The 70,360-nt window shown below is 33.1% G+C and overlaps 5 protein-coding genes across 9 annotated transcripts in view; all 5 read left to right on the forward strand.

The window, feature by feature from the left end:
• The window catches only part of LOC134265794 (uncharacterized), a 2,244-nt gene extending 694 nt beyond the window's left edge, over positions 1 to 1,550 (forward strand). Inside the window, exon 2 of the mRNA XM_062748003.1 lies at positions 1,174 to 1,550. Coding sequence (XP_062603987.1) covers positions 1,174 to 1,550 — 377 coding nt within the window. The remainder of the gene's footprint in view (positions 1 to 1,173) is intronic.
• A 6,529-nt stretch (positions 1,551 to 8,079) lies between these two features.
• Positions 8,080 to 10,856, forward strand: LOC134265797 (uncharacterized). Its single transcript, XM_062748008.1, has 2 exons — positions 8,080 to 8,215; positions 8,480 to 10,856. Exon 2 carries the CDS (start codon positions 8,481 to 8,483, stop codon positions 10,497 to 10,499), a length of 2,019 nt encoding a protein of 672 aa, XP_062603992.1. The 5' UTR covers positions 8,080 to 8,215; position 8,480; the 3' UTR covers positions 10,500 to 10,856.
• A 13,376-nt stretch (positions 10,857 to 24,232) lies between these two features.
• Positions 24,233 to 26,848, forward strand: LOC134265798 (uncharacterized). Its single transcript, XM_062748009.1, has 2 exons — positions 24,233 to 24,308; positions 24,546 to 26,848. Exon 2 carries the CDS (start codon positions 25,364 to 25,366, stop codon positions 26,555 to 26,557), a length of 1,194 nt encoding a protein of 397 aa, XP_062603993.1. The 5' UTR covers positions 24,233 to 24,308; positions 24,546 to 25,363; the 3' UTR covers positions 26,558 to 26,848.
• A 7,487-nt stretch (positions 26,849 to 34,335) lies between these two features.
• Positions 34,336 to 60,316, forward strand: LOC134265799 (transcriptional coactivator YAP1-A-like). 5 transcript variants are annotated; one of them, XM_062748010.1, is made up of 10 exons: positions 34,336 to 34,351; positions 44,461 to 44,530; positions 44,687 to 45,342; positions 46,246 to 46,269; positions 53,485 to 53,705; positions 54,152 to 54,354; positions 54,885 to 55,059; positions 55,609 to 55,695; positions 56,771 to 56,874; positions 57,378 to 60,316. In XM_062748010.1, exons 3-10 carry the CDS (start codon positions 44,909 to 44,911, stop codon positions 57,477 to 57,479), a joined length of 1,350 nt encoding a protein of 449 aa, XP_062603994.1. In that variant the 5' UTR covers positions 34,336 to 34,351; positions 44,461 to 44,530; positions 44,687 to 44,908; the 3' UTR covers positions 57,480 to 60,316. The 5 variants fall into 5 exon arrangements, with proteins under 5 accessions (XP_062603994.1, XP_062603995.1, XP_062603997.1 ...); XM_062748011.1 differs by lacking the exon at positions 34,336 to 34,351 and having other exon boundaries at positions 44,373 to 44,530; positions 55,612 to 55,695; XM_062748013.1 differs by lacking the exons at positions 34,336 to 34,351; positions 55,609 to 55,695 and having other exon boundaries at positions 44,373 to 44,530.
• A 6,047-nt stretch (positions 60,317 to 66,363) lies between these two features.
• Positions 66,364 to 69,170, forward strand: LOC134265788 (uncharacterized). The gene is made up of 7 exons (XM_062747998.1): positions 66,364 to 66,470; positions 66,651 to 66,905; positions 66,987 to 67,160; positions 67,325 to 67,516; positions 67,705 to 67,885; positions 68,388 to 68,608; positions 68,999 to 69,170. Exons 1-7 carry the CDS (start codon positions 66,425 to 66,427, stop codon positions 69,109 to 69,111), a joined length of 1,182 nt encoding a protein of 393 aa, XP_062603982.1. The 5' UTR covers positions 66,364 to 66,424; the 3' UTR covers positions 69,112 to 69,170.
• The last annotated feature ends 1,190 nt before the right edge of the window (positions 69,171 to 70,360 follow it).

Below are 70,360 nucleotides of genomic sequence, written 5' to 3' on the forward strand. Positions count from 1 at the left end.
ATATCGACGATATCGACAGAAAAGTAAACTTATTAAACACAGAAGTTGGAATATTGTCCGTATCTTACTAATAAATCATCAGAAGATCGTACATTTGTGCCAGATTGGTTCCTCAATTGTTTATGGAGACTTAAGTATGTGTTTCAATGAAATTTCAAAATTTAAGTGGGACTTATTCAACTTTAGTTTTAGTGCAAAAATGAAACTTGAGGTACCTGAAGCTGTTTTAGGCACTTTGACGTTATCATCCGTGCGCCGTAAGGCGATACAATACATAATATTAAATCTCATTTAATTCCTTTATTTATGTATATATATATATTTAAAATTTGCTATATTAATTCAGAAAATATGTGCTAAGAAGTAGTGAAAATTTCAGAACGCAGTGATGATTATTATTCATGCGAGACAACTTGTCCATGATTTTACATGACAACCCTCGTATATAATTGCGTAGAAAACTCACATATCTAAATCGGACTAGTACATAAATCGGACGATGAGAGCACTTGTTAAAACCGTAACCATAAAGTGATAAATATGTATTTTAAATTTATTCTCAAAATTTCAAGGTCAGCAAGTTTTCATTGATTTGGTGGAATGATAAGAGAAATTTGTTCAAAAAATAATAAATGAAGGTTTCAATAAAAGACAAAAATAATACTTTCTTATAATTTTAATGAGATGAGTAAATTGATCTATATGTATGCAAGTCAGCTAGGAAAGAAATAAGCAAATAGGCACGAATTCACAAGATGCTAGGCTACGCTAGAGTTAGCAGTTTTGTTGTATGCTTTAAAAAATCAGATTATACCTTACATTTTGGTGTGTGTTGTATCTGTCTATTCTGATACATTTTCTATACTATTTAATTGTTTGACAATTCGAAAGTACCAGTGTACCGCAACTGTCAAAAAAACCCACTTAAGTTGGTACTTCTGATATTCTATATCACGAATCTTCAAATACCAACCTAGCTGAAAGATTGTGAAGTTTTAGTGGACAGAAAATTTGAAAAGTTTTTTATCATTCTAGCCAAGAAATTTACTCAGTTCAGCCGATATTGCCTATCTTGAAGAAATAGCATTTTAGATATAAAAAAAAATAACAACAAATATTTGATTTGATACTTTGAAATCAAATGATTAATACAGTAACCTTGTTTTTGGTTAGATGTCAGTGTTCCTAGTATTATTGCAGTCCCTGGAGAAATAACTACAGTACAGGCATGTCGCATCACCCCGCAAGGAGACTGGCTATATGTTAGCGTGTCCGTCTATTACAACCAGACATCGCATGTCATCGAGAAATTCCACTACAATCAAACTGTAGAAAAACCGGATTTAGTAGACAGGTTCAGTGTTGTCACAGGCATGAGCTATGATGATATCATTGTGAACATGACTCTAAATTTAACAGCGCCTACAACAGATATTTGTTCCTTGGATCACCTATATAAAGTTTCATGCTCCGTGACAATGAATGATATTGTTAAGTCTGAATGGGCTAACATGCAGCAGCTAGATTATCATCACAGGTACGGTATCTAAATCTGTTTTTTTTTAAAATTCAATGAGTATAATACACAAAACGTTTATTCATATCCCGATTTTGAGAACGTTTTATATAAATTATCCATATTTTATTGTAGATTTTCTCACTATTCATTGCAGACAGACAGAATTTTAAGCAAAAATCCTTCCTTGGAAATAGCTGTCTGTTTAAAAATGAATTTACTCATATCATTTCAGCTCCTCCTGCCAATATATCGATCGAGATCGAACCTAGGTATATCAATGGTTCTCTGGGAGGAGACACAATTAACTGCACCGCAATAATGAATGCTTTTACAACAACATTGTCACTTGTTATGTTTTCTAATGAAATGTATGAAGTAGCACCAAGAAACATTTCACAAACATTTTTCGGACCAATGGTGTCTAATGATTGTCGTTATCAGACCCGAGTGATGTATTCTGCAGTTTTTGAAAATTTTAATGGATCTTTCGTGGCTTGCATGGCAAAAGACATTGCATTAGGACATGAATATTTTTCTAAAAGAGAAACTATTATAATAGTTAATCAACGTATTTGAAGACAATGAAACGTACGAACAATTACCTTTTAAATTAATCAATCCATTTTTATTGTAGGTAGCAATTGTATATAAACTCTCAATGCGTAAATCCAGATATTTATTCTCCCCCGGCCATTTACTGCCTTGGAAATCAAAATCAGAACGGGATCGTAAATGAAGATTGAAGCAAGAAATGGGTTAATTACTTTATTTTAAATTCATCTTTATATTGATTTTTTTCACCGTCTTTTATTTTTATCTTTCATTTCTAAATTTCATGTGTTTTTTTTTTACCTGGCATCTATTAATTTACTTTTTCCATATAATATAAAATTAGCATCACTTCATATGTTACTTTTTTTAAAAACATGTTTGAATGTCCTGTCATGTTTCCTTTGTATTCATTTATTGTTTAGAAAAATGTTTTGAATCTGTAAACAAAGATATAGATATATTTTTTAACATGGAATAAAAAATTAATTATTTTTAACTGGTTTCTTTATTTACAGCATCCGCATAATCGTAGTTGAAACCAAGATAAACTAAGGATGTTGAAAAAAAATAAAAAATCTCCTCTCGAAGACTTTTAAAGTCACCTGAGAAACTCAGGTGTATTGCTATCTGTTGCTATCTGTTTTTGTCGTCAGTCGTGCGTTAACTTTTGAACATTTTCAACTTCTCTGGAAACGATGAACCATTTTAACTAATTTTGGCATACACCTATATATCATCTCTGAGTGAAGGGAAAGAACAAGTGAATGTCATTAGTCCACCCTCATCCCTCTCTGAGGGGTGCGGCCAAAACACTTAAATTAATGCAATCTTTTAAAATCTTAACTCCTAGACATAATGAACTGAAATTGTTGTTATGACTGTAATAAGCAAAGACTTTTCTCCCAAATTTGTGAATGTCATGGGTCAGGGGTTCTGATGCTAAGGCGGGGCTCTGTTGAAAACGTAGTAAAAATGTATTACAGTGTTTTTCTTTAAAATCTTCTCCTCTGTTCCTGAGTGTTAAATCATTTAACTATGTGCATGGTTATGATGAGGAGGGGTGCCTATTCCAAAACTTTGAATTTCATGGCCCTTCGGTCAGGGATTCTGATGTTAGGTCGGGGTTTTAATGATTATATAGTCAAAATGAATTAATTCTTTGAAAATCTTCTCGTCTGCTCCTGGGTATTATGCATACATGTATAATCTAAGTGCACAATTATGATGAAAAAGGAAGCCTCTAGATCAGGGGTACCCTGGAGGTTTCAATGACTATATTCTGAAAATGAATTGCTTTTAAATCTGCTCTTTGGTAGTAATCAAACAATTATGATGAGCAAAGATGCCCTTTCCAAAATTTTGAAATATGTGGCCGCAGGATCAGTGGTTCGTATGGGTAGGAAAACTATTGATTATGTAGTGGAAATGTATTTTTTCTTCGTTCGTCTGATATGCCTCTGGGTATTAAATAATCAAAGTGAGCATGCTAAGTGCATAGTTATGGTATGCAATGGTGCCTCTTTCAAAATAGTGATTTTCATGGCCTCTTGTTTAAAACACGATCCAAATTCAATCGTTTGAAAGCTGTTGCACAATACTCAGGTGACCTATAAGGCCCGCGTGCTTCTTGTGCACTTGTGTAAGATATTGACTGATTGAAGGGATATTGACTGTTTTTGGTCTGGTAACATAGAATCAGTTTTATGCACATGTAACCATAGGAATCTAAAAACAACTAACGTAAAAAAGCATTGAAAATTATATAATTTTAAACATTGCCAACTGGACAAAAATTATCCTCAAATACAAAAGACAATGCATGTACACTACAGAAATAAAAGTTTCTGTCACATCTGGTGTTAGCTTAATAAAAACAATTTAATTTTTTTTTGTTCAGTAACAGTTTCAAATTGTAGCAGTAATGAAAAAATCATATACTAACACTTAATATCAGTCTTCTCACTAATATTGGACTGCTATAGGCAAATGTTCAAACCGCAGGAACAAAGAAACGACATCATATTACAGCAATGTTTAAACGGGAAGTATAATGTGAAATTCCGGATTAAAATTAAATGTATTGTAGCTTGTTATATAAAATGAAATATCTGAAAAGTAAAACTTAAGATCAATTAATTCAAATGTAAGCGATCAATGACTGAAGGATTTGAGTTTTATCTAAAGTAACTCTAAAATTTATCTTTGCAGCTTAGTTAAGACTGTCAAAAGGCTTAATATGCATTTATTTAAACTTAAACAACATTTTTTTAGCTAGATTTCAAAAATGAAAATTACAAACGTAATATATGTATGAATTGGCAGAGTCTCGTCATATTTCCTTTTGTGCATTTTTTGTTTTGATAAGGCTGGTGTCTGGAAAAGTAGGAAAGTTCTAACAGAGGAAGAAAAAAGAAGGATTCTTTTTAAAGAAAATTTTATTTGATATCTTTATTGTTCAGACATCCGCAAAAAGGTAGAAAAAAAAACAAGATAAACTAAGAAAAATGTATTTAAAAAAATTCCCCTCCAAAACTTTTATACAGAATTTGTTTTAATGTTAAACTTTGATCATCAAATTACAATCAATTATTTCTATCGTATGTAAAAATTAAATGACACAAAACATAAAATATGGTATATAAAATTATATTTACAACGCAAAACATAAATATTCTCTCCAAGGACTTCAACGTGTGATAATGATTTATGTGATTAGTTTAATAGCTTGTTCGTACCCAAAACAGAACTTGACCTAGATATTTCTATGAAAAATCTGTATACCAAATTTTATTTCATTATATATACCCACTACGAAGAAAATGAATGGAAACTTGGTGGACCGACAGATAGACAGATCACCAGACAGCAGCAGAGTAATAAGCCCTTCCTTCTTCGAAGGTGGGGGCAGAAAAATGATATATTTTTTTTTTCTTCTCTCGACTGGGTTTTTATAAGCACCAGTAAAATACCCCTCAGATTAGTTTATAGTTTATAAAAGAGAAAATGAAAAATATATATATATATATATATATATATATATATATATATATATATATATATATATATATATATATATATATATATATATAAAGCACTAAAAATGACCAACGACACGAACAATAAAAATTGTCAAATTTTCGGGACGCCCTGTCCCTTCCTCAGGACAAAGAAAAAAGTTAAAAAGGCATAAGAACAAAGGAAAAAGAGAAACAAAAACAACTAGCACTACTACTAAACTACTAAACACTAGATATTTACATACTTAATTACATGATGAATTGGAAATTTTTAAGAACACTAATAAAGAAAGAAATCCGGACAGCTATGAAATGCGTCCGGTCTATCGGGTATACTCGGGTGAAGTGCGATTTACATAATTGAACGAATTAATTATGCTAATTAATTACGACAATCAGTAAATCGTACATTGTTTCATTCTCTCAAAATGGCGTAAATTTACTTAATAAAGAATAATCAGAGAAAAATAATATAGCAGGGATATTTAAACATATGAATTATGATCAATTATACATTTTGAAATATTTAAGGACTTATTACCGGGAAAAAATAATTAACAAAGGTGTAAGCAATACATAGTTATGAAAGTTGTTTGAGAGTTGGTGACGCAAATTAACTGAAGAGTTTACACTAAATTGAGAGAATAATCTTGTTTAGTATCATCAGGAATTGGGTCTAGTTTACGTTCATTCTGGTGAAGTCATTCAGTTTGTTAATACCATTAGGGCGGAATGACTTCAATCTGTGCATCCAGAATTTTTCTTTGCTTTTTCTCTGAGCATCTGTCCATCTTGGGCTATGGTCAATCACCACTACTGTCATGTCCTCCCATTTGTGACCCTCAAGGTTGAAATGTTCCCCAACGGGTTCATTGAGTTTTTTGGTCCTAATGGTCGAACGGTGGTTATTGACTCTCCTGCGGAGATCTCCTGTTTCACCAATATACTGTTTGGAGCAAACTTTGCAACTGATGAGATAAATGCAGTTGTCAGTATGACAGGACAAATTCCCTAGTATTTTGTAGCTGCGGCCTGTAACAGGGCTGTTAAAACTGTCTGTGTCAGTGCTGTGCTTACAAAGAAGACATCTTCTGTCAGAGCAAGTTTTAAAGCCCCCGTTAGGTAATGGGTTGTCCAGTCTGGTTCTTACTACCATGTCCTTTAGGTTCCTTGGGCGTCTGTATGCAGCCAATGGGGGTTCCTTAAAGACCTCTGCCATTAGGGAGTGCCTAAGGGTCTAGCCACCAGAATTCGACGCATCTGTTCGTCCCCTGCCTTATATCAGGAGCAAAGTGGTCTTCTTAAGTCCCACTTATGCAAAAGAGGCTACAATGCCCGCACCGTACAAACAGCTATTGATGAGATGGCGGGACATGACAGGCAAAACCTATTACGCTACAAGGAGAAAGACAATAGCGGCAGGGTCCCTCTGGTAACCACATACCATCCCGTCCTTAAGAACCTTAGCGGTATCCTTCAAAAGAACCTACCAATTCTCCATTCAAACAAACGAATGGCAGAGGTCTTTAAGGAACCCCCATTGGCTGCATACAGACGCCCAAGGAACCTAAAGGACATGGTAGTAAGAACCAGACTGGACAACCCATTACCTAACGGGGGCTTTAAAACTTGCTCTGACAGAAGATGTCTTCTTTGTAAGCACAGCACTGACACAGACAGTTTTAACAGCCCTGTTACAGGCCGCAGCTACAAAATACTAGGGAATTTGTCCTGTCATACTGACAACTGCATTTATCTCATCAGTTGCAAAGTTTGCTCCAAACAGTATATTGGTGAAACAGGAGATCTCCGCAGGAGAGTCAATAACCACCGTTCGACCATTAGGACCAAAAAACTCAATGAACCCGTTGGGGAACATTTCAACCTTGAGGGTCACAAATGGGAGGACATGACAGTAGTGGTGATTGACCATAGCCCAAGATGGACAGATGCTCAGAGAAAAAGCAAAGAAAAATTCTGGATGCACAGATTGAAGTCATTCCGCCCTAATGGTATTAACAAACTGAATGACTTCACCAGAATGAACGTAAACTAGACCCAATTCCTGATGATACTAAACAAGATTATTCTCTCAATTTAGTGTAAACTCTTCAGTTAATTTGCGTCACCAACTCTCAAACAACTTTCATAACTATGTATTGCTTACACCTTTGTTAATTATTTTTTCCCGGTAATAAGTCCTTAAATATTTCAAAATGTATAATTGATCATAATTCATATGTTTAAATATCCCTGCTATATTATTTTTCTCTGATTATTCTTTATTAAGTAAATTTACGCCATTTTGAGAGAATGAAACAATGTACGATTTACTGATTGTCGTAATTAATTAGCATAATTAATTCGTTCAATTATGTAAATCGCACTTCACCCGAGTATACCCGATAGACCGGACGCATTTCATAGCTGTCCGGATTTCTTTCTTTATTAGTGTTCTTAAAAATTTCCAATTCATCATGTAATTAAGTATGTAAATATCTAGTGTTTAGTAGTTTAGTAGTAGTGCTAGTTGTTTTTGTTTCTCTTTTTCCTTTGTTCTTATGCCTTTTTAACTTTTTTCTTTGTCCTGAGGAAGGGACAGGGCGTCCCGAAAATTTGACAATTTTTATTGTTCGTGTCGTTGGTCATTTTTAGTGCTTTATATAAATTTCCATCCGTGACCTTGTATCTACTTGATAGATCCGACATTTAGGATATACAGTGTTGTTGGTTTTTTAGTGCTTATATATATATATATATATATATATATATATATATATATATATATATATATATATATATATATATATATATATATATATATATATAAAGAGCAAAATTATATGCATGAATCGTTTACTTTCCAAGAATTCTCAGATTTTAATAATATCAAGAGTTCATAAGTGATTTAAACATAACAAATATTTCTAGATCTACGGAGACAAGGATAAAATCTCTGACTACAGCTGCATACATTAGTGCTTCTGGTGTCGGTTTTATTGTTGTCAATGGACGCGCATGCGAACTTTGAGTCTGTATTAACATATTCATATAAAAAGAATAATCCTGATGTACATTGTATATTTCAGCGCTTATCTCCTTTTTAACATGCACATTTCATTTTGAGGTAAGATTAAACCTTCCTTACACTGGAGAATAAATACACACGACCATGTTTGTAGATATTTTTAGAATACAAAATTTACTTTATTTCTAAAAAAAATTCTTTTTAAAGAAACTCCTCAATAATCTTTAAACAGTTAGTGTTTATATATCAATTTTAGTTCATAATCTATTTAATATTTTTTAAAAAATGTAAATTATAGTTGATTTTTACCTTTGTTTTTTTTTACCTCTTAACAATTTATTTTTAATTTTTAAAAATATTCAGGATGGAATATTTACATCGTGCATCAGAAAAACTTTATGTCGGACTCTCTCGAGAGGGTGAAATAGCTTCGCAGGAAGAACGGGACATGAGAAGGGATATAATGGACATAAAAAATAGAATAGATAACCAAATTCTCCCCTTTGGATACAGAGTCTTGTACAGTGGAAGCAAAAGAGAGGGATTTCGATTGGAAAGTTCAGATAGTGACATAATGGTATGGCCGATATCTCATAAAGTTATATGTGATTTATCTCAAGGCAGACATTACAATTTTCCAAACACTACGCTGATATTGATGGAAAGTGATCATAAGCTGCCCGGCTATGTTCTTCTTCAATTGCTAAATGCCTCAAACAGACCTGATGTTATATTTGCATGTTTTCCTATGAATAACAGACGGTACATTTCTAGCAGTACATACAGTAACATCATGTGTTCTATTCTCGGAGGACCAGGATCTGTCCCTCACGGTCCATGTTTCAGTGGAACTTTGGGACATAATGATTTTGACCTCGCGTTTTGTTTCAAGTCCGACTTCTGGCCCACTCAAGCCATTTCCTGGATAGGTAGATGTAGAAATTGGCCTCCACCTCATATGGTCCGGAACATCATCAATGACGGATGCCATGTCGTACCAATTGGTCACCGTTCATCTTTATATGAAAAGACCGAATGGAGGATTTCATTTTCACAGGCAGAGCATAAACTCGCGGATTGTCTGAGTCACTGCCAATTCTTGTGTTTCATTTTACTAAAAATGTTTCTTAAAGAGGTCCTGAAAGAAGAAATTAAAGAATTACCATTATGTTCATATCACATGAAAACGGTATTATTCTGGGTTATTCAACAAAATATCATACCAGAGTGGCACCCACAAAATCTTTTAGAATGTTTCCGAATATGTTTTGAAACTTTTATCAACTACGTTTATCATGGCGTATGTCCAAACTTCTTCATTCCAGAAAACAATATGTTCTTTGGGAAGGTTTACGGAAACGTGCAGCACAATTTGTATCAGCAGCTTATCAGCATCGAGAGGATCTGGCCATCATGTTTATTATTGAGCCCATCAATAGAAAAACAATTACGTAGGTATACCAATTGTCCAATCCCAGTCGACCTTCAAGTTAAACTTCCTATACCTAAATTTGATGGTGAATATTTCTTTGAAATATTCTCTTATACTTTTTATCAAATAAAAATCATCTTCAATCCCATCAAAAGCTTACATGTGCTAGAAAAAATTCTGAAAGATAAACATTTTACAATTACAAAGTACCAGAAAACATTTATGCAAGTCTATGCATCAGAAGTTTTTCGCATACTTGCATTTGAAACATTGTCTTATTGCACAAATGCTTCTAATAAAACACGATATCTTTTAGAAATGAGATCTGATGAGATGTTGAGGTTGTCACGAAAATTAGGTTTTCTGTCCACGTCCCTTTATGTAGCGCTTTTCCTTTATCAAACAAACAGATATCTAAAGGCCGTAAAGGTCTTGGAGAGTTTAAAGATCGAGATGTTCAAGAATTCTTTGATGTACAGATACACAAGAGATGACTCAGCTTACGGGGAAGCTGTAGAAGGACTACCATGGTCCATAAGATTGAATCGGAATTTTGTCACAGACATAGTATTAGATAGTGACCTTATTTATCTCAGCGAGTTAAGTCTGGAACAGGAGGACTGTAAGAAAAATTTAATGCCTGCAATTGGTATTCCTCCATTTGTCATGCTTTATTTTCTATTGGTCTTGTGCTACCGTCGTGTTAACGCAAGGAAATCACAGGAAGCTTTAGATGATTTCCTTATCTTTCTTCACAATGACAATGGAGAATACGTGCTTAGCGAGTTCAGGAACATATCATGGCAGATACTAGGGATCTGCCAAGAACTCACTGATCATAAGGAAGCCGCTTTGGTCTCTTACAAAAAGGCTGTTGAAGAAGAGAATCAAGTTAATAGGATAAGTGAGGCAGCCATAAAAAGAATTGATAGAATTCAATCTGGTCAGTAAAATTAAATGGGATGATGAAATTTATATGATGACAGAATTGTATGGACACAAAAGACAAGGATACCTGTACATACCTGTCTTTGTAATACAGAGACATGATTGTGCAAGATTATTGGGAAATAACAAACCATAGTATAATAATTCATTTAGATTTAACTCGAAATATTTAATTTATCTCTACGAATTTTTCACATATTTTTTGGTCATCGAGTAAATAAAAAAAATACAGTATACAATAATTAATGCAGAGTATGAAATGTCTTTAAGTCATGTATTCATTTATGTATTAACTAAAGAGTGTTCCAAGAAACACATATGTCGTCTGATTTGTAGCTTCATTAAAGGTGTAAATAAAACTAAGAGTGGTCAGTTTTTATTTACTATTAGCGTGATTAGTTAATGTATTTGCCTGCAAAGAAAAGGCACATCCATGGATAGTATAAAACTGCAATAGAATCTGACAATATAAAAAGAAGAAATATATGGTTCCCAAAAAGATTTTTACATTTTAGCTTTTTTTTGCCACAATTGCCTGTCTACATGATCCAATGTGGAATATTAATCCCTATATATTTTCATGGTATTTAAATGTATTTAATTATCTCTATGCTATGGAAAGCAATAGGGGACCTTCAGGGTCAGGGTCTATATGTAATCAATAGCTTTAACCTTGGCTAACCATGATGTCACCCCTGGCCTACCCATGTTTGAATCTATAAGGGACCCTCAGGGCCATGGTCTATATAATCTTTATTTATAACCCTGGCCACCCATGATGCCCCCCTGGTCATCCAATGTTTGCAGTCCATGATGTCACCCTTGCCTTCCCAAGTTTGCATCATGGGCATCCCACGCTCTTCAAAATCTTGACCTAGCCGTGTACAACCTGGCCAATCCATGTTGGCAGCATGAGAATCCCCTGCTGGCCTGGCTCGTAAATCCTGGCCTAGCCATGATAACCCTCGCAATTGCTAAGATTTGGGGTGACTTGATCATTAACTCCCAAGCTGCTACGAGATAATCGGCCAAGATTTCAAGACATGGAGGTTTGGCCGGCCAAAATTTCAAGGGATCAAGATTTAGTCAAAGTTTCTAAGGACGCGGATGCGGAAGCAGCGTGCTTTTTCCATTAATATCTGCACTATAAATTAGTAGAAACTTCGAGAATCAAATAATCCAATGAGGATGGTAAAGACATCACAGTGTTTGCCACATCTGTTTCATAGTTGGATGCTTTACTAACTATAGACAACAAACACTAACTAACAACTAAATTGTATGACAAACAAGATGATTTCCGCTTTTAAATCAACATTACATTTTAGAAGCACAGCAAACGCGGTCCTACTGAAAATATCAAGCCCTTAATTATGATGCAGTAAAGGAGTTATTTAAAGACATTTTTTAAAATTATTTGACGTAAAAATTCTAGTCAAAACTGTGGTCAACATTCTACCTAACAACACCTAGTATACGCAAACAAGTTTTATGTATCAATGAAGGAATTCGAAAAATGGTGACAATGAATTAGATGTACCGAAATTATTATATTATATCATCGAAACATTAAATTGTTTGTCAGTAGTCTGATTCGGTTAACAAATGTATGAAAACCTTTTGCTTTAACAAAGTAACAAGGAATATTAACATCATTAGCATGTTATATTGCCAAAATAATAATAATTTCGTAAAATTTGACTTAGACATTGACGTCTGTAAATAGAGTCAAAAACATAGGGGCCGGTAACATACTGTATTTGATTTAACGTAATCACTTTATGCATACAAAAAGAGAAAGGGAAACAATGCTAGTCCGAATTTACACAGGGTCGATCTTGACCCCTGTGAATAAAACAAGTCTTTATATGTTTTGGCGTGCTTGACATGGCCATTTAATAATATATAATAACATATAATATTAATAATATATATAACACAATGTATGCGCTGATGATGATAAAATGATTAAAATTTTGATTTGCCCTTCCTTATATATATATATATATATATATATATATATATATATATATATATATATATATATATAAAGCACAATTTACAACAACTCTTAAACTAATATAACTGCCCTAAGTGAAGAAATATTAATATAGAAAGCACAGAGAAATTCACTTTTTATAAGGATACTCATTCTTCCGCCCCAGCCCGGGGTTCTCTCGACCTACGGAATCTGTCTCCTAGCAGTGCAGGAACAGCGCGTTAGACCGCTCGGCTATCTAGGCAAGTTAAAAACTTGCTTTCGAAAAAGATGGAATTCTCACAACGCTGCCCTACAAACACGGTCATTGAGAATAGAAATTGAGATACAGTTATTTGGACATTAGTTTTTAGAGGATTGCCCGTTATATATATATATATATATATATATATATATATATATATATATATATATATATATATATATATATATATATATATATCACCGAACCACCACCATAGGAATCATGTTGTTTGATGGTACACTGATTATAACGTTCACGAAGGCGTCGAAAAACGCTAAATCGACCGTCTGCAAAGTCCAAATTGAACAAAAATTCATTTAACATGATATAGCGCCAAAGTTGGAATTGTAAAGTTGCTTGATGTTTTGAAGCCCATGCTCTTCTGAAACGCCTCTGTTCAGCAGTCATCCTCACTCCAACAACAGGACGACGCGACTTTAGGCCCCCTGCTTTAAGTTTGTTTCTGTTAGTATGGTCAAAAATTCTTATTTATCTTGCCGCCCTGAACTCAGAATTTGATTTTTCTGCAGGTTTGAATCTGTTATGTAGGGGATGCAGCACTGGCTCACGGTCATTACAAGCTGTTGTTTTACTTTTGGAACCACATCCTGGTCTAATCTTTACTCTCCCTGTCTGGGGGTACCGGTTCCACAGACATGAAATGCCTTTTTTTTACTTGTTTAATTTGTCTAGAAGTCTGGCATATTGATTGACCTCCGTTAATGCATCCGATAGCCTGTCATTTTTGATTTTCAAAAATGTATGCTCTTGGCATGATTCTCAAAGTTCGGGTATAATGATTATTGTCGAGTATTGAAGTGTTAAATGGGCATACTCTTGCATAAAAATCACGGAAATCAATTTTCAATAGCAAAGTTTCTTTTTGAGTGAAAATAAGCTTTAACATTTTCAGTTTACAATAGCTATATAGAGCCTCGAACATATGAAACATGCTAAACATTAAGTAACAGTAAATATACGTTCCCTTATTAATTTCAATCAGTATATATATATATATATATATATATATATATATATATATATATATATATATATATATATATATATATATATATATATATATATATATATATATATATATATATATATATATATATATATATAAGAAAGGGCATATCAAAATTTTCATAAAATACACATTTAAAAAGATTCATGCACAAATTTTAAATAGAGGTACTGTAAGCAATGAGCTCACTAAATGATACCCCCCATATGTATAAAATGGCATTGTCCATGTTTTGCTGTGGAAAACCCAAAATATGTGTTGGGTCAAAAAGTAAAATAAGAGGTGCACAATGGCAATATGTAATAAAGATTCTATGAAAGTTTCATTAAAGAACTTAATTCGGTAATAATCAATATTTGCCCCTCAAATCAAACTTTGATGGAGATATATCTAATTAAGTTCTTGAACAGGGGAGTATACGCTGACTTCAAAGCACTGAATATTTTCATAAGTTATGACGCCATATGTACGTAATGACGTCACAAACATGACGTAAATTTAAGTTTTCATGAATTTTATAGAAAAATGTACATATTTCGTCGATATTTTGAATAATAGTCACCGAGCGCATGTGTGTTCAGGATCAATATTTTAATATAATGTGTAGAAAATTTGACTTGTTGGGGCAAATATATGCAATATACCGCATATAGTTCTTTCATTCAGTGATTTGAGAGGAGTTGCAGATAAGAGATTAGTATCCAAAAGCGTAACAAACAGACGGACGGACGTACAGCTGGACGAACGGACGGACCGATTACTATATACCCTTTTCAAGCGTGGGGGAGGTATAATATATAAATTTGCCTTTGAAGACTTAAATTAAATCTCATAGTGTAAAATTAAAAATGAATTATCCAAGCAAGTTATTACAATTATGCAAACATTGCTTTAATCTTTATGGGGAACGATTCCAAATTAAGCTACCTCGACATGTTCTTCTTCAAAATTAAAAAAAATATTTTGAATCTACATTTTTGAAATGAAGCCAAATGTTATTCTTTTCTTTTTTAACCCATTTCATGTTCTTTAAATTCGTCTTCAAAATGTTCTTCAATTCTTTCTTTCTGCATTGTTTTTTTTTTTCAATTCTCAAGATCAACTGTTTTTTCATCTATTTACTTTTAACTTTTTCCCTATAATATTGATTAAACATTACTTTACTTGTTACATTTTATTTTTATCAAGTTTGAAATTCGTGTCATATTTCCTTTTTCGTGAACTGTTTTGTTGTGATGACTGTCTGGTGTCTGTAAACAAAGATAGAAAAAATAACGGAGCAAGAAAAGAACGCATGCGCAAAAAAAAAATACTAATTAGTATCTTTATTTCCAGACGTCCGCGAAATCGTAGATTAAACCTAGACAACTTGAGGAAAATGTAAAAATAGACAATCTTCTATCCTTTTTACTTTTATTAACAATTTTCAATATTCTTATTAAACTATAGTTAACTTTAGTGATATTTTTGACCTTATGAAAACTATAGTTAACTAAAGTGATAACATTGAAATTTTGATTTATTATACTGATAACTTTGACACTATGAAAACTTTGAAATACTATAGTGATATATTCTTATGAAAACTTTGATGTGTTAAAGTTATCACTCAAATATCTTTAGATAGCTGTTATAGGATTGTTTCTCTGTAAGTCTTGTTTGATATACTTAATAACATTAAATGATGTTATTTACTTATATAAAAAGGGCTAACTGAAATGAAAGACAAAAACAAAATTCATTTTAGAAATGCTTTCCAGTAGAGGCTCTAAAAACCTTTTTTTTTTCAAAAAACCATAAAATTACAAACAAATTTGGTAAAAAATGCGTTGCATGCAAAGTGCATGGAATTTTTGGAAAGAAGAAGACATCGACAGATATCTTTTGTAAAGTACGATTATCTGTAAAACTGGATATTACCCATTATGTGTAATTCATTAACATTCTCTACAGATAACTATACTGAGGTAATAAATTTAAATCTTTGAATTTCTAAAAATATCATGTCTAAAACTTTCAAAAACCGTAATTCTAACTTTGAAACTTACCATATAGTTTTCACTTTGACACATTGATTTATGATAGTGATCACCATGAAAACTTTGATTCACTAAAGCGAATATTTTGAAACTTTTATTTACTATAGTGTTCAATTTGAAAACTTAACTTTTACTATAGTGATTACATTAACACCATGAAAACTTTGATTTATGATATTGATCACTATAGCACAATAGTGATAAGTATGAAAACTTTTACTTACTTAAGGAATAACTTTAAAACTTTGATTTTCTATTATTAACGATAGTAAACCAAAGTTATTTTCTTCTTTGTTAGGGTTTTTATGCAAAGACAAGCTATTACATGTATATCATAATGTTATTGTCTTTAGAAATATTTATAAGATTAAATTGTAGTTTTATGAAAGAAAGCCTCAAAATATGGCATTATAAACATTCAACGGTTTTTCAAACGTCAGATACCATCTAGTACAAATACAGAAAGATAAAAATATTCTTCGTATTTATTTTCTAGCAAATGTTTTTCTTACAGACAAATTTATTGTCATTGAGTAAGGCAATGTATTCATTTTGGTCTGAAACATTTCAATAACAAAGTCATTCATAATCATTTCCATCATTGATTTCTTCCTATAATATTTTTCTACATTCCAAGAAAGACATAAAGGGTCCCATTTTGCATTCTGTTTTACATGAAAATGCATTAAAAGACGCATTCTTATTATATTTTCCCACTTCACAATGATTTTAAAAACATTCCAATATTGTAAGAGAAGTACGTGCATTTAATCATGAAGGTTTTAAATACTGAGTGCAAATGTTCTATTAAGGTCATAAAATACCCAAGTCTGGAGAAAAGGGGAATTTGTTATAGTCTGAATTTTTTTTTATGCCGTGTTAGGTTCATATTCATTTGATGCATGATAAAGTTAGAGTTGTATCTCTTTTGGGGGTCTAATTTTTCCATCTTCATAAAAAAGAATTTAAAAAGAGTTGTAATGTTTAGCTTTGAGGATAATTACAAAAAGAGGACAAAAATATTCTTTTCTTTTTTTTTTTACCCGTTTCATATTCTTATAATTAATATCGATTTTTTTTTACATTATTATTCCTTTATCATTTCTAAAGTTTATGTATTTTAACATCTATTAACATTTATTTTTTTTCCTTTGATATTGAATAAGAATGACTTTAATTGTCACCATTTTTTTTTGGTCAAGTTTGAGTGTCGTGTCATATTTCCTTTTTGTGCACTGCGATAAATGTCTGGTGTCTGTAAACAAAGATAGAAAAAAATAACGGAGCAAAAAAAGAACGTATTCGCTAAAAACAAAATTTTAATTGGTATCTTCATTTCCAGACATCCTCAAAATCGTATATGAAACTAAGATAAACTAATGTAAATGTAAAAATAGAAAATCTCCTCTCCTTTACTTTTATTAACTTATTTTCAATATTTTATCAAAAAACAATAACTTATCTTTCGTATTTTAAAACTAAATTTTATAAAAAAATTTACATATGGTATACATGTAGATAGAAATATTTATAATGCGAAGCATAAAAAAGTCTTTCTTGTTTGTGATTTATTTGGAATATATCTGTTGAATATATAATTATTATAATTAGACGATTTATATAATAATCTTGATCTGGTACAATAAAATCAGTTTTATGAAGATATGCCTCACTTTGTTTCCCTTCCTCACCCCTCCCTTTTGTTTACTTCTTTGTATATAAAGCTTTCACAATGAAGATTCATTATATACATGAATGTCATATATCTTTTGCAGCTTTATGAAATGAATTTGTATAGTATTTACCAAAGAATTTGTATAAACTATATAATATAAATTATATGGAGGAAAAATTATATAGTATATGTATGTATCGAATGTAAACAAATCTATTGCACATACTCTGTAAATGTGAAAGCAAAAATAAATTCTATGAATTAAAAAAAAAAAGATATGCTTTTAAAACATTAGGATCATGAAGCAAATAGCGTTTAAAAATATTGAAAATTATAATTTAAAGTATTAGAAATTTGACAAATTATCCTGAAAACCAAAAGACAATACATGTATATTTTATTACACAGTACACTATAGACAGTACAGTGTCTTTCACGTCTGTTTTTTATTTAGATTCTAATATTATTTTGACGATAGTATTTAAGGTAGGTCTGTACTTTCAAAATTTTTTCTGTCAAACTCATAGTTTTAAAAAAAAATTTAATACCTTGAATAAAATATAAACTAACCAAAACACCCATAAATGACATATCTTTGCAGGTTAATTTTCATACAACTTGTCTTAGATTATATACCTCTAAAAATTCAACAACCAAAATTGAACATAAAGCATTGTGATATCATATTCTATTTAGCTATGAACTAAATCACATAAAAATTTGTGTTATGGTCAGACGACACGTTCCTCAAATAATTGTTAAGTATTTCTTGGTATTATACATAAACAAATGTATTCATATTTGTCATTCTCCTCTGAATTCTACATTGTTTTCAAAATAGTTTAAATATAAGAAGACCAAAAATTGTGATATAGGCTATTCAGAATATAACCAATAAAGGTTATATAAGTAATATGACCCTGTGGTATCTTGTCCAAATGCCTGGTAAGGTACCCTAATTTTTTTGTGAGGAATCTTGTTAAAGTACCTATTCTTTAATGACAATTTCTTAAGAAAAATTATATATATATTTTAGGAATGTGTCGTCTGACCTTAAATCTGATGAAAATCAAATATACTGTATGCAGGGAAAAATTGCCCCCAAATTTTTTTTAGGCTACTTCTTTGCCATTACATCTTTGGGTGAATTTAAAAAGGGGCGAATTAGCGAATTAAGAATATGAATATATATTTTCTTAAACAAAACTGTGACTGGGCGAATTTAAATCGGGGCATAATTGGTTGCAAGTGTGAAAGGGCGAAAATTAAACGGGGCCAAAATAACCCTGTATACAGTACTCATTTTCCAAGAGAATAATTGAAATCTTTATTGGATAACATTAAAAATTGATGTTGAATCTGTCCAAGTCTTTCAGAAAAAAATCTCAAAATATCTTTAATTCTAATAAATCTCAAAATTTAAACTGTTTATATGCCTTTTTTCTTTAAAACTATTAAGAATTATATCTATAGTTAAAAGAAACAAATACTTTATCATGGTTGACCAGATAAATTTAACAAAACTTCCTTTTGAACACGTATGCCCCCATTTTTGGAATATCAACTGTTTCAATCATTCTTTGCAAAATTTAAATAAAAGTAAAATTCAAAAAGATTATATAGGCTTAAGGTCATTGGCAACGCAGGGTTTCCGGAGAAAAAAGGGTTATACATAGAGAATTTTTTCACTTATGAAAAAAAGTCATTGAGAGTGATCTCCCGTATGGGATTCTCTGGGCGCTGAAAACAAATAAAGCATATGTAACAGACTGAGAGGAAAACAAAAGCACGTGGGTTTTTTTTATCGAATATATTCAACTCTACAGTAATAACAGAAAAGCAGCGATGGGTTTGTTAACATTGTGTTGAGGGGACAGACAGTCAACAGGTCGTCATTTTAAATAGGTACATGAATGCTGAGAAGTGCATAGATGTGAAATAATTATGGTGAAAAATAGAGATAGCTTAGTAAACCGGATGAGAACGATTCTAATAAATCCTTACTAATAAATCCCTATAAAATTGTTTTATGACAGTTCGTTCCAAATAAAGTAAATTATAGAATAGAAACACGCAACCAGTCTCTTGATCGATTAGATGTTAAGGGAAGTAACTTAAAATTAAAGAACAGTGCTGGTATTTCTGTGTTTTGCTTCAATATTTGCATTTTCAGCCAAAGTATGTCAACGGAAATAAGGTTTCAACAATATATTTTATGTATAAATCCCATGAAAGAAATGGGTTTTAGAGAAAACTTATGATTAACAATAATATAGGCCCATTTTATCTTCATTTTACATAGGAAATGCATTTAAAATTGTAAAAATATTGATTTGACAAAATCTATAAAGGAAGGCTGGCATGATGGGTAAAAAAAACCTGAATTGAACATGTTTGGTACCATTAAATCTCTTCACAAAATTCCTTAAAATCAATAAAAATAGATTTTAAGTTAGTTTGTTGTAAAAAAAAAAAAAGGAAAAAAAGCTCTAGGTCTATAAAGTCAATAAAGAATTTTGTGTCTGTTTACATACTAAATGTCATATATATCCTTTGGACAGAGTGCGAAGTGTTAATTTCCATAAATGATGTACATCAAATGTTTCTACGCAAAATGACACTATAATAAACAAATATTTGCTTGCTAAATTATTTTCAATCATCGAAAAAGATTTTATTTTTATAAACAATCGATAATCAGAATTTGACATGGTGTGTAAAATCAAAACCAGATCCGTAAAAGTATGGACCTGCCTTAATGTCCGATTAATTGTCATTCTCTGTTATCATGTAAATATTTGTGGCATGCATAGTTACAGCTTTTTTTCTTTTAAATTTACTTTAAATCATTAATAATATTAGAACATTTTATCTTTGCATTTTATAAGGAATATTAAAATCTCAAACTAAAATTTTGTTTTATTTATTTAAACAAAACTGAGGTACCCATGATACAAAGTTTCTGGAAAAAATTAAATCTTTCATTTTCTGAATTAATATATTGACTCAAGTTTATATAGATTTTTTTTTTCATATTCAATATTAATTAATATTCTCCTTCCATCATCTGATCTGTGTACATTCCAACAATGCTAGGTAAACTTTTGTGAAATAGGACAGACACAACTCTACTATGAAATGAATCAGAAAAAAAAAATGGTAGCTTGAACCAGCCCATCTAGCATTGTCAACGTTTTACATAACTGTAACATAATGAGATTCTTGTAGAAAAGTAATTTTACAATTAATGACATTAAACCAGTTATAAAGAGTTTGCCTGTTAGAATAGTCATTAAACCCGCAAGCATTTAACGACAAAAACTTTGATAAAGCTGACAAATACAGGAGTTCAGTGAGTTCAATGATGTACATTTTAACTTAACGTTTACCGTTTCCATTGATTTATCCCCTGCCATTTCAAAGATTTTTTGCGGCACAAGCAATTATCTCCCTCATCATGTTTTTCCAGGTCAGGCTGTTGGTAATATTTTGATTGTTTCTTCGTATGACAGGGCAGTACATCAGTACAGGTGATATTTTTCTTATTCAAGACTAGTCTTTGTGATATCACACACATCTGCTTCTTCAATGAGAATGGAACTCGGAAATATTTACATCTTTTGATTGGTCATCGACAAAATTACCTCGATTAAAATCATTCTGATTCAAGGCATAAGTACTCTGAAGTTGATATTAAAGAGATGTGCTGTTCCTCATGGACACCAATCATGCAGTCTTCGAAGACTTAGTCTTCCAATAGACTTTTGGAATCGCAATTGGCACTAATTGTGCTCCTTTATTAGTCAACCTGATTTTATATTACCATAAGGCAGAATTTATTCAAATACGAGAGAAACACTATGCAGGAGCAGAATGGAGCCAAAGTAGGAAAGCGAAGTTTTAAACTGAATTATATAGGAAAAATTCTTTCAATATCTTCTTCTCAAGAACCACTTTTCCAGAAGTTATAAAATTTATGTGGAATCTTCTGATGTAAGATAAATTCTGAATTGTTCAATTTATGGCCCACGTGGAAAGAATGGGACCACAAAATGGCCCACAAAAATCTTTACATTGAAATATATAGGAAATAATCTTTAAACATCTTCTCAAGAAGCACTGCGCCAGAAAAGATGGAGTTTGTGTGGAATTTTCCTGAGGTTAGGTTAATTCTAAATTGTTCAAATCATACCATCCAGCCGGGGATAGCTGAGACCACGTTAAAAATTTTTTTGCCCTGAAATATATAGGTGTATCTTTTGCTTGTTCATATAATATCCTGAATATATAAGAGTAAAGTTATGTTTTAAAATGTAATTGTCATTAAATCAATTTTAACTGTGAAAATATGCATAAATAGAAAAAACTCTTTATTGGTGCGTAAAGATGTATACCAAGATAGGGAAAGGAATTTTTATGAATAGTGTAATCAAAGGTCAAAAAGATGAAATTATATAAAAGCCTTTTCTGAAATATGTTAAATGTTTCTAAATAATTAAGAAAGAAGTCAATTTCATAAAACATAATTGAATTTTTTTTATCTACGCAAACATTTTAGCCAATGGTTATTGAACTGGCTTTTATAAATTATAATTCATTTTGAATTAAAATTAAATCTACAAAATTTGGAGCAAAAAAGAAAATTCAACATTTAAAAAAACAATGCTTTAAATCAAAACTTATATTTACTTTAAAAAATGTATATTCAAATTTTGGACATTAGGAAATAAATATCAGTATGCAAATACAGAAACAAATTCTCGATGACAGCTACTACTTAACTGTTCATAATATGTATAAATATTACGAATATAAACTTTAAAAAAATAAGTCCTAAAATATTGCCATATAGCAAAGGTTTGATATATGTTAAAGTTTTTTTTTTAATTTTGAACCGAAGAGATAAGATGTTTTACATAAAATTTTCTTTTAAAATAAATTAAAAACCTTCACTGAAGAACAGCAAAGCCATGTTTACTTGTATAGAGGGAAAATGTGATATATGTTCATATACAAATGTTCTGCTAAATATACTTTTAAAACCATCTCTCATGAAAACGGTATGAGGATTTATCCAGTAACCTTTTAGCAGCGACATTCCTGTCCCATTCCTGTTACATTTCTTGACCAAATTAGTAATCCATCCATTTCAGAGTATTAAGTTTAACTTTGTCCAATTCTGGGCGAAAAAAATTTAAAATTTGAACTTATACGTTTGCTTAAAGTAAAATGGCAATTTAAATAATTATCTCAGTTAAAACAAAAACGCGACAGAAAAATAACTAAATTAACTTTAATTCCTTAATGGCAATAGTTCATTTTATTTTTTATTTATGGACAAACAATTTACAGACTTCTTTTGATATCTTCTAACTCATAGCAAATAACCAGGAAAACTAAACCAGCTTTATATACATGTAGTAATTTAGTTATGTTATTACTGCCAACATTCAATATATAATTAATGGTGTATCTTATAATATCATAATATATACGATTTGCTTGTTCGTGTAATGTCCTGAATATATAAGAGTAAAGTTATGAATTCAAATGATAATTGTCATTAAATCAATTTTAACTGGGAAAATGTGCATAAATATGAAAAACTATTTATTGGTGCGTTTATATCTATACCAAGATAAAGAAAGGAAATTGTGGAGGAAGAGTGTTAAACGAAAATTTGAGATGAAATTCACTGGGAAGAAAGAACGCCTTTTCCTCAAATATCTTAAAAATGTTTCGAAGAAAAGACGTGAGAAAGAAGTCAATTTCATAAAACATAAATGAATTTTTTTTTTATCTACGCAAAAATTTTAGCCAATGGTTATTGAACTGGCTTTTATAAATTATAATTCATTTGGATTGGAAGATTGGATTGACAAAATTTTCACAAGAAAAGGAAATTCAACATTTAAAAAAAAAATGCTTTCAGCACACTCAAAATTCTTATATTTACTTAAAAAAAAACTACAATATTGACAAATTTTTGGACTTAGGAAATAAATATCAGTATGCAAATGCAGTAACAAATTTTCGATGACAGCTATTACTTACACTGTAACTGTTCATAATATGTATAAATATTACAAAAATAAATTAAAAAAAAAAAGTCCTAAAAATATTGCCATACCCCCCCCTAGGTTTTTATGTGTGAAAGATAGCATATTTGTTTATTGGTTACAGGGTACAATCTCATCGGTCATACAAATTCAAAAGCATAATAAACAAACAAAATTATAGAAATGTAAATCATTTTTTTTATATGTCTAAGGAGACTGAAATTCTCGTGTTACCAATAATTGTCAGGGGTGTTGAACACAAATACTAGTATTACTCCGAAGAAAAGAATCTAATCTCATGGTGCTTTCTGCATTACTTTTTTTCTGGGGCTGGAATCATTGATTTAAGGACAGATGATACAAACAAACTTTTGTCAAGATAATTGAAAATTACAACTTGAGTCATGTTTTAATTAGGAAAATGAACAAGTTTCACCGAGTATTTTTAATTTTTCATTCAATGTTTCTCAATAATAAACTAAATATTATTTGTATAGATTAATAAGGATGGTTGCAGAAAGGTAGAGTTTTGAACATCAAAGAAGATTTACAATTTCTTTATATAATAAACATTATTTGCAATAAAAATAGGCCCAAAAATATATACCAATCCAGGCATCCATTTTTTTGTTTGTATCATCTGTCCTTAATGGCAGTAGCTGCGCATGCGAACTTTGATTCGAGATAAACATTTTTATATATATAATGTAACGAAGGATATTTATAAATGTGCTTGTATTGCCTTAAGACATGAACGTTTGATTCTGAGGTAAGATTCTACCTTCACAAAAAACGGTTTTTTCTGGGTATTTGTGAATTTAAAATTTAAAAAAGAAGAAAAAAGAAAATCTATAATAATCTAATATTTCAAGCACTAGTTATTTATCAATCACATGCAGAAAATTTAATTTTTAATCTATTTGGTAAATTTTGGGGAAAAAAAATAATTTATACAGTTGAATTATTTGTGTCCTCTTTATAATAATTTATTATTTTAAATATTCAGAATGGCTTATCTAGAGCGTGCATCAGAAAAACTTTTTGTTGGACTCTCTGAATGTCGTTTTATTGGTACGCAGGAAGAATTGACCATGAGAAGGGATATTATAGAATTAAAAGGTAGAATAGATAATAAAGTAAGTCCTTTCGGATGCAGTATGTTGCATAGTGGCAGCAAACGAGAGGGATTTCGAATGGAAAGTTCAGATTGTGACGTAATGTTATGGCCGAAGTTCCATAAACTTATATATGAATTATCTCAGACCAAACATTACAACTATACAAACACTACTCTGATCTTAACGGAAAGTGATCACAATCTTCCTGGATTTGTTCTTCTAAAATTGCTAAATGACTCAAACAGACCTGATGTTATATTTGCTTGTTTTCCTATGAATAAGGGACGGTACATATCTAGCAGTACATACAGTAGAATCATGTGTTCTATTCTCGGAGGACCAGGATCTGTCCCTCACGGTCCATGTTTCAGTGGAACTTTGGGAAACAATGATTTTGATCTCGCATTTTGTTTCAAGTCCGACTTCTGGCCCACTCAAGCCATTTCCTGGATAGGTAGATGTAAAAATTGGCCTCCACCTCATATGGTCCGGAACATCATCAATAATGGATGTCATGTTGTACCAATCGGTCATCGGTCATCTTTATATGAAAAGACCGAATGGAGGATTTCATTTTCACAGGCAGAGCATAAACTCGTAGATTGTCTGAATCACTGCCAATTTTTGTGTTTTACTTTACTAAAATTGTTCCTTAAAGAGGTCCTGAAAAAAAGAGATAGAAGAATCTCCATTATGTTCATACCACATGAAAACGGCTTTATTCTGGGTTATTCAAAAAAACATTATACCTGAATGGCACCCACGGAATCTCCTAGAATGTTTCCGAATCTGTTTTGAAACGCTTATCAACTACGTTTATCATGGCGTATGTCCAAACTTCTTCATTCCAGAAAACAATATGTTCTTTGGGAAAGTTTACGGAAACATACAACACAATCTGTATCAGCAGCTTATCAGCTTGAAGAGGATTTGGCCATCATGTTTACTATTGAGCCAAGAAATGGAGAAAAAATTACATAAATATTCCAATTGTCCAATTCCAGTCAACTGCCAAGTTATACGCCCTATACCTGAATTTGATCGTGAATTTTTCTTTGAAATATTCTCTTATACCTTTTATCAAATAAAAATCATCTTCGATCCCATTAAAAGCTTACAGACACTAGAACAGATTTTGGAAAATGAAACCCTTACAAAATATCAGAAAACTTTTATGCAAGTTTATGTATCAGACATTCTTCGCATACTTGCATTTGAAACAGCGTCTTGTTGCGCGAATGCTTCTAATAAAACAAAGTACTTTTTCGAAATGAGATCTGATGAGATGTTAAGGTTGTCAAGAAAATTTGGTTTTCTGTCCACGCCCCTTTATGTAGCACTTTTCCTTTATAAAACAAACAGATATCTAAAAGCCGTAGAAGTATTAGAGTGTTTAAAGATCAAAATGTCCAAGAAATCTGTGATGTACCGATACACAACAGATGACTCAGCTTACGAGGAAGCTGTAGAAGAACTACCATGGTCCATAAGATTGAATCGGAATGTTGTCGCAGACATAGTATTAGATAGTGACCTGGATTATCTCAGTGAGTTAAGTCTAGAACAGGAGGTCAGTAAGAATTTCATGCCTGCAATTGGAATTCCTCCATATGTCATGCTTTATTTTCTATTGGTCTTGTGCTACCGTCGTGTTAACGCAAGGAAAGCACAGGAAGCTTTAGATGATTTGTTTATCTTTCTTCACAATGACGAGGAAGAATACGTGCTTAGCGAGTTCAGGAACATATCATGGCAGATACTAGGGATCTGCCAGGAACTCACTGATCATAAGGAAGCCGCTTTGGTCTCTTACAAAAAGGCTGTTGAAGAAGAGAAACAAGTTAATAAGATAAGTGAGGCAGCCATAAAAAGAATTGATAGAATTCAATCTGGTCAGTAAAATTAAATGTGATGATGAAACTTATATGATCACAGAATTGTATGAACACAAAAGACATGGATATATATACTTGTCTTTCTTATATAGAGACAAGTTTTGCACGTCTAAATAAAAAACCATTTTTTACAATAATGCATCTTGCTTTAACTCTGTGGCTTTACATATGTAATTTATCTCAACGAAATTTTAACATTTAAATTTTTGGGTCATAAAGCTTAAGCGTAAACATAATATCTGTTCAGAGTATGAAAATTCTTTATGTCATGTATACATTTATATATCTAAAGTAGACTGTTCCAAGGAACACAAGTGGCTTCTGCTTTGTAGCTTCGAATTCAATAAAAGTGTAAATAAATCTCAGGTTTTTTATTTTCTAGTAGCATGATGGATTACGCATTTGCCTCCACAGATTGTATAAGACTGCCATAGAATCAGACAAAGAAAATATGGTTCCAAAAAGAGAATCATTCTGTCTTTACTGCAATTGTAAGTCTACACGATCCATTGTTGAAAGCCAATCCCGATATATTTACATAGTATTTAAACATCTCTATGCTGCTACTGAATGCCAAATACTTTATTATTATTTGATTATTGCATCAATGTGGTTCGAGTTTTTGCACTTTTTATCATAACACAACCAAAGAAATATACACTTCAGAAGAAAATTATGGATAATATTTTCGTAGTCTGAAATTTTGTTTGAAATATAGCACATTCCATGAATTGAACCATGTACCTTCTTAACCTAAAACACCTGTTAAACCGTGACTTTCATTTCAAGTGCCGAGCGTTTGGCGAAGGAACAGTCACTACCTATGTTTACGTCTTAGGTATGACGCGGCGCCGCGATCGAGAATCGAACCCGGGCCTCCCGGTCACGAAGCGAACGCTCTACCATTAGGCTACCGTGACCGGTTTGATGTTTTTGTGAAGAAGATTTTTAACTAAAGATTTTTCCTATATATTCCTATGTCCATTATGGCCCCACCCTATCCCCGGGGTCATTTTTTGTACAAACTTGAATCTATACTATAGCTACCTGCAGATGATTTCATATAAATATGACCAATCATGGCTTCACTGTCCTTACAAGGAAATTTTTTTTAAGATTTCACCTATCTACAGTATTCCTTTGTTAAAATTGTGATCCCGTCCTACCCCCGGGGGTCATTATTTGAACAAACTTGAATCTGCACTACCTGATGATGCTTCAAAATGAGTTTCATCTTCCCTGTGGTTCTTGAGAAAAAAATGGTCGGCACGCAGGGTCATTGAGCAGTGAGAGATCTTTTTCGTACAACACCTATTGCGTCACCGGACCTCGGTTTATACGGTCTCATCCGAAGGACCGGTCTTCACGTCCCACAGTGGGATTCGAACCCACGACGTAAGGATTGACTCCTTACCGCGCGATTATAGAGCAGACTCTTTAACCACTGCGCCACGCAAGCGACTATTCAATAAGATATTTTCCTATATATTCTTATGTAAAATTTTGATCCCTGTTCTTGTCCAGCCCTACGCCATGGGGGTCATAATTTGATACTCTTGATAACTCTTGAGCAGCTTTTGTATGAATATGATTTATCATAGCTTTGATTTTTTTAAGCAAATATTTTTAAGTAAGAATTTTCCTAAATATTCCCATGTATAACTTTAAACTGCCTTGACGAGGTCCTTCCTACTCCTGGGGGTGATATGAACGAACTTGAATAAAATTCACAATATGTAATGTAGCTTTCATTTAAGTTTCATCTTTTCTGGCCAAATAGATTTGGAGAAGACTTTTAAGAGATGCAACCTGATTCTCACGAATTCTTTATTACATCCACTTGAAATTGATATTGATTTTGCATCATTTTATTTGTTACTTTTCTGTTCAAGTTTGAAGAATTTGTCATGTTTCCTTTTTGTGCAATTTTTGGTGTGATAAATTTTTTGGTGTCTCGCTGTACATAGGAGGAAAAGATCAGAAGGAGTTTAACGGAAGATAAAAAAGCAAAAAAAGAAAATTTTAATTACTATCTTTATTCCCTGACATCCGCCAAATCGAAGATGACACCACGATAAACTAAAGAAATTGTAAAAATAGAAAATCTCTTTCCCCTTATTTTCGTTTACAAATTTATGGTTTTTATGCCCCCGTAAACGAAGTTTCGGGGGCATATAGTTTTTGTCGTGTCCGTCTGTCTGTCTGTCTCTCTGTCTGTTTTTCCGCAAAAACTTTAACCTTGCCTATAACTTTCGATTTAGTGGAGCTATGACATTTATATATCACATGTGTATTCCTTGTGACAAGACCTTTCTTTGGTTACCACCAAATTTGACCTTTTGACCTTGACCTTGAAGTTTGATCCACTTTAACACAAAAATTGTGAACTTTTACTTTGGCCACATCTTTTGAACAATAGATACCAGGACATTTATATTTCAGGTATATATTCTTTGTTGTATGGCCTTTCATTGGATACCAATTTTTTTAACCTTTTGACCTTGACCTTGGAGATTTCCGTACCTATGAAAAAAGTTTAACCTTGGCTATAACTTTTGAACAATAAGTACTATGGCTTTCATACTTCACATATATAATTCTGATGAAAAGATCTTTTATTGGATACCAAGAATCCTGACCCTTTGACCTTGACCTTGGATTTTGACCTACTTTAAAAATACAACATTGACCATAACTTTTGTAGGGTTCCGGCTAGGGCATTCATACTTTGCAAATTTAATTCTTGGGGCAAGACCCTTCATTTGATATCAAGAATCTTGACCCTTTGGCCTTGACCTTGGAGTTTGACTTACTTTTTACAAACATTAACCTTGGCCATAACTTTTGAACAGTAGGGGCTAGAGCTTTCATATTTCACATGCGTAATCCTTGTGAAAAGACCTTTCATTGGATATCAAGAATCTTGACCCTTTGACCTTGACCTTGGAGTTTGACTTACTTTTTTAAAACTTTAACCTTGACCATAATTTTTAAAAGGTAAGGGCGAGCACTTTCATACTTCCCGTACGTAATCTTTGAGACAAAGCTTTTCTTTAGAACCCAACAACCTTGACCCTTTGACATTCAAACGGAGTTTGTCCTATATTATAAAATGTTAACCTTGGTCATAACCCTGGAACAGGTGTAGCTAGCGTTTTATATTTCGCATTTCTCGTGAAAAGGCCTTACTTTGGTACCAGCATATTTGATCTGCATTTGAGAAAGCTTGACCTTCGCTATGTTGCCATACGGGGGCATCAGTGTTTCACAAACACATCTTGTTTTATGTTTAATTTTAATGAAATTACCATTTCTATCGTTATTACCAAATCAGAAGTCTCTGTCGAGACTGTTGCTCTACTGGTTCGTACTTATAATAAAGAAAGAAAAAAGTAGCACTTGGGACTTAAAACTTTATAAAAGCAAGAAATAGAATAATGATCCTTAATTAAGTCTTTTTTTTTGTTTTTGGGGCAAGATTGCAGTAAGACTACAACTGTAGGAGTACCTATAATAAAATTGTACAGAATTTTCAATTTAAATTACTATGGCGACATAAATCATTAAAAACAAAAAAAAATGATAATGATGTATCTCAGTGTTGTCTGCTTGCATGTCAAATTACATAATCAGACTCAAACTGTAGTTTGAGTAGCTTTTTATAAGAATTACACAGAAATTTCTATTTTTATTGAGCATGGCAACACTGTTCATCGAAATCAAAAATCAATATACAGAACTACATGACTTTTTTTTGTATGTATCTTAGTGTAGTCTACTTGTGTGCCAAGTTATATTGATATAAGACCAAAATTGTAGGAGCAGTAGCATTTTGAAAAATTGTTTACAGACGGACAGACAGACAGCTAGACAGACGACACACGCATTACTATCCATAAGTTCTTCTAGTCTCTGAACAGTTAGAGCTAAAAAAGTGTATGAAAAATATGGAGATAACGAACAGTATTCAAGATCAAACGTCCATAAAACAATACAAAATAGGAGCAGAGCATACAAGGGCCTCCAAAACATCAGAGGTGGGATCAGGTGCCATGAAGGAGTGAGCATCCCCTGCTGACCGCCGTTTGCTCCTTGTCATGATCGGGAAATAACGGGAAATCCGTCGTCAATTCAGTGTATAAATAATGGACAAACAATTCGTATGAAAAACTTCAGCATTTAAATTGACTCAAATGATAAATTGTATTTGCTGACAAGGTCGTTTTATTGCCTATAGAACTTACGAAATGTTGACTATAAACGAGACTGGTGATATTCTTGTTTCATCAACATGTTTGTCAATAATATATATTGTTTTAGAAATTGTTCATACGTAGAGCATGTTCTTGCGTATCGAATCAACTGAGATACATAAACTCCATATGCAGATGATGACGGTATATTGCTGTATTAAAAGGCCATATACAATTATTGCTGTCTTTTGAGGTCAACACAATGATTTAGCCATCTGAGGAGTACAACATTGTACTTCAAAGATGGCTAAATCATTGTATTGACCGAAAAAACAGCAATAAATGTTTTATTACATGATTCACTCATAAAATGATACAGCTCATTACTTGTTTGCATTTAATGAAGTCCTAGCCAAATGTAAATATACCTTACCAGTCGTTTCAATTTGAAATGTTTTTTTTTTATCAATTTTAGTTGCCATGAATAAAAATATAATGTCAGTTTTTATATACTAAAGATAGCTTTTGAAAGGAAGGAGTATTATCATGGAAAATTCACAGCCAAAAAACAAAAATTGTTGTTCAGTAAAAGTGTTGGAGGGGGTTCTTGCATCCCCTCTTACCACTTTCGCCCGAAAATATATCTTCGCTTATGTTTTGTTCACATGAAAAAAAGTCATAAGTAATAATAATAATTTAATAATAATAATTCTTTATTCAAAGAAGGTAACCCGATTAGTGCACGCACTATTCTTCCCCGGGGCCTTCTATAGACAAAATATCAACATACATACATACATATATAAATATACAAAATTAATAAATAATCATAAGCTATTTCTACATTGTTTTACAAATTTTTTGACTTGATGCTTGAAAGCGTTGAGAGTTTGAGACATTCTTATATGTACAGGTAAATTATTCCATAAGATATAGCACCAGAGTATTGAAAGGAGTTCTCAAAGAGTTTGCATTTATGAGATGGTACACAGAGGTCTAAATTAGATTCAGATCGAAGATTGTATCGATTATTACACTGGAAGTCAAACATACTATTTAGATAAGTAGGGTGAGAGTTGAACAATGATTTGTATAACAAAACATATTCATTTACAATAAGTTGCTCATACACTGTGAGCCAAACTACTTTCTCAAAGAGAGGTTGTGAGGGCGCATCAGGAGGAGCATCTAAAATACATCTTGCAGGACGTTTTTGAAGCTTATATACTCTGTCAAGATTTGAGTGAGATGTATTACCCCAAACAGTTAAACAATAATCAAATGATTATGAAGGCATAATATATGCATTGTAAAAAAGCTTGCGTGTTTGAATAGGAAGAAACTTTTTAATTAAAGTCACTTGAATAGCTTTCCAAAACAATTCGTATCAATTTTGAATTTCTCGATCTATTTTAGATCAATGTAGAGGAAATAAATCCTTGTATTCATCTGGAACGTCACGTGCAGGTCAATACAACGTAGTATTTTTCTAACATATCTAGATCTCAGCCGATCAGACAGATGGAAATTATTCAATCATTTAATAAAGAATGTTATTGGTCTTGTTTAATAAAACTAGTTTTATGTATATTATGCTTGTAAAACACAGGGATCATAAAACAACAAAAGTTTATTAAGTATTGAAAATAATTATTAGTTACATTGTCGAAATTTTTGTTGTTGTCTTTTTAAAAATTTTTTCTTCTTGAAGATTTTTAATAGACTTTTTTCATCTATACTTATAAATTAACAAATTTTGCAAATAAACTCTGAAACGGCTGCACAAGAGTTCTTACTTAAGCCTGTAGGAATACACTAGGTATAAGATGATGTCCGTAAACTATATTCAGATTTCACTTGCATAGTAATTATCGTAAATTTAATTAAAAGTCTACTTTCACTTTCGGTTAACAGCCTCGAAATAGCACTAAAGAGAGTAATGTGGTGGCGGATCTAAGTAACTGGCATTAAAAAAAAAAACTGGCGACAAACAAGCGCTTATTTATTTCACAAGACATCATTTATGAATTATTCAATCAAAACTTAATTTAAGTGATAAAAAAGAAATTAGCTCTGATCATTGGTTAAAAAACAAAATGTGCAAATCCTTTCCGATTATGTCCGATCTCGCTATTTGTTGAAAGTTCTAGAAAGTCAGTTGACATCGAACCCGATTTAAAAAAGAAAATCGAGGCGATTGTTTATCATGAATGGACATGGAAATAAATGTAAAAGAAAAAGAAAGAATTTTAAAATGCTGACAAATATATGAAAATTATAGTTAGTTGAGTACATTCATTATCTTATCCTTGACGTAAATGGAAGCAATAATATAGCTCAAACTATATTAAAATAAAGTTTCTAACTTATAAAGAGAAAATGCCAATGAGCACCTGTAGTACATAATGTATAAGATAGTATGTACAACAAAGCGCGGTCCAGATTTTTTTTCCAAAAGGGGGGGGGGGGCTTCCCAGTCAAAAAAAATCCATTCCAGAAATTTCTTGACAAGCAAATAAAAAGAACCTATTTCGTGGGGTGGGGTATAGGGTGTAGTGAATGACTTTCAATGATTCTAATGACTTTCATACCAATACCACATAGATCTGTGTTTTCGAGGAAGGTTTTTTTTCTGGGAGGGGTGTCCAAGGTCACTTTTACTTGGTTCAGTATATACATAAAATGATTCTGCAAATTCCGGGGGGGGGGGGGGGGGGGTCCGGAGGACACCTTCTAGATACGTGCATGTAAAACGTACAGAATAAAGTTGCTTTATAACATGTAAGAAGAAAAGGCCTTTAATGAAAACGATATTTGTAGAAGTAAAGAAAAAAAAACAAAAAAGGAGTGTGTTTCTCATAATCATTTATTTCTGCTCCTGTACAAATTGTAGAATTTTGAAGTATTTCGTCATGCTGTCGGCCTATTCCTGTGTAATAAATCTCAGATAGTTGTTGGAAAATAGTTCTAGCTTTTAGCAAATAAAAAATGAATTTTTCCCGCGCTTGCGCGGGATTTCAGCTAGTACCCTTGAAAGGAGGCAAGCCATTTCTTGTTAGCAAACTGAATTTCTTTTTACCCAAGAATTCTATTCGGCTGATATTGGCCCGGAGATTCTGGAGAAAAAATCGAAAAATGTGAGGGAAAGTTCCAGACACGACAGACATAAGCACTTGTCTGCTGCAGAAGAAAATGCGAAATTTCATGCAGTTCTCTCTTTTGTCATCGTAGAGTGAAACACAATTTTGAAATTTTATACTTATTTGGTTCTTTATTTATAGAGTCTCATCCGAAGGACCGGTCTCCACGACCCACAGTGGGATTCGAACCCACAACTTAAGGATTAACTTCTTACTTCGCGACTCTAGAGCAGACTCTTTAACCACTGCGCCAGGCGGGCGACCAAGATGTTTGAAAGGTTATATTCTAAAGTGGAAAAATTATACGCTGACTCAATGAAAAGTCACTACAATTAAGTTAAAATGGTTTTCGAGATAGTGGGTGTTTGTTGTTACTTATACAGTATGCACTATACCAAATAATGGAAGAATGATTAATTTTCATAAATGATGTAAGCTCAGGATGTCAAACACCAGTTATAAAACAGTAAGTCCTTTTCTTTTCAGTCCGTGATCTATGTTTAAAATAGTTCGTGATATCGTGTGCCACAGCTAAGTGTAAATGATGATGATAAAGTGCTCTGGTCCATAGATGTTATGCTTCTTGTTAAAGTGAAGATCTGACCCTTATGTCGCTGCATGGTTCAACTGCGGGAAGTTACGACCGGTTCTTTTGAGGAGAGCGTATAAGCTGAGACCCTCCTAGCGCAGAAGGTGCGATCGAAAAAAAAAATTCCTTGCTGCTCAATAGCCCTAAATGTCGAGTACATTAAGTCTAAAATTTGCAGCATCTTACGGCATGTAGTGGCATGAAATATAAGGAGATAACGAGTAGTATTCAAACTCAAAGTTCATAAAACTTCAAAACAGGAGCAGATCAAACACGGACCTTTAAAACATCAAAGGTGGGATCAGGTGTCATGGAGGAGTAAGCATCCCCTGTCGACCGTTCATACCCGCCTTGTACTCCTTGTCATAATCGAGAAGTAGCGGAAAAATTTGTCGTCAATTCAGTGTGTAATAATGGACTAACAATTCGTATGAAAAACGTCAGTCAACATTTGACTCAATGATAAATTGTATTTGCTGACAGTGTCATTGTATCGGCCATAGAACTAACGAAATGGTGACTTTAAACGACACTGCGCATGCTGATATTCTTGTTTAATCAACTTTTTTGTCAATAATTTACCTCGTTTTAGAAAGACGCCGGCGTGGCAAAGTGATTAGAGTGTCTACTTTAGAGTCGCGAAGTAAATAAATAAAAATTAAAGCTTGGAGTCAATCCATACGTTTCGGGTCCGAATCCCACTGTGGGACGAGTAGACCGGTCCTTTGGATGACACCAGATAAACCGGGGTTGCGTATCGCAGTAGGTGCTGGCACGAAAGATCCTTCCTTACTCGATGGCCCTGAGTGCCGAATATCGGACAAAATTTGCAGCTCTCTACCGGCAAGAGGTGGCGTCTCCATATGAGTAAAAAAAACTACGAGAGCGACGTTAAACAATACATACAATCAATCAATCAATCAATCAATCGTTTTAGAAATGTAATGCATGCTCATATAAAGTTCTCGAAAGGGATCTAAGTAGGATCAGAATTGAAGAAGACATCACTTGATATTTAATTTTAACCAAGTCATTTACACAAATAATTCCAAGAAAATAGATGTTCATAAATATAGGTAAGACATTATGATTATCTAAATTTGACCAAGGCTAATTTATCGGAAATTGACGGACAACTTTACCCGAAATTTGTTTGTAATTTTCTAAAAACGTGCTCTTTTGGGGTCCTTGATCAGCGAAAGTTGTGTTATCAATTTGAAGACTAAATTATTCATCATTATGTCCGTAATGAAAGTGATAATTGATGCAAATGAAAAGACATTCATGTACTATAGATTTAAAGATTTTTAAAAGGAGTTTATATGATAAGAGCCAATTTTGGCCCCCTAAAAATCAACATTTTAGAATGACGTTATATCTAAATTTATTTTGTAGAAGAGATTATATTAGAAATATTTCAAATATATTTTTCACATTTAAATGCACTCACTAGCTGCAAATGACATGAGAAATAATGCTATATTTACTATCTAACAAAAAAGCCAAAAATATGCTTTTTCTTGATGTTTTTTTCTTATGGGAAACATAGAGCGCAGTGTAGAACATACATGATTTTTCTGTCATTAATTAGTATTGAATGCTTTTCTAATTTATGACCTTCTTCTGTCCTTGTACAGTAATCCCCCCTTTCATTTTACTCAATAAAATCAATTTAGATACATCTTTGGTAAAAATATAAATCTTGTTCTAGGCTGCGCTCTATATTTTTTTTTAAAGAAAAACTGCATGAAAATAAGCAGTTTTAAACAAAATATGCTGAAATGGCGGGAAAACGTGATTTTTATGATGTCATATTTCTAAAATAACGGTATTTTGATCAAAATGAAAATGCCCAATAAAGGTCGCATATATAGCTGTACAAATTAAAGCTATATATAAAGTAAAATTAAGATATCTATTTTAAGGGGCCAATTGAGACACTTACCATATATCGCTCTTTCTCCTGCTAGATCCTTTTCTACCATAAAATGCTTTGAAATTACAAGGGTCGGATACTAGTACCTTAAGCGGAGGACACAGATTCTCTGAATTAATTTGACTTATTTTTTTCTATTTGGAAAACTTCAACCTTGGCAATTACTTTTGCAAAGTTGGTGTTAGGGTTTTATATTTCTTATGTCTCTTCCTTGAGAAAGGACCTTCCATTTAGCACAATTAATTTTAACCTTTGTTTTGTTTTGAACATATTTTACTGACAATCAAAAGGATAAGAAACAAGTTCTTACAATTTACTAGTTTGACCTTTTACCATGACCTTTGAGTTTTACATACTTTGTAAAAACTTTATGCTTGAAAATTACCTTTGAACGGTGGAAGATAATGCTTTAATTAACATTTCAGATGTGTATTCCTTGGGACAAGAGCTTTCTTCGAATACCTACAGTTTTAGTCTCTTGACCTTACAGTTTGACTTGCATTTGAGAAATTTTAATCTTTACCATGAGTTGCCACAAACACATTTAATGTTCTTTTTTTTAAAATTTATTCATGTATCTTTTGTAGATACTAAATTTTTTCAATATTGAATTGCAGAAGTTCACAACACACTGGTCAGTGTGTCTTCTTTATTTTAACATATAATGTGCAAGGTATGTGCATAATAAATCCAAGAATGTATTATTTGTCCACTCATTTAACTATCATCTTTGCCTCCATAAGTAGCGGAAACTTCGAGAGGGTCTCTCTTGTAAAGCAAAGTGCAGTACTTAAAAGTCATTGACTATATCGTAAGAAGTTGTCACGTGTTTCACGTTACCACACGTTTTGGGGGATCAAAATGATGCATTACAAAAGATAATTGTTGTACTACATGTCAATCATATGACGATAAAGCATCTTTCTACTTCGATTTAAGAATTTAGTGTGTAAGTGGTTAAGCAAAATTGAATGTGTAGTAATCAACGAAGATGGTTTTATTTTTGTATGTACATTCATATGACTATATGTGATGTGGGAGTCATCGACTCATCATATATTATCGCCTTTTATAGTTGGTGGATCAGTAAGTGAAAAGAATTTAAGTATTAAAAAAGGATTTGCTTATGGAACACAGAAAGCTTTTGGCCAGTTGAAGTCTCTCAATGCAAATCAAACTCTCACGGTCAAATGAAAAAATGTTGTTACCAAAAGAATTTAAAAGACTTACTTACTATCAGTATTGTCGTTTACTGATTTTTATTTGAAAATCAAAATAAGTACTTATTTTAATTTTCAAATAAAAATCAGTAAACGACAGTATTCTCAGTGAACATACCTGTGAAATATAAGACCCCGAGCACTAACCATGGTTTAGGTTATGGTCCTAGCACCAAGTTTTCAAAAGTTATGGCCAAGGTTTATGTATTTCAAAAGTAGGTAAATTCCAAATTCAATGTCGAAAAGAAAAGGCAAAATTGTTGGTAACTAATGGAATGTCTTGCCACATGAAATACAAAAGTTATGTCCAAAGTTAATCTTTTTAATATGAATTAAAGTAGGTTAATCTCTAAGATCAAAACTATTTATTTTTCTTGAAAGTTCTTATCAAATTAAATTCACATTTGAAGTATAAAAGCCCTAGCATCAACTGTTCAAAGGTTATGGCCAAAGATATAAGTTGCATGGGGAAATGCTTGCAAAAAATTGAATCAAATTCCAAGGTCAAATAAGTTTTTCATTTTATATAAATATATTGCTAAATAGGGTTTTAATTACATCAAATGTTACTCAAAGAGAGGCTTTGTCGCAAGAAATACACATATATATATGAAATATGAGAATTATAGTTCCAGGAAATCAAATGTTATGGGCAATGTTAAAGGTTTGCTGCCAAACAGACAACTAGACAGGCGAACAGGGCATAAACTATAAACCCCCGAATCTTCGATATCTAGGGCATAAAAATAATCTGGAGGGTTGTTAGAAAAAACTGCTCGTCGTCCACGTATAGCATTCGTTTTTGAAGGACAGCAACTTCTTAACTGTATTGATACCAAAGATTCAAAATATTTGAAGTTGATTTAGCGACTGGATTATGAAAACCTCGGAAAAGTTTTAACCATGATCTAATATTACCATATTATGCTTAATTAGAGAATAATTTCTATAATGAATTTTCATTGAAATAGACATGACAGAGGTTAAGTTTTTTTTTTTAGTTCTTAGACCAACTTCTATACAATTTTTTTTATTACATTAAATATTTTTTCCGATTGATCTATTTAATCCATGTCCAGTTGCCAAAGGTTACATTCAAAACTAGAAGTACTGCGTGTGAGCACTGAGCTCACTAAATACCTCGCCTCCTATATGATTATAATGGCGAAGTCCATATTTTCCCCTGGGAAATTCCCAATGTGTCAAATCAGAAAGTAAAATAGGAGATCACTATGGCATAATGTAATAAAGAGTATGTGAATGTATCATTATATAATATTGCATGTAGTTGAGTGTAACATTGAAAAATTTCACCCCAAGAAAACCATTGTCAACCGAAGCGCAGCCGAGATTGAAAATGGTTTCGAGGGGTGGAAATTTTCAATGTTACACTCAACTTCATGCTATATTTATTTTATTATACTGAATGTTTTATACAAATAACTATAACACTGAACCGTATGCGCATAAATTCTGCGCAGTCGCTATTTTTTGGAATAGGAATATCACCCGTCGTCAAAAACTGTTGACTGTTGCTACGCTAGAGGGCGTAGCTTCATTATTCAGCGGGTAATAGTGTTTATTAACAAATGTTTCTCGGCCAGTCAGATTCAACTAATTCACATGGAAGTATAATATTAAATTTTATTCAGTGATGTGAGAGGATTTGCGGAAAAGAGATGGCTACCCTTCAATTTTACAGAAAAAATAGCAGTGTCCATGTTTTGCTATGGGAAATCTGAATGTGTGTCCGTTCCAGAAGTAAAAGATAGGAGGTGCACAATTATTCATTGAGATCAACATACTTTATGAAAATTCTTGTTGCCTTGAAGTTGAATAAACCTGATTTTTCCAATAGTCTAACTGCTTGTGTATTCAAAAAATTATTTTTCCTTGGTATAGGGATAAAATAAAATCCAAATTCAAATGATAAACTCAAACTTTTATCTAAAGCGCTTTCGCCCCCTACGTTCTCATCAGTAGATTTGAAATTGTAAACAAGTTACATTATATATATATATATAGAAATCTGCATCATGCTGATTTTTTTTTTCCGGATACCGTTTTCGTATTTTTGGATAACTTCTTTCTATTATAATACCCAACGCAACAAGTTGCGGGAGGTATTATGTTTTTGACCCGTCCGTCAGTCAGCGTGTCAGTCAGTGAGGGTGTGTGTGCATGTGTATGTGTCAGTCAGTCCTGTTTTGGTTTGTTTTTATGCGCCCGGATCGATAGATCCGAGGCGTATATTGTTTTTGGCCTGTCTGTTTGTCTGTCTGTCTGTTGTCAACTTTAACCTTAGCGATAACTTTTGAACAATGAGAGACTTCATATTTGGTGTGCATACTCCACCAATAAAGATCTTTCAAATGACACCAAGGTCAATGACCTTGTGACCTTGACTGTGACCTATTTGCTAAAAATAGCTTCTTCGAACTTTCGCAATAACTTTTTAACCATGAGAAACAGAGACTTCATATTTGGTATGCATACTCCACTTATTAAGATCTTTCAAATGACATCAAGGTCAATGACCTTGTGACCTTGACCTATATGCTAAAAATAGATTTTACGAACTTTCGCCATAACTTTTGAACCATGAGAGATAGAGACTTCATATCTGGTGTGCATACTCCACTAAAAAATCTCTTTCAAATGAAGCCAAGGTCAATGACCTTGTGACCTTGACTTTGACTTTTCTGCTAACAATAGTTTTTTTTAACTTTGTTGCTGCCGGGCGCATAGTGTTTCACAAACACATCTTGTTCGTTGTTTTTTTTTTGTCAGCGAAACTCCTAAACCACTGCACAGATTTTCATCAAATTTTGCAGATATTTAGGACACAGTGTGTATATTTGCATATTCACAGGAAATTCTGATACCTTTATTTTTTGCAGGAATTTCGGCACTTTTCAACTTAGATTTTGTGCTATACCTTGAATATAGAGATGAACGGTTTGGCAGCGCAACTCCTATTGAACCGCTGCGGAGAACTTGGTCGAACTTTACAGATATTAGTTACACAGTGATTAGATGTGCATAGTACCAGGAATATCCGATTCCATTATTTTTCTCGGAATTTCGGCACCTTTTAACTTAGATTTTGGGCCATATCTTGAATATAGAGATGAAAATTCTTCATATAAAATAACCACAGCATAATATAAAAGAGCACCATCTTCATATAAAATAAGCACAGCATAATATAAAATAACCACAGCATAATATAAAAGAGCACCATCTTCATATAAAATAAGCACAGCATAATATAAAATAACCACAGCATAATATAAAAGAGCACCATCTTCATGTAAAATAACCACAGCATAATATAAAAGAGCACCATCTTCATATAAAATAACCACAGCATAATATAAAATAACCACAGCATAATATAAAATAGCCACATAAGGCAGCTATGGCGTTCCATATAGATGTGCATATTTCTAGAAAATATTGTATAGGACGACAATAATTCAATTTGGCTTCAAGCAAAGCTTATGAAAATTGTTCTTCAATTGCAAATGTGAGCAACAAAAGTTTATAAATATTCTTTTTCTCTCTCCTTGAAATAGTTTATTACAATTTTGCAACAAAAATTTCCGACATCACAACTGCAGCTCATTTTGCTTTAACAGAAGTATAATAAATTTTCTTATATAATCCCTTTGGGAAGAAAAATAATTTTTCCAATTTCAAATGTTTAATTGTTTGGATTTTTTAAAGACGTTTAGAAATTGGTTTAGAAATCAGAATGTGATTAAAATTTTGAATATTTTCCTATACATGTATTTAGAAGATTTACAAAACAGATATTGAGGAACGTCTCACCTGACAAAATTTTACTACATAAATTTTAAAGCAACAGCATTAAAGTCTTGGTCGAATCATGTTATTTCGAGTAATTTTCAAAGTGTATAAGATATTCAAGGACATCTTGTGCCAAAGTAGATTTTCCCAGAGCTTCATGTCCATGGGACCATAACGATTTTGAAATGGCAGCAATTCAAAGTATTCATTAATTATGTTCCTATACAAAAAAGAAATCAAGAGAACTCGTGTTTTAGTACCTTTCTATGCATGATAAGCCTGAAAGATTTAAGAACAATATGAAGATCGAGAGCTGAAAAGGCTTAGTCGAATGGTATGTAAATTATTGAATAAAGTTAGTTCTACATTTTGTCCGAATCCCCAATGACAGATTTAATGTTTTCGTACCTTCTTGAATCCGTGCGGCGAAACGGGTTAAAATGCGATTTGACCTAAAAGTTGAAAAGCTTCTTCGAAACGATTTTTCTTGCGTCATTGTACGAGTAGAGTGGCGTATCAGAGACCCTTGGCTAACGAAGATGGCACTATTTAAAATAACTCATTTTTTCGAACATAATGGTACTATACCCGAGATTCATCGCCTGGACACGCTAAAAAGATTATATATACGGCAGGAGAATTTTAAAACTGTTAAAAGAATACGTGAATATATGAAGAGCGCCATATAAGATTATTTTGCTTAAGAAGCAATCCTTCAGAAAACTCCGGATACGGTTTAGACTACTGATTTGGGGGGAGGGGTCAAGTGTTCTGTGGCTTTGTCAACATTATCTCGTTCCGGCGATACAGTGAGCGTCTAGGAGAGGTTTCCAGATTTGGAGAGTCTATTGACGTTTTCTGCTACTCCCACTCTGGGCCATTAGGTTCAGTTGAACACCTGCTTCCCCTGGGATCTTCCGGTTATTGGAGATTACGCATGAATATTTGTTATTTTTATTTTACTTTGGATTTTCTTTTTTTTTTAAAGATTTTTTTTCCTTTTTACTATATACAATATTTACAGGTCATTTTTGAATAACAAAACTCAATTTTACTCATAAAATATCTTGGACTTTTAAAAATTATATTTAAAAATTTCAAATTTACAGTGAGGCAACTAGTTCAGTCAGTGGTTATACCATAATGCATTAAAAATTTTCAAAGCCTGAAAAATAATTTAAACGATTAGGATTGACCTTGGTGTCTTTTGTAAGAACTTTTTTAGTGGAGTATACATACCAAATATAAAGACTCTACCTCTCAAGGTTAAAAAGTTATGGCGAAGGTTAAAGTTGACAACAAAGATAGACAGTAGACAAACAGACAAGACAAAAATATAAGCATTGCATAAAAAAAATTTAGAGTGGGACCATTAGTTCGGTCAGTGATTAAACCGTAATGCCTGAAAAATTTTCAAAACCTGAAAAATAGCTTAAACGGTTCTAAATCTCTCACATGTGTTGAATATACTTATGTCATAGACCGGAACCCCCCATAGTATAAGCCCCCCACACACACACTTTCAATTAGCTACTCCACTTTCAATTTGCTTCTGACGCCCATGTATGTGACTCCTCCATGGTACCTGATCCAACCTGTGATGTTTTAGAGGCCTTTTTTGCGCTGATCTCGATTTGCAATGTTTCAAAGAAATTTTGAGTTTGTTTGCTGATTATTGTTTCCGAATCCATGACTGAGGATTTATTAAATGCTTATATTCATGTACATAATGTATGCGTCATATTATTTATTTCTTTTTTCATATTTTAACCTGCTACTTGAAAACTTGTCATAACCTCCCACCCCCTTCCCACCACTTTGAAAAAAGAAACGACGCTACGTGTCTATAAAGCATTGGAGTCGGAAACAAATTGAAAGTGGAGGGGGGGGGGGGGGGTTCTAAGTGAAAGTATAACAAAAAATTCTTTATTTCTATCTACCAAAAAAAATGAAACTGTGTCCATCAAAAACGAAAATCCTATATCGTGTATGTGTGTGTGTATGGGGGGGGGGGGGCAAACCTACGCCCAAATGTTCAATGCCTACATGATGCCTATCTTTGCAAAAAAAAAAAAAAAAAAAGCGGGGGGCTAAGCCCCCCCCCCCCCCCCCCCCCCCACGCCTATGTAGAGTAATAAATAAATGCCTATATAAATGTAAATTATAAGCAAATATGGAATAATAACTGCAAAACTAGGTATGCATTTGGGGTGGAGTAGGCGTTATGATAATTGTTTGTTTTTGTTGTTTTTTTCCTTAAGTTGACGATTTTCCCACCAATTCCTTTCAAATTCACGGTTTCTGCTTTAAAAAAAACTCTGTTTAAATGCTATTTCCGAAAAATCCTTTAAACAGAAATAGGATTTTTTTCTTGCTAAAAGTAAATATATATGTTTCACTAGTAGGTGCACAAAGATGGATATAAGTCTTTTGGAATATTATCAGATTTCAGTACCAATTTAGCATCATGCAGTGAGGATTTTTTGTTTGACTTTCCAGTTTTCTGTGCAGCATGACCTACATGTCAGTATATGTATCAAATCATCATTTCAACAGGCTTTTACATGAATCTGAAACACAAATATAAATTACTTAAGAATATTTTAATTTTGAAAGATTATAAAAAAAAATTGTCAATCTCTATGCAAATTAAACCAGTTTTGGTTAATTTTATTCTTTGTCAAATATTTTTTCTGTGTTGTTTCAATATGCCATGTAATAAAAAGTTGTTCGATTATGCCAAAAATGATTCATTTCCACCCACAACCGAAATTCTACCTTTCATTGATAAATAATTTGGCCAAGCTTTGATTGGCGTCATGTTCTTACGAGACACTCCTTATTTGGAACATAGAAGGCGGGGCTTTTTCCATCGTCCCGTATGAGGATAAGAGTTTATAGAGGTATCCTTTGAAAGGAAAGAAAGTATAGGAAGTTTTTTTTTCTTTACACTGAAATCTAACATTTCATTTAAATCAATTTCTTTCTTTCAAGGGCCACAACGTTTGCTTTTTCAGGAATACATCGATGACGTCAATGAAAAAATGTGATGTATGAATATACGCTTCGAGTAAAAGTAGTTCACAGGTAAGTCTCTTCGATTTTATTTAGTTTTGTTACCTCATTCAGTTAATTCATTTTTTATTTTCAAATATATTCTTTATATAATTTCATTTTATCAAAAATTGATTTTTGTGATCATATAAGCTGTAATTTCTTATTGTTTGCATTCTCTTTTTACAGCACTATTTTGTCCCGCGCAATATAATTTTCGTGTGTATTATTGTAAACAGGCTCGTAGCTAAATTTTTCGTTCAACTCGTAATGGTGTCCTCCATTCCTGGAAAGTTCTAAGGAAAAGTTCAAGATTTCGCCACATTTTTCGCCTATGATAGGATCTATGAGCAGCCCAAAATTCTTCTGACCTTTCGTTTGAGCCTGTGTTGATATTTTTGGATTGTCAAAATGTCGCAGGACATGCAAGAACGACAAGGTACACAGGTAGTGCATGTGAGGGAAAATAGTGGAAACGAACTTGATGCATTGTTTCAGTTTGCAGCTAATCCAAACCCCGAATTAGGGGGACAAATTCCCTTCCGTAAAAGGAATTTACCTCCATCCTTTTTCAATGAACCAAAGCCGTCACAACCTGGCCATGTGAAGCAAGGTAGCAATGACTCGACAGGTTTTCCTGGACAAATGAACCCCGCCATGGGGGCCCATATGAGGGCACACTCCTCACCCGCTACCTTACAACAATCCCTCTCGGCGGCCCCTCAACCCCCCAGTCACGCCCGACAGCGTTCCTGTGATGCGTTGTTGGACCCAATAGATAGCGAACCCCTGCCCCCAGGGTGGGAAATGGCAAAAACTCAAGATGGACAAAGATATTATTTAAAGTAAGTAATTTTTTTTTAAAAATAAATACACAAAATTTAAGTTCAGTAATATTTTTAAATGACATTTAACTACAGATTTTTTTTTAATTTTTTAATATATTCAATATAATTCATTTATATATATATATATATATTCATTGTATATATATATATATACTATAATTTAAACAACATCATTTCGGCATGATGAAGCGTGATTACTGATTAGCACTGATGCGTCAGATGTATACAGAAAGCAAAAATGTTTGTCATCAAAGGTAAAACACAGGTTCAAGAATTCAATATTACAAATCTATCATCAGTTTGGCCTTGGAAAAGGCAGTGACATGCGTAAATAGTGACTCAAAAAATTGTCAGAAGATCAGAGAATAAAATTAATGAAAAGTGATTCCTACACATCACATCTAAAACAGCTCGAAACATTCACATAGATCCAAATTCTGGTCTGGTCCGTCACATTTTTATCCTCCCCTAATTTACATTTGGTACCAAGACATTCCTTAGAAGTGAAAGGTGAAAAATAATAAGGAATGAGCTTGGGTCGGGGGGAGGAGTGGAAGACTTTAAAGGAGGGAGGAATGTAGAAGACTTTAAAGGAGGGAGGAATGCAGTGGCCAGATAGCTCAGTTGGTAGAGAACCTGGCCTGATTCAGGGGTTAGGGGTTTGAATGCCTGTCTCCTCTCTCCTGCTTCATTTGGGCACATCTTCATGACTTAAATATTACTACCATTGGCTATTTGTTTTTTATACATTGAATTCTTCATTGGAAAATGATAGATATTGTTGTTACTAAAAATTTATTTTTTATTCATTTGATTTAATGATATTTATTGCAGTATTTTTTGCAAAGACTGAATCATTTCTGTGTGTTAAGTATTTCTCTGTTTTGTTTCCCTATGTAGTCCTGTTGACAAAAGTATTTATACGTAAGTATAGTAATACTAGTATGCGGTATTGATAATCGTAGACAGAATTTATATTATAATGTGGTCAAAAATATATAATATAGCATTTTGAACAAAAACTACCAGATTTTTGATATGTTAAAAACTGGACTGCACATATACTAGATTTATTGAGTAAAATGTGCTTCATTGATGATTACAAATATATTATTATAAATCACACCTAAGCTTTCTAAAGGAGGAATTCATTTTTTTTTTTTTTACTCATATACTGTGTAAGAGCATTTTATGGTAAATTATATGCAAAGATATTCAGACTTATTATAAACAGATTTGTTACATCAGAGATTTAGAAGAGCAAATTCCATATCTTTTTATGTGCACGTGAAATGGGACTATATCTGTAATTTTTTGTTAAACTAGATTACTATAAAATGAATTATTGCATGTGATTGACCCAAATATCACACAGAGATCTAGAATACACAGTTAAACCCATTAGACTATTACTAAGAGTGACAAGTGTAAGTGCATGGTACCTCATATTTAAGTGTGGAACATGCCAATATTAAAAGTTGTGTACTTGGTAATGAAAGTCCAGAGCTTTCACACCATTTTTTTGGGACTTGAGGGCCAGGGCTATTAAAATTTGGAAATTAGTGACCTTCTTGAAATTTGAACATTGAATTGTTCTGTGTGGCACAGATTAAAGGAAAAAAATCGTACATCTCACTTATTTTATTAATTAAAATTTGAATTCTTTATATTTTAATCAGAATGAATTGTTATTAATACATATAGGTTTTAGAAATCTTAAATTATTTTACACAGACTGGGGATCTTATTTGACAGTCAGCTGCTAAATTTGGAGTTATAAAACATGACATTTGTTTTGACTAGTTTTATATTGGTGTATTAGCTTAAAAATAATGACTGTTTTCAAATAGGGAACATGCACTGTACCAAATTTCATCGTAATCACCGGCCATTATTTCCTAATATACTCTCTATAGCATGGTCACCACATTTCCTAGCTTGCGTTTCAAGTACATGTAAAGCCAACATTAAAATCGTGAAAATAAAATTCTAATTGTATGTATAGGGTTTGACTTTGAGCAAGTCCTGTACTGTACTTAGTGGCCCTAATTTCAGGTAGAGAGGTCCCATCTCCATGAACTGTCACAGTTAAGATATATGCACATGATGGATTTAAGTGGTCTCCCACGGAACAATCGCATATTATACATATTCAAAAACAGGTTTTATTTCTTTGATAATTCAGCATAGGCCATAAAAAGAGATCATGTTCAGATGATAACTAGGGCATTGGCCCCCCAACTGTTTGTTTTGATATATGACAATGATTTCTTGAACTCTTTCGTTTTTTCCTCAAGTGTTTGTTTTTGAACTGCTTAATTGCTAGGTTGGAAAATAACAATTTGATGATAAGCCTTGTCCGTTTGATCTGTTATAAGTTGTATGGAAGGTTATGACTTTCGTATGTAATGAAGTTTTAAATTTGATGGGGATTAACAGGGCATCTTTTGATCTTACAGTCATTATGGTTTTTATTAGGTCTTGTGAAGTAATTTTGCCTGTGCCTTAAGGCTGTTTGTTTTTTAAGATAAAGAAGGAGCTACAGATTACGAGATGTGTAGTGTTATTAAAAAAAGCACCTTAGGTAACCATTGGATTACATTACATGTGTAGCTTTCCCTTGGTTCAGGTGTGCTTTTTTTTCATGTTTAAGCCAAACACAAGGTACATATGCATGAGTTATTTTCACAGCATCCTCCGTACCTTGTAACAGCATGGTGTATATTTACACATCATTAATGCAGAATGATAGTGACATAAAGATTCAGTGTATACAATATTTATATAGATAGACCCCCATGTGACACAAAAGATCATGTGATAAACATTGGTTATCATGTTTCCTGTACATAATACACCTGAAGAAATTCAATACAACCCATAGTAAGGTGTGCTATATTGCACAGTTTTGTTAGTTGTGTAAACATCACTAAGGTTCACAGTGAAGATTTGGTCAAATATTACCTTTGACTTTTTGACCAACAACTAACCCACTCTGTTTAAACAAGTGGTCACAGTGACCAAATGACAATGATAGCATTTAAAAACAAAACAAGATGCATATTTTTCGTCTTAAAGGAATAATAGGTTGCGTACATGTTGTAATTACAAGTTTCTTGGATGCTGCGAATCGCAGAAAACAAGATAATCCTAGTAATCTACGAACTCATTAGTGTGTAAGACATTAGTTTGAGCTGGATGGAGATTTCTAGTATTTTTTATGGGGGTTAACCACCCATAGTTGCATTATGATATCAGTTTTTTCTTTAGTGTGCATTATGAGAAGTAAGTTTGCTTCAGAGCACCTGCTGTACTGCTAATGTTTGGAGGATGCTAAATGATCATCTCCCAGTTAGCAGTACCAGAACCTGTTTAGGTCATGTGATCTGGGAGATAAGAGCCGGGATCCCTGGGTAACAGCAGGAGATACACATTGTAATAAGACTTGTGTATTGGGTGATCCTCCAGGGATACCCACTGACCTACATGTGAGAAGTAGCCAGAATTAGAGGAGGGTCATTAATTATTCTGTGTAATTTTATCCAGCTGATTTAATTTAGAATTATACATGCATTTATATATAGCACAAAAAAAAATGTAAGGGAGGAAAAAAGGGGTTAAGTTGTAACCACTGCAATTATGATTTTTCTGACAACAGACCTGTCTGAAAATTTGTATTACAACTGGTAAATACAAGAGGAGAATTCTTAGATCGGTACTAATATTTGAGAACTTTTTTTTCTTCAGTTTTTGTAGTCATATCCCCTACAACTTTTATGTTTCTTACTTTGATTCAGAATTAATAACTCCATATTTTAGCTTGACAAAAATTTGGAGAAGAAGCAGTCACTCTGCTTAGTAAACTGTGTCAGTTTTGTTATTGTTGTAACAATCTTGACTCTTGGTGTATCCTTTTGTTTGTGTCTGGGTAAGATGAGGGAAGTTTTGGCAGATGTGCGAGAGAGTGCACTTCTGCAGCCAGACCTGGACTGAGTCCAAGGCACACAGCTGAGGGAATCACTGCAGAGCTGGAAGGTGTAGATCTTTGTGTTTATTATACCACTAGAAGTATTTCAAATCAAGTAAATAAATGTTAACTTTGGAGTTTGTAAACACAGTAATTACGGATTGAGATGGATGGCAGTTGAGTAATCCTGGGGGGTAGCTCCTGGTGTCTGATTAAGGAGATACATCACTTTAGTGTTTTTTGACATTGTAGGCTGTAGCTGGTTCTTTCAATGATAATTATTGGTTACACCTTAATTTTTAAAGAAAGTATTAAATGAACTTGTGGTTGAGGATTTTAATGATCTGAGGAACATATGATTTTTAAAAATCACCTTTTGTTTAGAAACTGCATTGTAGTTTGTTGTTGTTGTGAGATTTTAAGAGAGGGGTCTTGATGATGGAAATAGCATCATTCCCTGCCCACTCCCTTTCACCAACTTTTTTTGGGGGGAGGGGGGTACACTGATATCACATGTCAAAATATATCTAACTTTAGTTTTCTTGTATCCACTGTGTATTTTTTCAGCATAAAATCATATCAGGTTTTTTCAGGTTTATTTTAGAAAGTCTCATCTCATCTACATATAAAATCAGTATACTCTCACAGACAGTGGGGGTAAAAAAATGACAGATCTAATGTTAACATGAACATTATAAACTCAGCTATGTCTTTATGGGTAAATAGACCATTTATGGATTTTGCAAATATTACAGTTACTATGCAAATGGTTCATTTCTTGAGAACTAAAAGGTTAATGCCCGTAGAAGGGAGGTCCCTTTGTTCTGGGTATAGGGGCTTTTAGAACTCTTCTATGTATCTTGTTTAATGGGGGTAATTTGAAAGATGATAAGGAGAGAAAGAGTTGTGTTCCTCGTAGACTCATGTGACCGTGGGATTTTGGGTTATACTCTGTAAAGTTTTAGAGGGACTGTGTAATTTCTTAGCTGCGTCAATCATTGAGGCTTTGTCTGAAGCCACCCAGGGCTTTTTGTTCCAACACACAAAAAGCTCACAAAATATGGATTGTGTATTATTTGTTTAAAAAGTGTGCAGTTGAAAGATTTTGTATAGAGGCAACTTGTTATGGGGGAAAAATGTGATAATCAGATTGAGATCAAAATTTGAATTATGGTACACTACGTATGTAAGATTTCTTAAGTTCTTTTTCTGAGTTTTGATTTTATTTGAATCACGTTCATTTTAACACAAATAATAATGGTTATAAGTTCAGTTAAAAAATCTTCTGATACATATTAGTAATATGGTCAGTGTAGATCATTTCCATTGGATTGAACACCTTTCCTGTGTGGGTTCTTTTTAGAAAAAAAATGTTGTCCTTATCAAATATTTGCAAGTGCATGCAGTTTTCGTTAATCTAATGTTCTGGGCCATGTGTATACATATTTCAAATACTTCAGATCTATTTTAAAGCACCTAAACAATTTTGATGAGTGAGGCTAAACTAATTACTGTGGTATTTTAAAAGTGGCTGATAGAATATATAGCCTTTTCTCGATTCCCATTTTTACATGCAAATGGATTTATTTTTGCAGCAAGTTATAAAATAAAAGGTTACTCTGTTAATTCACATAAAAAAAATCGGGTAAGATTTCAATAATCTGTGTTTCTGTATAATAACCTATCTATCACCCCAAGGATTGACAAACCAGCTAGGTCTATTTGTAGATACAACCTCAGCAGGCTCCTACAATTGTTCCTTGTAAACAAGGATTAAATGCAGAGTCACAGAAGCCTGCACCAGACTACCCCACCACAAGGAGATAGATTAGGTTGGGAGTCTACGTGGGGCTTCTGATTACCTGTTGTAACACAGAGAACCCCTCAGTGGCCAAAGATATATTTTCATTTTGAAGATTATGGTTCTTTAAGTTTTATGTTGTCTTCTCATAAACTGTCATACATTTTCAAACTTGTTTGCCGAATGCAGTTTAAGATAGTGTACATCCTGTATTAAGCAAAGTGATTTTCGTTACCTGTGCAAAAAAGTCGACAGGTGTGTGTGTGGCAATTGGAATGTAGGAATTTAGTAGAATTACCAAATACGGATATGTATGAATCAGAAAGGAATGTAGTAAAAATGCCATGAGCCAAAAAATATGTGCATAAAGAGTACATATTGCAGGAATTGATTCACTTTGTTAGTTTCTATATGCATTAATGATATAGCAATACAGTTAGATGCAATGTTTCCAGCTCAAAAACAAACACTAAAATTGAACTCTTAAAATCTGCCATGATGATTTTAGTTCTCAGTTTACTCCAGGTGCCGTAAAAAACCCATTGATAGCAAACAGTGTGGGAGGCCAGAAATCAGCAAACTGTACAGATTAAATGGCTAACAAAACGAGGGAACCAACCCTGAATATAGTCTGAAAGTCAGCTAGGTGTACACATGTTTGTGAAATTGTCTGGAGTTTTAAATTTGGTTTATAGCTCTTGTACTGGTCATAATCTGGTATTGTGTGGCTGTCAGAGAGGGCTAATTTTAGCCTGGGGAGTGTTTGTACACTTGACACACTTGCAGATTACTGACACATTTGACTTTTTGTGTCAATAACTGTAGGTAACGAAAAAAGCATGAACACTACAAGGTATAAATAAAAAGATTAAATTGACAAAGCTGTATGCCTAATTCAAGGGATTTAGTAAATTATCTATCCAAATATTATTTCAAATGTACTGACTGGAGTGAATTTATTTCATTTAAGAATTAAATAACAATTCAGCATTAATTATTTATGTTGCCCATGGTTCAGAGTTCCTTCAAGTGCTTGAACCAGATAAAAGAATACCTGCTTATAAGATTAAGGAGAAATTCCTTTTAATTTCTGTGACAGTTGATGATTGAGATTACTCACTGGAGTGGTATTTTAAACTTCAGATCATGCTCTGAATTACTTTATTTAGGAAGCAACACTGATAACTACTACAGATGCATGGGAAAATGTGGAGTTTTGTAACTCCACCCTCAGTTGTATAAATTGCTCATTCTTGTCTGCAGATCCGAGATATAGCTTTTGATCAAGTTCTTTTAGATATATATGTTATAAGTGTATTACATTGGAAAGATGTGTCATCTGCATGGTTTTAAGGCAGTGCCTCATCTATTGTGGTAGAACATCGATGTATCTGTTTAGGTGCATTGCTGTAGAAATAACATGTTTAAATAATCATGAATGAAAATAAAGCAAGTGATGTGAGGAGAGTGGGTCATGTGCTAGCTGACAGGGCAGCAGAGCCAGTCACTTTCACGCACTCGTCTGGCTTCAATATTCTGCTCCTGTCATCTGCATCCTAATTGCAGAAGTTATGAATGAATCATGCATTGCCAGTCGAACTCCTGCAGTGATACTGCCCTCATGTAGACTTTGTTTTGGCGGCCCTGCAAGAAAAATGACTGGTCAAAGATGAATGAGCTACATGTGCTCAGCCTAGGTGCTGCACTGGGTAGAAGTTGGGAGGTGGAAAGATTCAGTGAAGCATGACCTGGCAGTAAAAGATCTGTCTGCTTTCTGATTCATTCAGTTCTCTTTGGCACCTGTGACCTACTTCACACTAAACACACTCAATCTGATGTGGGGTTTTTTCCCTTGATTTTGATGTATTGAGGTTAATGTTAGTGATAAAATGCCAGGTCTTTGAAATTGAATTGTCATGATTGTGAACTTGGTTTATATTATTATGTAAACTTAGCTATATTTAATACTCTCTCATTTAAAATCTATTTAATAATCAGGATATGATGATCGAGGATTACATCATATAAAATGTACCTAAAAAAATTTTTTAAAATTGTAATTCAATATCTATGTAGATTATTATACATACAACACATTAAAAATTGTGCTGTGGATTAAAGTTTATTTTGATATTGAGTGCACTTAATGGATTTAGTTATATTCAAGAATTTAGTTCATGACTGATATAAAACATGTATATATTTACACACATGATTATTTATCATCATTCATAGAAAACATTTGCATTCACAAATGTTTGACAAAAGTCATGAGCCATGTGGTCACATCAGCAAGAAAAAAAGTCATATGATCAAATCAAATGAATATATTGAGACACCGTTTTGAATAAGACACATTTTTATTTTGTAGTCACTTAACCCAGATCACCACCTGGCAAGACCCCAGGAAAACAGGCAGCTCTAATGCTCTAAACAGTCGAACCCCGCCCCCCAACTCTCAGTCTCCCAATGTATCACTCCAGAACCTGGGGCCCTTACCACCAGGGTGGGAGCAGGCTAACACCGCAGAGGGGGACATTTACTTCATCAACCACATAGAACGTATCACAAGCTGGTACGACCCACGCATACGTAAGTAGTAACACTTTCCTTCTTTTGTGTTCATTTTAGTGAAAATAATGGATGTGGATATAATGTAAATAAAACTCTGTTTGCAGTTCATGATTTTAAAAACAAAATTCAGAATCAAATTGATTTGAATTTTTAATGCACCCATGTTTATAAACTAAATTTTTATTTAACTGAATACATGTATGTTAAAAACAAGTTTTGTGTTTACTTGATAAATTTCATACTGTTAAGATAAAATTTGTTGGATTTATGGGTTTTGGTTCACAATACTGAACATTATTTTTTAACTGTAAATTAAAAATTGACTTCTTTTTTTGAAAGGGCCAATTGGCCATCATGTTTAAAATCATGTATGAATTATAAGAATATCTATTGCATATTGATGTTTACCACAGCAAATGCAATTTTTTCAAACATACATTACTCTGTTCTTGTGTATTTTGTAGCTGAACAACTGCAGCAGTTAAGACTCAGTGGTTCACAACCACAGCTGCAGAGACAAATGCAGTCCCCGAGACAAATGGGGCAAACACAACCCCCCCCAATCAGTCGTCCAGTGGGTGCCAAATCCCCTGCCTCAGTTCAGTTTTCAAAAATTCAAATGGAAAAAGAATTACTGCGCAAAAGGCAGGAAGACCTACAGCGTCAGGTAAAAGGAAAATTGCAAAATTTCTCCCAAGTTTTTATATCAAATTCAGAGTACTGTGTTTTTTTGATTAACAGTTCAATCCACACTTTTCAAAAGTTGTGTCCATTTGCGGGCTCAACCAAAAGGTCAAAAGGCAAAGCAATGACATTTCTCCTCTTTATGCTACCAAACATTTGGGCGTGCACTGTGTTTAAAAAAATTTCTTTCTGTATATGGTTAGTCCCAGCTTCAATGGGGCAATCAGTATACAAGATGCAAGAATTTTTCTAGCCAGATGACAAAATTATAAACCAGAAAACTATAAAGGCTATTGTGAGGATATTATGGGTCTTTCCCCAAAGATGGCGGCCAAGGGACATAACTTTTTGAAAAGTGTAGATTTAACTATTCTGAAGGTAGTTTTTGCCTTCCATACCAAGATATAGGGACACCTGGTGTGTCCACATGCTTTAAGTCTTGGCCATAACTTTTGATCAAATAATATCATTGAGTCAGAAACTTCATATACAGTCAATGCAAAATGTTAACAGGAAATGATGCTGAAAGCGCAGATGCAGCAACAACAGGTTTATGAAAATCCACCTAATTCTCAAGGCATTGTGATATCTCAAGCTCTGGAAATGACAACAGTAACAGACCCCTTCCTTGGTCAGTCCAATGTGACGGCTAACCACATCAAGCAGGAAAGCTCAGACAGTGGCGTTGGTAAGTCAGACAGTCCCTGGTTGTGCTGTGGTTTTGGAAGGTCGAGTCAATTATTTTCTTCGTTTCTTCACCAGTTAACACACTGCAGACTTGTACCCTCTCTGTAATAGTGCTGTAACATTGTGACTTTTATTTTTCTGTGGCCACAAGGTGTAGGTTTGTGTAATCATTTACTAAAAAAATAAAATATGCAGTGCATTAGTCACTTCATTAACAGAAGATTTATGAAATTGCGTTTTCAAGAAGTTAACCTAGAAAAAAAAGACACTTTATTTTCGTTATCAACAATCACATGATAGATTGCTTCACCTTATTTAACATATCTGTATTATAAGAAGTGCATATTCTAGAAATGAAATGAAATTAAAAAATAAAAAAAAAAATACTTATGCTTCAAAATTTTTGCTTATATGTTTAAAAGTAACAGACAAATTTAAAATTTTTCGAATTTTAAGAAGTAACTACATATAAATGTCATTATATCCTGACTCCTGAGATTGTTTAACCAATTAACATATGCTAAGAGAGTATTTTCTGTTTTAACTTAAGGAGGTATGGGTACGGGAACTCCATACAGTCTATCTCGAACTCCTGAAGATTTCCTTAGTAACGTCAGCGAAATGGAGCAAGATGGAGGTAATTTGTCCCCCTTCAAATCTCTCCTTCTCTTATCAAAAAGTCAGGGGGGGATCATGCGATGATTTTCAGTAGGGAATATTCTTCAAGGAATATTTGAATAGGAGTTGTCAGCCATGATTTGAACAAAAAGCCTAGCTGTTACACGTACATGTAGGTGCAGAGTGAGCTGTTCATACATTTATACAATTGTGGGTTAGGAGGGATATATTCCTTTGTTATATTTTGTTTTATTGAATGCTGATAAACAGTTCTGCAGTGTCTTTAAAGGACAAAAAATCTGATTCTTTTGAGTAAATGAATTGAAGACAACGAAATCTTTTTTTTATATAAAAAAATTCAAGTTCATATGATGCTGTCCTAAAATTTATTACACAATATCATAAATTTATTGTTTTATTTTTGTGTTTATTCACTGTTGTGATTATTAGTCTTCAATTCATATAGCTTTCTGGATGTACAGTCTTGCAGTTTAATACAAGCTTTGAAAATAAAAAAAAAAATCATAAAGGTCCACTGTTTTTGTGTTAATCTTCATTGTGTAAAATATATTGTAACGCTTACTTTGTGTAGTCTCTGTATTCACTCGACCAACCATTACCAATATATAATGTGCCTAACAGTGTATCATATACTCACCAATTTTATGTTACATGTCTATGAAGAATTCTATCAGTTCCCTTGGGAAGTGTATTCTATGGTTATTCTTTATCAGAGACAGTGGTTAGGACTACATGTATTGTTTTGGTCTCGTTATGAACATCCTTTTCTTCTCTTATTGCTGAAAACAGGAAAATATTCATTTCAGTATTATTTTTGCCCTAATTTCTCAGTAGGTGAATTCAAACCAGATTGGAATGCAATAGACAGAGTTATCTCTCTTTTGATACAGGAGTGTTCGGGCAGATTTGAATTGGCTGTGTCATTGAGCAAATATAACCCTGTTTACAGTTTTTACTTAGAAGAAGGCTTACTGTTTGTTTATGTTGACTACATAAAATATTTTCATTTATCAGATTGTTTGCCAAAAGCCATTATATAATGTACATACTCAAGTTCAAGGTTGGTTTTGTAGGAGGACACAGACACAGTGAATTCAATAATATGGACATTGGAAACATTGGAGGAAATGAGGAAAACAGCAACATGGATAGCGAGGATCTGGTCCCAAGTCTGCAGGTCAGTTTGCCCCCCCCCCACACACACACATCCCATTGTCAGCCACTCCACCCCATATGATGATTTGTTTACATGAATGAATTAATTTGTATGTTTAATGTATTTCATAGAAAAAATACAGTAAAACTCGGTTATAACGAAGTCACTGGGACCTGAAAAATTACTTTGCTATATCCGTAATTCGTTATAACCGTATAAGAAAGTCATTAAATTTATATAGCTGGGGATCCAAGATGACTTCGCTATATCCGTAAATTCGCATTATCCGTGTCCGTACTAAATGAGTTTTGCTGTAATTGCTAAATTTTAATGGATCATTTCACTACAGTTGATTTATAATACTTCTTAAATTTTGCTAAGGGAATCCAGCTAGTCATTTAAAGACCCATGCGCATGAGGGTACACTAGTATCTTGAATCTCTACTTAATATTATTTATGTTCTAAACTTTACGCAAAGTTAAGAAGTCTGATCATAACAATTGTTTTTATTTATATTTTGCAGGAAGACATCAGTAATGAACTTTTAAATGACATGGAAAGTGTGTTGAATGTCAATAAACTGGATAATATTCTCAGTGGGGACAATTCACTCACTTGGCTGTGAAATCGAAACAAACTTCATATTCCATGTTGCATCTCCTCTGTCACATGACACAAGGTCATGTGACCACCAGTAGCAGAGTAAGAGGGATCTTATGTACTGCCAAACCTTATGTTGCACAGTTTAGTGAGAAAGTTATTTTTCAAATAGATTTTTTTAGAATATCAGGGAAAATGAGAAAGAGAAATAAAAAGTTCTATTTTGTACTCACTCATCATCATCATAATTGTTCATTATCATACATGTATTATCAATGTGTTCCATGCCCATGTTTTCCTATGCCAGTTTTGTATGAAATTATGGTTATCTTACAAAGGTTTTTTATCCCAATAATATAATACATGTACATATTATTCTGTGGAATCTTTTTAATTCATGGAGGGTCAAAGTTCATGAACAAGCGCCATTTTGCTGGTTTGTTGGTGCAAAATTTGTTAAAAAATTGTTTATGTAGAAGATTTAATAAATGTTTAAACATTTTGTTAATGGGGATGATTTATGAAAACTGATCCCCAATTAATAATGAGATTCCACAGTTATGGTAACATTTAAACGGGAGTTTATTCTTTTCCTTCCTCAAGAGTTTAAAAATCAGCATGAACAAAAAAATCAAAAAGATTACCAAAGAGTAGATGTTACTATGAATCAGAGGGCATGGCATATATGTAAATACAGTGGATTTTTTGTTTTCAATAATAACATTAAATATATATATTATGTCATTGTAACTTTGTTAAAAGCTGTTCAAATTTGTGTAAATTTTTTTGCCATGTAGTAGAAGATTGCATGAAAAAAAAAGTTATGGTCTATGCACCCTTTACTTAAAAAAAGAATTGATTAACCCATGTTTACTTAAGTCTACTGGGCTGCTTAGCTACAAATGTGATAAATATTTGTTGTAAAAAATTTTGGGTTCACCCTATGTACATGCTAATAACCTCGACTGTCTTTCTTTTTGAAGGGCTATTAAAGTTTATTTACATCAATACCATTATTTGGGAATGAAATTATGTTTTGTTTATTTGTCAGTATTTTTTTCATTCATATTTTTAAGTATGTTTTTTACATTTAGATTTTTATGAACCTTTTAGCTTAATAATTTAATATTTTGGTACATCCTGCCAAAAAGAAAATGTTACCATATTTGCAAAATAATGTTTGAACTTGTTTTATATATATTGTGATATCTTTTATGATGATCAATTTGAGAGATAATGGCAGCGATGATTGTAAAACTAATTGATATTATTTCCATTGTTCCACAGCTGAACAACTAAAGTAATTGTTCAGTAAGGCTATCTCAGAGTTTGAAATTATGAAAGATACAAGAAATGAATTTCATCTGCAAAAAATGTCTTTATGAATATTCGTCAATGAAATGTCCTTCTGAATATTCATCAGTGAAAGGTACAGAGATAATTTTCCTTTCTGCCGATATGATTGCCTTAATATGCATGTGATATTCGACTTATATTGTCCCTGTGATAGTCTTGCATAACAGTCTGCCCTCATCATATGACAACTTCATTTCGCACAATGTCATGAACACAGATTTTTATAAGAATCACTATGAATTGAGTGCTTTTGTTTTTTGAGGTTGTAAAAATCTTATTTTTATTCATAATGTCATGAATCTTTATTATGCAATAAGATTTCTGTGAACCTGTTAGCACATATTGTGGGACTTTTTATTCTGTTTTGGGTCTTTCAGAATAAATTAGGAGGGAAGAAGGTATATCCGGTGAGAAACAAATTTTAAAGAGTTCTGAAACTCAAATGGAAGATTAAGATTCCTGGTCCTGAATTGTGTTTCTGTTCAAGAATTTTTGGTTGATAACCTTTGTTGAGCCATCTATGTATGGAGAACCTAGGTTGAAAGGAATTTGTTGTTCAGCCCAGAATTTGGTTTGTGATGAGGGCCTTGTTCACAGAGTTTGTTCATAAGATGAGCATGTTAGATCTCTCATTGCCCAGTGTTCAGCATCAAGCTATTGTCATTTTATTGCCCATCTTTTCCTGTCGCTAATAAGGCTTCCTGACAATTAATAAGGGCCTTGTCTTTTAGGGTGACAAAATCTGTAATCTATGAATATACTTCCATGTTGTGTCTGTTGAACTGTTTTTGTCAAATTTTATTTTGGTACACACATTTTGATAAATACCATGTTCTTTGGACATCTTTTTTGTACAGGTATAAGGCAGAGCCATGAACATACATTCCAATGTCCTTATCATTTTTATGCTGGAAATTCACGCCTAAAATTACATTTTTTTTCTCAGGCTTGTTCGAAGAAAAAAGTTTTTTGTCAGGCCATCCTAAGAGTATTAAATCATTGTATCAAAGTTATTTTTTTCTATATTCAAAATGGTAGTCATGGGAAAAACTTCTGATGAATGATTTTGTATGTTAAAATGTGTGCAGATTTTTTTTATTGTTTGCACATTTTGTATATAATAAACATGCAATTCAAAGTGCTACAAGTATAAAGATAATTTATACTGTTATTTTTTCGGAAAATTGAATGAAATACAAGAAAGGCTTCACATTTGAGTTAACCTTTCCTTATAGAGCCTATTGATTATATAGTTATTTAGCATATTCTTTAATTATACAACTTCTTTCAATTTTAAAAAATATCATACTATATGTATAGTGAATCCTTATATAGAATGTAATTGTACATATGAAGATCTCAAGAAGCAAAGCAAAGTGTAACAGAGGTTTTATATTATGTATCTGGTGAGAATGAATTTGAATTCACTAAATGACCCAAAGAAAGGTCATTAACATTTGTAGATAAAAATATATGAAAAAAATTAATAAAAATTGTATAAAATGATATGTGATTCTCATTTTTTATACGCCCGTCTTAAGACGGGACGTATTATGTTATAGGCTTCGTGTCCGTCCGTCTGTCCGTCCGTCTGTCCGTCTGTTAGCTTTTTCGTGTCCGGATCATAACTTACATACTATAAGTCCTAGAGTTATCAAACTTTGTCAGCTGATACATCTTGGGTAGAAGGTGTGTCGCACACAAAAAGTAGGTCGCTCTGACCTTTAATAAAGATGTTATAGCCAAATATGGAAAAATCCTGTCCGGCTCATAACTAGAAAACTATGAGACCTAGAGCTTTCAAACTTGGCAAAAGTATACATCTAAAGTAGAAGGTTGGTCGCAGCTTATTTCAAGGTCACTGTGACCTTTAATTTAAGTGAATTTTTTAAAAAAAACTAAGTCTATTAAATTTCAAATTTCATAATCCTAAAAAATGTAAAAATATAGTTGTATCCTTATTAAAAAATGTTAAATTAAGTAAAAACTTATTTTTTCATTACTGGTATATACTTTACAGCAATCTGTAACAAATGTTTATGCTTTGAAAGGAATTCAGTTTGTCCCATGGGCATAATTATCAAGCACTGGTCAAGAAGAATTTTGATAGCAGAAACTTGCATGTCAAATTAGAGAGAAATTAATGAGTATATTGTCAGGAGCTTATCTCTTGGGAGTTGGGCAAAAAGAAATGGCCTCATAGTTGCTTGTGTTAATTAAGAGTTCTTGATGTCTAGTCCAGATAAAGATCTTTCAATTGGTGTAATGTAATTAAAACAAATTTATGTTTTAGTGTATGATTAAAACTAAATTAGTATTGTATAATATAATTAAAACTAATTATACATGTGTTCATTGAAAAAAAAAATTATATTTCAATTTTTATATATTTGCAACAAATTGCAGTCATGTCTCACTTACAATTTTATAGTCTGAAGAATTATTATAATTTATGTTTGATTTTTTTTATTAAACTGTAGCATTTCCATTATTTCATAAAATATGCAATAAACAATTTAAGTTTAAGTACACTGCAGATGGATATTTGTTATGCTCTAACACAACCAGTTTAGAATTATAATATGATGTATTTGTTATAATCAATCCATACACTGTAAGTCTCTTAGAGATGTATGATAAGAAATGGAAATTAGATCATTGAAATCTGTGTCAATCTGTTAATCAAGGCTACCTGATTTTCTTGCATCCTAACCAATTTATGATTATTGAACAATATTTGACGGGCGTATCATGCTGTGGCGGGGCACTTTATTTGTTTCTGTATAATTATCTCTTAAAGATAAAAACTAAGGAAGGCATGACTGTTAAGAAAGTAGAAGTGAGTAGATGCATTGTGAAAGAGTGCCTGTTACGTTTGAATTAGTATTGGAACATCTTGTATAAGTGTAACATTGAGATAGTGTAGGATGATCATGTAAGAGTGTCTTGTTACAAGATAGTGTAGGAGTTTCATTACAGAGTGTCTGGTAACATTGAGATAGTGTAGGATTGTCATGTCAAGAGTTTCTGGTAACATTGAGATAGTGTAGGAGTGTCATGTAAGAGTGTCTGGTAACATTTAGGAAGTGTAGGAGTTTCATGTTGGAGTATTTGGGAACATTGAGACAGTGTAGGATGATCATGTAAGAATGTCTGGTAACATTGAGATAGTGTAGGAATATGGTATAAGAGTGTCTGGTAACATGAAGATAGTGTAGGAGTGTCATGTCAGAGTGTCTGGTAACATTGAGACAGTGTAGGAGTGTCATGTCAGAGTGTCTGGTAACATTGAGATAGTGTAGGAGTTTCATGGAAGAGTGTCTGATAACATTGAAATAGTGTATGAGTGTCATGTCAGAGTGTCTGGTAACATTGAGATAGTGTAGGAGTTTGATATAAGAGTGTCTGGTAACATTGAGATAGTGTAGGAGTGTCATGTCAGAGTGTCTGGTAACATTGAAATAGTGTAGGAGTGTCATGTCAGAGTGTCTTGTAACATTGAGACAAAGTAGGAGATTCATGTAAGAGTGTATGGTAACATTGAGATTGTGTGGGAGTTTCATGGAAGAGTATCTGGTAACATTGAGATAGTGTAGAGTGTCATGTCAGGGTGTCTGGTAACATTGAGATAGTGAAGAAGTGTCATGTCAGAGTGTCTAGAAACATTGAGATGTGTAGGAGTTTCATGTCAAAATGTCTGGTTACATTGAGATAGTGTAGGAGTTTCCTGTAAGAGTGTCTGGTAACATTGAGAGTGTGTAGGAGTGTCATTTCAGAGTGTCTGGTAACGCTGAGATAGTGTAGGGGTTTGACGAATCAATTTCTGGTAACATTGAGATAGTCTAGGAGTTTCAAGTAAGTGTCTGGTAACATTGAGATAGTGTAGGAGTGTCATTTAAGAGTGTCTGGTAACATTGAGATAGTGTAGGAGTGTCATGTCAAAGTGTCTGGAAACATTGAGATAGTGTAGGAGATTCGTGTTAGAGTATCTGGTAACATTGAGATAGTGTAGGAGTTTCATGTCAGAGTGTCTGATATCATTGAAATAGTGTAGGAGTTTGATGTTAGAGTGTCTGATAACATTGAAATAGTGTATGAGTGTCATGTCAGAGTGTTTTGTAACATTGAGATAGTGTGGGAGTGTCATGTCAGAGTGTCTGGTATCATTGAAATAGTGTAGGAGTGTCATGTCAGAGTGTCTTGTAACATTGAGACAAAGTAGGAGATTCATGTCAGAGTGTCTGGTAACATTGAGATTGTGTGGGAGTTTCATGGAAGAGTATCTGGTAACATTGAGATAGTTTAGGGGTTATATAAGAGTGTCTGGTTACATTGAGATAGTGTAGGAGTTTTTTGTAAGAGTGTCTAGTAACATTGAGATAGTCAAGAAGTGTCATGTCAGAGTGTCTAGAAACATTGAGATAGTGTAGGAGTTTCATGTCAAAATGTCTGGTTACATTGAGATAGTGTAGGAGTTTCCTGTAAAATTGTCTGGTAACATTGAGAGTGTGTAGGAGTGTCATTTCAGAGTGTCTGGTAACGCTGAGATAGTGTAGGGGTTTGACGAATCAATTTCTGGTAACATTGAGATAGTCTAGGTGTTTCAAGTCAGTGTCTTGTAACATTGAGATAGTGTAGGAGTGTCATTTAAGAGTGTCTGGTAACATTGAGATAGTGTAGGAATATCGTATAAGAGTGTCTGATAACATTGAGATAGTGTAGGGGTTTCTTGTCATAGTGTCTGGTAATATTAAGATAGTGTAGGGGTTTCATATGAGAGTGTCTGGAAACATTGAGATAGTGTAGGAGATTCGTGTTAGAGTGTCTGGTAACATTGAGATAGTGTAGGAGTTTCATGTCAGAGTGTCTGATATCATTGAAATAGTGTAGGAGTTTGATGTTAGAGTGTCTGATAACATTGAGATAGTGTATGAGTGTCATGTCAGAGTGTTTTGTAACATTGAGATAGTGTGGGAGTGTCATGTCATGTCGGAGTGTCATGTCAGAGGGTCTATTAACACTGCGATAGTGTAAGGGTTGATGTTAGAGTGTCTGGAAACATTGAGATAGTGTAGGAGTGTCATCTAAGAATGTCTAGTAACATTGAGATAATCTAGGAGTTTCATGTTCTGGTAACATTGAGATAGTGTAGGAGTTTGATGTAAGCGTTTCTGGTTAGATTGCGATAGTGTATGAGTGTCATGTCAGAGTGTCTGGTAACATTGTGATAGTGTAGGAGTTTCATGTAAGAGTGTCTGGTAACATTGAGAAAGTGTAGGAGTTTCATGTAAGAGTGTTTGGTAACAGTGAGATAGTGTAAGAGTGTCATGTAAGAGTGTCTGGTAGCATGAAGGGACATTGAGATAGTGTATGAGTGTCATGTCAGAGTGTCTGATAACATTAAGATAGTGTAGGAGTGTCAGGTAAGAGTATCTGATAACATTGAGATAGTGTAGGAGTGTCATGTCAGAGTGTCTGGTAACACTGAGATAGTGTAAGGGTTGATGTAAGAGTGTTTGGAAACATTGAGATAGTGTAGGAGTGTCATCTAAGAATGTCTAGTAACATTGAGATAATTTAGGAGTTTCATGTCAGAGTGTCTGGTAGTCATGTAAGAGTGCCTGGTAACATTTAGGAAGTGTAAGAGTTTCATGTTAGAGTATTTGGGAACATTGACACAGTGTAGGATGATCATGTAAGAATGTCTGGTAACATTCAGATAGTGTAGGAATATGGTATAAGAGTGTCTGGTAAAATGAAGATAGTGTAGGAGTTTCATGTCAGAGTGTCTGGTAAAATGAAGATAGTGTAGGAGTTTCATGTCAGAGTGTCTGGTAAAATGAAGATAGTGTAGGAGTTTCATGTCAGAGTGTCTGGTAAAATGAAGATAGTGTAGGAGTTTCATGTCAGAGTGTCTGGTAACATTGAGATTGTGTTGGAGTGTCATTGAAGAGTGTCTGGTATCATTGAAATTGTGTTGGAGTGTCTTGTCAGAGTGTTTGGTAACATTGAGATAGTGTAGGAATGTCATGTCAGAGTGTCTGGTAACACAAAGATTGTGAAGGCGTTTGATGTAAGAGTGTCTGGTAACATTGAGATATTGTAGGAGTTTCATTACAGAGTGTCTGGTAACATTGAGATAGTGTCATGTAAGAATCCCCCCCCCCGCACTGAAAATGTCTTTCTTTGCCAGAGATCAATTGTTTTACAAAGATTAAAAGGCCTTTATGATTTTTACAAGTATATCTTATATAAATGCATATACCAACAAATATAACCCAAGATCCTACTAAAAGTCCCCTATTTTTTTCTGACTTATACAGTGCATGTGTTGACCCTCCGTCAAAAAATCAATTTGATCAGAAATATTTGCCTGCTAGGAAATGTCGGCATTAGATATATTGTATAAAAGGGAGTACTCTTTCTACCTATTTATTCTTTCCTTGTCCCCACTGTCTAAAAATTTCCGTCAATCCGTCAATTTGCGTTATTATTGTAATCTATCAAAGGGTTTAACAAATAAAGCATGCGAATAAAAGATATTAAAGATAATAAAACATGCACTATCGTTTATAAGCAGCTGCAGTTGGCAGTGAGCTTTTTGCAGTTACAGTGAGCACTTGGCAGTAAGCAGCTGGCTGTCGTATATGGAATTCCATAGTTGCTAAAATTTGTAATGTAGGATAAAATTCCTCAAACATAAAACGGATTTTAAAAGGTTATAACGAATGAAATTCTTTTAATCGAAATGGACAATAAGGACCTTTCGACAAAACTTGTCGTATTTGTTAAATAAAAAGATTTCAATTCGTTGTAAAAAATTTTAAAATTCTTTGAAACAAATTTTATTCAATATATGAAAAATAAAATTTGTTCAAACGAATTTAATATGTACATAAAGTTTACATGCGTTTATTGAAAAAAAAAGAATTTAAACTACGTGTTTTATTTATTTTCTCGTGGGATGCCGTCATTTGATTGGTCCCTTGTTTGTCCTGTGTATTAACAGAATTTAAAGTTATCGTTCTTGCATTGACTTCCATAAATGGAAATCGTCCAAATCTGTTTAAAGAGGTCATATGCAGGGAACTTATTTTGTCTTTTGAAATAAAAATATACATGCGAGTCTTGTTCATATATAAAACCACGAGTTAAAAATCTTTAGGAAGCTCTGAAAATCAATAAAACAGGCACAATGTGTGTGTTCAACAAGTAAATCTTAATTATGAAATTCTTAACCCCCTTTTCCTTCCTAACAAAAAAGGGGGGTCCAAGGAAGGTATCAGTATTGTAATTCCAATTTACTCAGTATTATGACAATTTATTATAAATATGCTAGAAATCTCTAGATTGATACCCATTATCAAAGGTATTCATATCGTAAACACCTGCAGTACATTTTGATTGAGTCTTTAACACTAATAAAAGATAACATAAAAAGTAGAAATGTGTTTTTGAAAATTTCCCTTAGGTAACCCCTCGCTTTAATGCATAAGTCAGCAGTTTTTTTTTACAGCCAATGCTTTTCAAGCTTCACACGTGGGTAGGTATAAAAGGTCTGTTTGCGGGTGAGTGCGTGCAATTCGAGACAGTACCGGTGGAAAGAAGTTCGAAATGCAGTGCCTATTAGTCTTCGCCGTATTACTTGTCGTCTTACAAGGTGAGATTTTATAACAATTTTTGCTCAAAACTACTTTCATTGCGGTATAAAATTTTACACACGGATTAAGAGGCAGAAAACATATTCGAACACGCACGTGTAATATGGTAACGTGTTTCTGTTAAAGTTTGCATTTAAAGAATATTTTGTTTCATCGTAGCGTATTTATTTCATTACCAGTGACGCTTTCAACACCGAGAAAGCCTGAAGATGAGCTACGCGGTATAGTTAGACAACTAGAGGATTTGGTAGCCAGAGGACGGAATGGAAAACCCCGCCCTACACCTGTCACCGAGGACAAGAACCCCTCCGGACCACGTGGACCTACTGATAAAGACGGCGATTCGTCCTCCAGGAAATATGACAGGATGATCAAAATGTTTTATAGACTTCTAAAACCATACTTCGGAACCTTTCCAAGCGGGAATTATACATGTAAGTAAACAGCTAAATAACAATATGAATGTTGTTTTCCACATCTTTGACAGCATTGGTTTATGTAAATTTTCATTTTAGCGGATGTAACGGTTGACAAAATTGTGGAAATGATGAACGAATGGTACAAGAAAATGCCCTGGGATAAACCCATTCCAATGACATTCAGAAAACGGGCTTTCTTCAACATGGCTAGAATTCTATTGCGCGCCCATTTCCAATGCGCAACGGCAAAGATCAATCAAATAATATTTTGTAAGTGTTATTTAAATCGGTAATGTATTTGGTAAAACAACATATTGTTTCCTTCCTCGAATTCATTGCTAAAATGATATTTCCAAAATTTAAAGCTATTGAATGTTTCACAGTAACTCTTTGAAAGAAAAGATAAGTTTATTCTTTTCCTTTCATCAAAACAGACGTTTTGAAGTCCCAAGAGCGTGCAATGACTTTGAACGACAAGAGTATGTTTCAAAATGTCAGAACGATCCTGGAAAGTTGGATAACCAGCACGAGGAGGCTTGACCGAACCAGCAGAAGGATTGTGGGAGCGGCCCACGGGCATGTCTTTGGAGAAATTATGGGTCACATCAAATACTTCCAGTTTAAAGGTACAGTACTCTAAAGTGAAAAAAAATAAGGTTTTATGTAAATGAGGAAATCAAACTAAGATACCCATTTAAAATTGTATAAGAATAAGTACAGCGTATTCAAAATGTATCGCAAATGTACAACATGCAGATAATTTGATATTTCAATGTCATTACCAGTAATGTTTAGGATTTTCATACAATTTCAGATATCATGGAATTTTTCGGAAAAGTAAAACCCTTCCTCAGAAGAGCTATAAGTGAGAAGTGGGATGTTTCCAAGTTTGATCAGGAATTGAGAAACTTGCTGTCTGATTTCAATTTCGGATGTCCTAGCCTGGATGATCTTTGGGAATTCCATCGCAAACTCGCCACCTCTTTCAAAGAAAGGTACACAGGAGACAACATTTAAGTTCTTTTCTTAAAGATAAAAATATAGTCTTTTCGGGGGGGGGGATATTGAATCTTTTTGATTAAAAAGACAAAGCTATGAATGCACTGCTAATGTTTGTATGAGTTGGTCATGAAACTAAATTTTTATACAAAATAGTTAATACTGACTCTTGCAAGCATAAGACTGCCTTGAGTTAGGAATATTATATTATTGTACTTGATTAAGCCTAATGTTATTTGCGATGTTTCAGATACAATATAAGTGCTTTTCTTGAAAAAAAAATTACTATTACTCATGCAAATAGTAGATTGCCTGGTATTTGGATTCATTAATACTGCACTTGATTAATGAAATCTTTTTGGTGGGTGGGCTGTTTCAGAAACAATGATTTTTCCCTGAAAAGTTTAATATATATAATCCTTAAAATTCTTATGTGTTTGGTTTGTATTGGGAATGACAACACATGTGCTAAAAATGATTTGTTTTACACTCCGTCAGGTTCACAAACGACACGCATTACAAAGAAGCGGAGCAGTGGCTGACCATCAATATTCCGAGGTTTATCCCATCTGATACCGACCCAGCCCCTATAATTCAAGATCTACTCCAAGTCTACACCGGGTATGTTAGTGCGGCAGTCCAGAACTTCGAACAGGTGGAAACCCATATGATCACCGGAAACACGGACGACATCATGAACTACATGGCTACCTTCCTCAGTAAGTATATACATTCATTTTAAGTTTTTTGGTCTAATGTGGAATTATTACAATAAAGTTCGTTTGGGGATAAGGATAATCTGGAGTTAGTTAAACTGTGAACCTAAAATTTTAAATGCTTCAAAATTGTAATGAAATTATATAAATTGATGCAATTTAAGGTTCTAGTGGTAATACTGCATTCGAATAAACAAACAGAACTTCAAAGTTTTTAAACAGTGCAGTTTATTTCCAAACATCAAGTCTTTTCCACTAGAACTTTGAATTGGTCATTTATTTGTAATTTCATTAAAAATTGTGAATCGTTTAGAATGTTAGGTTCATAGTTACACACAGATTGAATGAAAAGCATATGAACAAAACTTTCAACGTTGGTGTTAATAATTACAGGTCCAGACCAACTTCAATATCTGAGGACTCTCTTTGAATTCATGAACACTGCGGATACGTACGGCGGAAACATGAACTTGGACGATTCGCCTTATTCAGTGGATGAAGATTAATTTGCATTGGACAATGTACGTTTTTGTGAAGACTGGCAATAGGAACCGCAGTTCTCTCTGTGAAGAAACTCTTCGCCCCTAGTTAAAATGCCTAGTGAGAAGCTAAATTTTGTTTTGTTTATGATCTGTTTCAATAAATAAAAATTAAATATGACATCTTTAAGTTGTGATACATGAGTTGTATAAACAGAGGAAGAGTTCTGAAAATTAAAAAAAAAAGTGTTGGACATGGATTACTTATACAGTTGTTCAATAAACGAGTGAACTTGTTTGAAATCAATTACATGTACTAGTATTGATACTTGAAGCAGAATCTTTTTGAATAAAAAGTTCATTCTATAATTACGGTATATTCATGTAAGTCCAATGTCGAAGATTTAGAACAGGGAATTAAATGTTGCAATCTAGTTTACAATGAAAACATTTACGCTCTTAAATATTGATATACTAGTACTTTTCTATGATTTATTTTCCAAGTACATTTGCCAAGAAACAGATAAATGAAAAAGAATGATGAAAATCGTACCTTCAAGTGTTTTAAAAGAGGTGGGGCATTAAATAGTAATTTAAACAAGAAAATACACCATATGTACCTTTTGTCCTTTCGGGAATTAAAATCCCAGCTTTGCAGAAAAAATGCAAAACCCGCAAAAAATGGGTAATGTTTTTTTTCTTTTCTTTAATAGCTGCAAAGTTAAATCCCGTACTATCGGTACTAATAAACGAAAGACATTTTATTTAATATATCGAAAATCTTTGTGACCAAAAAATCACCTTATACGATAAAAATGAACAAGTATTTTAAAGCCGCTTGGTCCGATTCTAATCGTTAAAAAATATATTCGTTTTTCTTCTTGAAAAATAATTGTCCATAAATTGTTTCACCTTTTGTGAAATTATATCCCCAAAGTCTTTTTCTTGTAAAAGATATCAAAATTCAAAAGTTAAAAAAAAATTTTTGTTAGGTCACACAAAAAATAAACTTATGTTGATATCACGTGCAATTCCCTTCAAAAAATAAATTTATCGCTTACATGTATATCTCATGAAGAACGAACCCGAGCATTTTTTTTCACAACAAAGTACTTCTACCTGTACACGGACAATTGATTAGCCATGTTACTATAATTCCTTTGAAAAATATCTGATTTTCCTTTATTCTTTCAATATGCATATTGATATAAAAATTACTTTGGATTATATATTCCATGACTTAGACTTCTACTTACGGAAAAAAATGGTCGGGTTT

Source organism: Saccostrea cucullata, unplaced genomic scaffold, assembly GCF_032062105.1.
Source record: "Saccostrea cucullata isolate Sc308-1 unplaced genomic scaffold, CSIRO_AGI_Scuc_v1 ctg1899, whole genome shotgun sequence".
NCBI classification, from domain to species: Eukaryota; Metazoa; Mollusca; class Bivalvia; order Ostreida; family Ostreidae; genus Saccostrea; species Saccostrea cuccullata.

What these genes read in the sequence shown, in the direction of transcription:
- LOC134265797 (XM_062748008.1), top strand. Translation starts at nt 8,481, where the DNA reads ATGGAATATTTACATCGTGCATCAGAAAAACTTTATGTCGGACTCTCT.
- LOC134265798 (XM_062748009.1), top strand. Translation starts at nt 25,364, where the DNA reads ATGAAAACGGCTTTATTCTGGGTTATTCAAAAAAACATTATACCTGAA.
- LOC134265788 (XM_062747998.1), top strand. Translation starts at nt 66,425, where the DNA reads ATGCAGTGCCTATTAGTCTTCGCCGTATTACTTGTCGTCTTACAAG. An exon ending in GATCAATCAAATAATATTTT is followed by an intron (nt 67,161 to 67,324) that starts GTAAGTGTTATT and finishes TCATCAAAACAG; the next exon opens with ACGTTTTGAAGTCCCAAGAG. An exon ending in CAAATACTTCCAGTTTAAAG is followed by an intron (nt 67,517 to 67,704) that starts GTACAGTACTCT and finishes ATACAATTTCAG; the next exon opens with ATATCATGGAATTTTTCGGA.
- LOC134265799 (XM_062748010.1), top strand. Translation starts at nt 44,909, where the DNA reads ATGTCGCAGGACATGCAAGAACGACAAGGTACACAGGTAGTGCATGTG. An exon ending in GTTGACAAAAGTATTTATAC is followed by an intron (nt 46,270 to 53,484) that starts GTAAGTATAGTA and finishes TTTATTTTGTAG; the next exon opens with TCACTTAACCCAGATCACCA. An exon ending in AAGCTCAGACAGTGGCGTTG is followed by an intron (nt 55,060 to 55,608) that starts GTAAGTCAGACA and finishes TTTTAACTTAAG; the next exon opens with GAGGTATGGGTACGGGAACT.